General features: G+C 43.7%; 2 protein-coding genes, 1 long non-coding RNA gene and 1 other non-coding gene across 5 annotated transcripts in view; 3 read left to right on the top strand and 1 right to left on the bottom strand.

The window, feature by feature from the left end:
* Nucleotides 1-4,864, bottom strand: part of LOC119813729 — a 12,278-nt gene extending 7,414 nt beyond the window's left edge. Inside the window, exons 1-2 of the long non-coding RNA XR_005285213.1 lie at nucleotides 4,547-4,864; nucleotides 3,321-3,574 (exon numbers count right to left, since the gene is read on the bottom strand). This is a non-coding gene — a long non-coding RNA (uncharacterized LOC119813729). The remainder of the gene's footprint in view (nucleotides 1-3,320; nucleotides 3,575-4,546) is intronic.
* Nucleotides 4,865-4,988: 124 nt separating this feature from the next.
* Rsl1d1 (ribosomal L1 domain containing 1) lies at nucleotides 4,989-17,715 on the top strand. The gene is made up of 9 exons (XM_038326557.1): nucleotides 4,989-5,125; nucleotides 5,871-6,010; nucleotides 8,244-8,379; nucleotides 10,126-10,274; nucleotides 10,356-10,457; nucleotides 12,827-12,920; nucleotides 13,004-13,129; nucleotides 15,606-15,848; nucleotides 16,833-17,715. Exons 1-9 carry the CDS (start codon nucleotides 5,048-5,050, stop codon nucleotides 17,073-17,075), a joined length of 1,311 nt encoding a protein of 436 aa, XP_038182485.1. The 5' UTR covers nucleotides 4,989-5,047; the 3' UTR covers nucleotides 17,076-17,715.
* A 10,219-nt stretch (nucleotides 17,716-27,934) lies between these two features.
* Nucleotides 27,935-69,768, top strand: Zc3h7a (zinc finger CCCH-type containing 7A). Of its 2 annotated transcripts, none has more exons than XM_038325743.1 (23): nucleotides 27,935-28,058; nucleotides 42,195-42,295; nucleotides 43,372-43,411; nucleotides 45,061-45,258; nucleotides 47,197-47,355; nucleotides 47,573-47,653; nucleotides 47,740-47,778; nucleotides 49,164-49,197; nucleotides 49,430-49,707; nucleotides 52,651-52,864; nucleotides 53,876-53,940; nucleotides 54,468-54,654; nucleotides 55,065-55,226; nucleotides 57,056-57,252; nucleotides 58,074-58,174; nucleotides 59,106-59,287; nucleotides 60,128-60,204; nucleotides 60,958-61,091; nucleotides 61,459-61,564; nucleotides 63,595-63,703; nucleotides 65,305-65,438; nucleotides 66,721-66,884; nucleotides 68,861-69,768. In XM_038325743.1, the coding sequence occupies exons 2-23, from the start codon at nucleotides 42,228-42,230 to the stop codon at nucleotides 69,048-69,050; spliced, it is 2,919 nt and encodes a 972-aa protein (XP_038181671.1). In that variant the 5' UTR covers nucleotides 27,935-28,058; nucleotides 42,195-42,227; the 3' UTR covers nucleotides 69,051-69,768. The 2 variants fall into 2 exon arrangements, with proteins under 2 accessions (XP_038181671.1, XP_038181672.1); XM_038325744.1 differs by lacking the exon at nucleotides 27,935-28,058 and adding an exon at nucleotides 28,658-28,799.
* Nucleotides 37,833-37,995, top strand: LOC119813880. Its single transcript, XR_005285322.1, has one exon. It is a non-coding gene; the product is annotated as a U1 spliceosomal RNA (small nuclear RNA).
* Nucleotides 69,769-70,081: the final 313 nt, after the last annotated feature.

Raw genomic sequence — 70,081 nt, 5'->3', positions numbered from 1 at the left:
AGAGAGAGATGGCTCAGAGGTTAAGAACATTGACTGTTCTTCCAGAGGTCCTGAGTTCAATTCCCAGCCACCACATGGGGATTAACAATAATCTGTAATGAGGTCTTGTAATGAGGTCTTCTGGCCTGCAGGCAGAACAATGTATACATAATAATAACAAAAAAGAATATGATATATGTATATATGTATGTATATATATATATATATAGAGAGAGAGAGAGAGAGAGAGAGAGAGAGAGAGAGAGACAGACTGTCTCCACGCCCCCAAAAAGAAAATCTACTTCTATAAATGCTACCAACATGACTCGGTGGTTATAATGTTTGCTTTGTTTGTGTTTGGATCTTAGTACCCATGTAAAGAAGCCAGGCATGGCAGGGCTTGTCTTTAACTCTAGAGCTGAGGAACTGAGAGGTAGATCCCCAGGGCCAGCAAACTCCAGGTTAGTTAGATTGTCTCAATAATAAGGTAGAGGGCTGGAGAGCTGGCTCAGTGGTTAAGAGCACTGGCTGCTCTTCCAAAGGTCCTGAGTTCAATTCCCAACAACCACATGGTGGCTCACAACCATCTGTAATGAGATTTGGCGTCCTCCTCTGGCGTGCGGGCATACATGGAGGCAGAACACTGTATACATAATAAATAAATAAATCTTTAAAAAAATAAAATAAGGTAGAGAAGCAATTGAGGAAGATATCTGTCTTTATTTTCTACTGCTATGATAAAACACTGGTCAAAAAAAAAATTGGGGCAGGGTTAATATCATATTATACCTCTCAGGTTATACTCCATCACTGAGGTAAATCAGGGCAAGAATTGGAGCAGAAACCATGGAGAAACACTGCTTATTGGCTTGTTCCTCTTGCCTTCTTATACAACCTAGACCCATCTGCCCAAGGGTGGTACAGCCCATAGTTGGTTGAGTCCACCCACATCATTAATCAAGAAAATGCCTTTCCTACAGGCTAATTTGCTTGGAGGTATTTTCTCAATTGAGGTTTCTTCTTCCCAAATGACTCCAGCTTGTATCAAATTGAAAACTATGAAACTATCTTAGTCAATGTGCAATGCCCTAGTCAATGTGCAATGTCTTAATAATGTCCCTTAGTAAAGGCACACTATGGCCACAACATCTAACTGTGGCTGGCTTACAGTTCAGAGGGTTAGTCCACAGTCAGCATGGTGGGAGCATGGTGGCATGCAGGCAGACATGGTGCTGGAGAAGTAGCTGAGAAGTCTACATCCAAATCTGCAGGCAGCAGGAGAGAGATCATGGGCCTAGCTTGAGTTTTTGAAACCTCAAAGCCCACCCCCAGTGACATACTTCCTCCAACAAGGCCATACTTCCAGATCCTTTCAAAGAGTGCCACTCCCTGATGACCATTCATTCAAATCTATAGGAACCATTCCCATTCAAACTGCCACACTAACCAGCACAGCATCCAAAGTCGACTCCCCAGATGTCACCTCACATCTGGAAGATGACTCATTCTTAAACTGGGTCTCCCCACCATTTTCTTTTCTTTTTTTTTTTCAAGTGCTAAGATTAAAGGCATGTGCTATCACCACTTAGCTGGTTTTTTTTTTGTTTGTTTGTTTGTTTGTTTCTTGGCTCTTCTTTCCTCCTAATCCACAATCACAGACTTCATTACAGTTGTTTTCGCTCTGTACTTCTTGCAATCTCCCCTTATTCCAGACACGTCACCATCCCTATGAAGAAGACCTCTAAATTTCATTTTTTTTCTCAGAACCATTTTTTCCACATCCCAGAATTACTTATAGCACTGGAACTTTAAACTTGAAATACTGAATAAGAATATTTTTAAAATTAGTTTTATTCCATTTTCTTATGTGTGTGAGTTCAAGTGGGCACACCTCTGCCATGGCTCATGTGCCAGAGCTCACATCTGGCAATCAGAAGACAATGTGCAGGAATCTGATTTCTCCTTTTATGATGTGGGTTCTTTGGGTCAAACTCAGGTGGCCATGCTTGATGGCAGGCATATGCACCTGCTGAGTCATTTCACCAGCCCAAAAGAATCCACTCCAATGGCCTCCTAAACTGTTCCTTTTTCTTCCATTTTCAAATTTTATCAATACCACACATTTGTCAAATAATTCAGGCTCAGGAATTTGGGGAATCTAGGTTTCTACATATCTCCAAGATTTTATTTTATTTTAAGACAGGGTTTTATGTGGCTGAGATTGGCCTTGAACATTCCCAGTAACTGAAGCTCACCTTGAAATTCCTAATTCCATAATTCCAAGAGCTGGTATTAGGGATGTGAGCCACCAAACCCACAGAGCAAACTATTACTCATCACATTCAGGGTTGAAAAGAGCTAAAGATAATTCTCATGTTTGTCTTAGCTGTACCCAATAACTGAGAAGGAAATACAAGAAGAGAAGCAGGTTAAGGGATGGTAATGAGTTTGTGTAAGAACTGGTGAATGTGTGGTGTGAAAATTCAAAGTTACATAGTTGAATATGTGAGTGGGTTTAAAGCCAAAAAGACTATAAATGTCTATCAAATACGTACTGATAGAGAACAAACCACTCTCGTTTGATAGCTAAAATTAGCAAAAGCTTACTCAGTTTTTGTGAGAAAGCTGGGAACAGCACATCCAGATGGTTCTGATTGGAGTCTCTCATGTGCCCACATAGAAGGCTCCACTTCCAACTTCATGTGTATGATTACTAGCTGGTTGTCAAAGCAGCTTCACAACATGGCACCTGGCTTCCTCTCTGGCCTAGAATTCACTGCAATCCTCCTGCCTTAGGCTTCTAAGTAGTGGTATAACAAGTACCATGCCAGGCTTGGCATCCTATCACCTTCTTAACACTGTATTAGGAAGAACCCAGTCACTAAATCGCCCACACTGAAAGGTGTGTGCTGATGTTTCATGACGTGGGAGTAGCAATACCAGTTTCAGCTCTCTCACCTTGCAATGCCACACTAGATCAACTTTACTAAAGAGCATTATTAGCATGAGTATTCTTATGATTTCTCTCAAGTGTGACCATAGTTTAACAACGAGCTACTTTGTCAGTTTTTATTTTTATTTATTTATTTATTTATTTATTTTTATTTTTATTTTTTTTTGGTTTTTCAAGACAGGGTTTCTCTGTGGCTTTGGAGCCTGTCCTGGAACTAGCTCTTGTAGACCAGGCTGGTCTCGAACTCACAGAGATCCGCCTGCCTCTGCCTCCCAAGTGCTGGGATTAAAGGCGTGCGCCACCACCGCCCGGCTTACTTTGTCAGTTTTTAAAGCCTCTATCCCATCCCATCCCTCCATTTTGCACTTCTCTGGCTTTGGTCACTTACCGTTTCCAAACACCTCCAGGATCATCTGAATTCATGCCGTTTCCTTAGCCCAGAAGTCTGGTGCTTGGGGCTGGAGAGATGGCTCAGCAGCTAAGAGCATTGGCCGCTCTTCCAGACCTGGGTTTGTGTCCCAGCACTCACATGATGGTTTACAGCCAACTGTAATTCCAGTTCTAGAAGGGTTCAACACCCTCTTCTGGGTTCCACAGGCACTGCACACATGTGGTGCACAGACATACATGAAAGCAAAACACCTGTACACATAAAATAAAAATAAATATCTTTTTTTTAAAAAGTCTAGTTCTCAAACAATGGATGCTTTTTGGAGTGTGTTAGTGTATTAAGAAGCCTGGATACCTCAAGCCCAATGTAACAATTCACTGCAATATGCTAAAAGTTCATCTTATAGTAGATTCTAAAACAGAAGAAGGTGCCAATGACTTTTTCCAAAATGTTTAGTACAAGTTGATTTAAGACAAGATCCTTATTAGACACTAGCAGAAGAGCGTTATTCTTTCCTAGAAGGGCCGCTTTTGGAAACAAAAGGCGACAGATAACATTCTACTTCATTTCTTCAGGTCTCGAAAAACTTCACACAGCTAGTTGAGAAAAGACTGTCACTAGCCTCAATAGCTACCCCATAGCTCCTAAAAAAAACTATGGAGCTGTGCTGGTACAAAGGCTGTGGGGCTCACTCACCCTTGTAATCCCAGCCTCGGGATGCAGGGGAGGAGGATTGAGTCAAGTTTCAGGACAACCTGGGCTAAATAGCAAGCTCTTGACCAAAAAAAAATAAAATAAAATAAAATAAATGGAGCGTGTTGGCGTACGCCTTTAACTTCAGCACTGTGGAGGCTGAGGCAGGAGGATCTCAGTTCGAGGCCAGTCTGGTCTAGAGAAGAGTTCTAGGATATTCTGAACTCTGTCTCAAAACAAACAAACAAACAAACAAAACAAAATAAAAACTAATGGTACCACTCGGAGCTTCCGATACTGAGAACAACACCGCTGTTATAAGGCAAGGTCAGCACAATGGGTATGCTCGGCAACTACTCCTAATTTAAAAAGAAAACGTATACTGTATCTATTCGTAAAGAGGAAATAAGTAGAGTATGCGTCTAACGGTCCTGGAAGCTTCTAGGAGGCTGTGGTCTCTGCGGAAGGGAGAGAAGTAGGAAGGAGACATTCTGGAGTATTGCGCTACTTATTGATAGTCCAGGGTTTACCTGAGCCGACGCTCCGGAGACCGACTCATCTTCTTCTTCCTCACTCAGCTTCACGCCCCTGCTCCTGGCGGTTCCTCATTATTTCAGGGAACAGCACCAACTAGGGGAAAGCGACGCCCGAAGCCACAACGGGGTGGAGGAGCCTCGGCTTCCCGCTCTTCAGGGGCCTGCACAGGGTTGAGGACAGGGCTCCAGTCTCTCCTCAGGACGCGCTCCCGCTTTCCTCCGTGGAGGAGCTGCAGGGCTTGCGAGGCGCGGTGCCTTAGGAAGAGCCGGACGCAAAGCGCCGCCTCAGCGATGGCTCTGACCCCTGCCGGCTCCCTCACCACCAACTACACGCGCGGGGGGGGGGGGGGGCCCCGAAATCGAATCCCCCGCCTTGCGGAAATAAAGCACTAGGCCCCCGGGCGGTCCCGCCCCTTATTTTCCGGTTCCGGGACGCGTGCGTGCGCGTGCGTAGCTGTTCCTAGCTACTGGGTTCTGCACGAGGCTAGGAGAGTTATGGAGGGCTCTGCGTCCGCCTCCACCCCGGCCTCAGCCGACACGCCGACCGCTGTGGAGCATCTGGATAGAGAGCAGGCGAGTGATTGGCGGACAGCGACTTGGAAGCAGGGTAGTTGGGACCCGCGTGAGGCATGGGTGCGGAGCGAGAGGCCTGGAAACCCAGAGCGGGCCCAAGAGTGCATGGGCGCCCCGGAGCCCGAAGGAGGTCGCCGAAAAGGCACCCCGGCGGGTTCGCTTCCCTCGGACCTGTGGCCTATTCGCCTCCTGTTGAAAGTGGGCGTTAGCGCTCCATTCTGCAGGGTTACAGGACGCTTGTATGTGCACGTGCGAAAGGAGCGTGCTCAGGGCCGGGCGTGTGATGCTCTGAAAGCGCTCCCAGCGCTATGCCCTTTTCCTGATTGTTCCCTCTTTCGTGGAGGACAGCTTCGGTAGAGCCTATAACGACACTTTGTAAACAGATACCGGGAGCAGGTATTTGGGAGTTCTTGATGGATTCATAAATTGCACACTGGGTTCAAATTCTAAGAGCCCAATACGCTGATTGAAGTTTACTCAAATAGCCGGGCTGTGGTGGCGCACGCCTTTAATGCCAGCACTAGAAAGGCAGAGACAGGCGGTCTCTGCGAGTTCGAGGCCAGCCTGATCTACAGCGTGAGTTCCAGGACAGGCTCCAAAGCAACAGAGAAACCCTGTCTCGAAAAAGAGAGAGAAATTTGACCGATAAAAAGAAAGAGTAGCAAAGGAAACAAACTTGTTTGTGTATATGGGAGCAATGGTTAACCTAAATTGAGAAAATTAATTTATTTCTGTGTTTCTGCAGATTAGAAAGGCAGTGGAAGTTCTGCTTGCACACTGCAAGTCAAGAAAAAACAAAAAGGAGTTACTTTCGAATGGGAATGAGAATTTATTTTTAATGGTGGTATTATGGAAAATTCCAAAGAAAGAACTGCGGGCCCGAATGTAAGTTCTAATTTACCTGTTCAGGATTTTTTGGGGGGTTCTGTTTTGTTGTTGCTGTTGTTTGGCTTTTCTTCCTCCTGTTCTTTTTTTTTTTTTTTTTTTTTTAATGGTTTCATTACAAAAGCTTGCCGGACCCCAAACTCAGGAATAGATCTGCCCCGCCTCTTGAGTGCCCAGTCTTTAAATTTTGAGAATTACTTAGAGCGTATCTATTTCTGAGTGTATGAATGTGTACCACATATCTCCAGTGCTTGCCGAGGCCAAAGGAAAGTGTCAGATCACCTGGTACCGGAGAGACGAGGTTTTGAGCAGCCCAGTGTGAGTACAGGAAACTGAACTAAGACCATCTGGGAAAGCAACAAATGGTCTGATCTGCTGAGTGCCCTCGTTCCTGCTTGGGAACCCTCTTCCCTCACCCCCTTATTCTTTTATAAGATATTTTTAGAGACAGGCAGATCTCTGAGTTTAAAGTCAGTCTGGTCTACAGAGCTAGTTCTAAAACAGGGCTACACAGAAACTGTGTCTTGAAATTAAATAAAAATATTTTTTAGGTTGCACACATGTGGAAGTCAGAAAATAAATATAATTTCTCATCTACCGTCTTGGTCCTGGAATTGAGCTCTAAGCATGTGTCTTTGCCCACTGGTTCATCCAGCCTCCCCATATGCATTTATATTTCTGTTAGCTATCTTTTGTCAGCTTCCTCTGATGTAGGGTTGACAGATAATTGTGGTCTCTCTCAAACTCTTACTTGACCAAGTAAGTGTCTTATAGATTGTGTTCTGCTTGTTCTTTTTATCAAAGCAGTATCTAGTATAGCTTGTTTTTTTCCAAAAAATGATGGCTCGGGGAGGTTTAGAGGGGAAAAACACTTGATTTCCAAATGTGGGTGTGGATGTGTGTGCACAAAAGCTTGGGGGAACCTGAAGGGGATCAGATTCCCTGGAACTTAAGTTACAGATGATGTAAACTGCTATATGGGTGCTGGGAACCAAACGTGGGTCCTCTGAAAGAGTAGGCAGTGCTCGCAAATGCTGGTCCAGCCCCACTCGCTTTAATATGTATGTCTGTAAACACATACGTTTATGTATGTATGTATGTATGTATGTACACACATGTGAAAACATGTGTTGGGGTATGTGAGAACATGAGCGTGGATGCCAGAGGACACTCTTGGGTGTCTTCCTTGGGAGCGCCATCCACCTCCTTTTTAGGTAGGTCTCATTTGCTTAGAGCCCATCAACTAGGGTTTACCACTGAACCCTACGGATCCTCATGTATGCACCTTCCTCTGAGATAGCTCATGTTCTCTTTGACATAGGAGATGAGCACAGATCCTTGTTTGTACAGTGAGTGCTTTAAGATGTCTCTCTGGGGGAATGGAGCGGGATTCCTTCCTGTGCTGCAGGACTGCTCTACAGTGAGCTATACATTCCAGCCCTCTGCATCCTTTATTCCCATATCTTTGTTCCGTTTTTCACTTATGGGGCGTCCCCCCTTTTTTTTTCTGTTCCTCCCCCACCTGTCTTTTTTAATGTTTATTTGTTTGTTTGTTTATTATGTATACAATATTCTGTCCATGTATGCTTGCAGACCCCATTACAAATGGTTGTGAGCCACCATGTGGTTGCTGGGAATTGAACTCAGGACCTTTGGAAGAGCAGGCAATGCTCTTAACCTCTGAGCCATCTCTCCAGCCTCCCCCACCTGTCTTAATTGATTTGATTTATTCTGTTTTTGGTGTTTTTCTTCCTGGGCTGGCCTAGTACTTTTCACATACCTGACTTGCTTTCCTTCTGACCTGTATTTGCTTAAGTAGAAAATAAATCAAGCCGGTGGCGCACACCTTTAATCCCAGCAGGCGGATCTTTGTGAGTTCAAGGCCAGCCTGGTCTGGAACAGTTAGTTCCGGGACAGGCTCTAAAGCTACAGAGAAACCCTGTCTCGAAAAACCAAAAAGAAAAAAAGAAAAAAAATAAATAAAAGTGTAAGTAAATGGGGCTGACAGGATGGTTCAGGTGGATATGCTTGCCCCCAGTCCAAGTGACCTGAGTAAAATCTCTTGGCACACATGGTAGAAGGAGAGAAACAGTTCCCAAAAGTTGTCCTCTGAACCCACATGTGTGCCATGGTACACCCACAAAATTTTTTTAGATGAGAGTAAGTGTGTGTTTTGGATAATACTTTCTCTGGAATAATGCATTGCTCTTTGTATTTTGTCGTTTTTTTACAGGTCTTTGCCTCATAGTATTCTATCAGATTCATCAGAAGTCTGTTTGTTTACCAAAGATGACTGTGAGTCACCTGAACAGACAGAATGTTTCTACAAAAAGCTTTTGAAAAAACATGGCGTCAACAGCATCTCTCGGGTAGGAATCATGTTGCTACTTTGAAGTCCTTTCAGAAGTCTAATTGAAATGAAGTATGATACACTGCTATACTTTTTTAGGTCTATTTTTCTCTTTAGTTTTTCTTTATGGGTATGTGTATATGCCCCTAAGCCTGCGTAATATGTACAGTGTGGTTACAGATCTACTTGAAGACCAGAGAGGGTTTCAATTCCCTTGGAGCTGGAGTTGCAAGTGGTTGTGAGTTGCCTGATGGATACTGAGAAATAAAACCCAGGTCCTTCAAAAGAGCAACAAGTGCTCTTAACTGCTGAGCCATCTCTCCAGCCCCTGTTTTTCTCTTTGTAATCTAATTGTTGAGGTTTTGGTTGGCTGTATTTTATTTTATTTTATTTTTGACTGTATTTTATTTTACTAGTGAGGAAGGTGCTATTCTTATTTGTGACTGAAAAGCAAAATGCATGTCGGATTTTATACCTAGTTTTAATTGTCTAAGGAGGCTTGGGGAGGGCATGGGGTTCCCTAGGCTTAGAGTTGAAGGCTGTTTCCATAGGTGGCTGTCAGAGCTCTGAGCCACCTATAGCCCCATCACAGATGATTTAGGAACTCAATTGTTGTGTTAATTCCTCTGTGTCTGCCCCGACTTTTGTGACTAGTTGTGTATTTTATTATTCTCTAATTTTTTTTTATTTCTCCTCGTACTAGGAATTGAATCCAGAGCCTTACATATGCTAGTCTAATACTTACCCCAAACTTGCAATGTAGATCAGGTTGGCCTCCAACTTAGAGGTGTCTTTCATTTGTGAAATTAAATTACCCCAGGCTTGGATTAAAGGTGTGCACCAAGTGCTGCCCCCACACCCCCATCTCTAAAACATCTGCTTTTTAAAAACATGCCTGAGTGTTTTGTCAGTGTGTGTCTGATAGGTACAGGAACCCATGAAGGGCAGAACAGAGTCTTGGATTCCCTTACACTAGAGGGGGGTGCACTTGACTGTTAGCCACTATGTGGGTACTGAATCAAACACAGGTCCTCTATAAGAGCAGCCAGTGCACTTAACCTCTAAGCTATCTCTCCGGCTCCTGTTTTACTTTGTTTTGAGATAGCATCTTCCTCAATTGCCTGGGCTAGCCTCAAAGTTAGCATTTTCCAATCTGAGACTCAAAAAAACAGGTTATTTTGTCCTGGATTGTAAAAGGAGCAGCAGGCAGCTTCCCACCACCCAGCTAGCTTTACCCAAAATAATTACACGGAAACTGTATTCTTTAAAACACTGTTTGGCCCGTTAGTTTCAGCCTCTTATTGGCTAATTCTCACATCTTGCTTTAACCCATATTTAGTAATCTGTGTAGCACCACGAGGTGGTGGCTTACCAAGAAGGATCCTAACCGGCGTCTATCTCGGAGAGGAGAGTCATGGCGGCTGCCTGAGGCGTCTGCTTGACTCTGCTTTCTTTCTGCCACAATTCTGTTCTGTCTACTCCGCCTACCTAATTTTCTGACCTATTAAAGGGCCAAGGCAGTTTCTTTATTAACCAATGAAAGTAACACATAGACAGATGACCCTCCTCCATCACTGGTCCTTAATTATTCTTCTCAGTGTCCCCAGCATTTGGCACAGTGCTTGGCAAATTTTAGATGCTCAGGAATTCATTAAACTGAGAAGGGTGTGAGTCTAGGACTAACCTGAATGGGAAGCGTTAAAGATTTCTTCTTTTGTGTCAGGTTCTTAAGGTTTTTGGTTTTGCTTTTGTTTCTGTTTTCTAGATTATCCCTTTTAGAACTTTAAAAACGGAATATAAAGCCTATGAAGCCAAGCTCCGCCTCCTGGGTAGCTTTGACATCTTCATTGCTGATGAAAGAATTAGACGGCATTTGCCTACGCATATAGGAAGACACTTCTATCAGAGGAAGAAGTAAGTTTATTTGTGATGACTGGACTTCAGTGGTAGGAGTTTTTATGTGTGTGGTGTTCTAACATCTGTGTGTTTTTACAGAGTTCCAGTATCTGTAAACCTTCTGGCCAAGAATCTGTCCAAAGAGATTAACAACTGTATCACAGGGACCGTCTTAAACATCTCCAAACAAGGTTCTTGCAGGTAACAAGCGGAACATCTATGCAAACCTTTAAACTTTACATGTTATGGTAATCACATCCTTTTTTTTTTTTCTTTAAAGAGTGGTATTAATGAAACCAGATCCTTCTATTAAAACCCTAAGAGACCAGATGGTGGTAGATCTTTGGGTAGATCTCTGAGTTCAAGGCCAGCCTAAAATACAAAGCAAGTTCCAGGACAGCCGATCTCTGTGAGTTTAAGGCCAACCTGTCTACAGAAGTAGGTTTCTAGACAGAATCCAAAGCTAAAGGGAAATTTATCTTGAATAAACAACTAAAATATCGTCTTCTAAGAAAATTTTTCTTAGAAGTGACTTTAGTCCCCTATTAACAAGTTCGTTGTCGTTGTGATCTGATTTTCCTACATATTCACCCCAGTAGGACACCAGCTGCAGACCAGAGAAATGCTTCTCTGGGTCTGTGGCATTACTCAGAGAAGCACATCTGACTAAAGCAGCTAAGTCACTGAAGGCCATGTACCACTGAAGTGCTCTGTCCAGCTATAGGCAGCTCAGTGCAAAGTGTTTACATAGCCTTGGGGGAAAAAAGCCTCTTCAGTCTTGTCCCTGTGTGGACCTGCTGATACTCCCCTTTCTGAGGCGTGCTTCAGCTGGGAGGAAGGAGCTGCATACTTAAACCTCAGGTTCATTCTCACCCAGGGTCCTGAATGTTTGCTGCCTTACATCTAGACCAAAGGAAAGACCTTTGGAGTCAACAAGATGGTTCAAGTTTAAGGCTGGCGACTTGTTTTTGATCCCCAGGACCCACATGGTAGGAGAGAATCAACACCTGCATGTGTCCTGACCTCCACATACCGTGAGACACCAACATTCACACAACACACACACACACAAACTCAAGTACAGTTCCAGGCACGCATGTTAGATGTGGCTTACAACCACCTGTAATTCCACCTCCTGGGGGTTGAGTGCCTGTGGGCTAAAAGCTTATGTGCATAGACTCAGACATACATACATATAATTTAGAATCCTTTAATCCTAGCATTGGCAAGGCAGAGGCAGATAAATCTCTGAGTCAGAGACAAACTTGGTCTACATAAAGAATTTCAGGCCAGCTAGAGCTATCTACTGAAAACCTGTCTCAAAATAAATTTTAGATAAATAAATAAACTTTAAAAAGCTTTTATATAGGGCTGGACAGATGGCTCAGAGGCTAAGAGCACTGACTACTCTTCCGGAGGTCCTCAGTTCAATTCCCAGCAACCACATGGTGGCTCACAACCATCTGGTGCCCTCTTCTGGCCTGCAGGGATACATGGAGGCTGAACACTGTACATATAAAATTTTTTTTAAAAAATCTTTTATATAATGTAATAAGATGCCTTTGTTCTTTTCATATGGGGTTTCACTGTATAATTCTAGCTAGCCTGGAACTCACAGAGATACTCTGGCATTTCCACTGAATGTTGGGATTAAAGGCATGTCCCCACAGACACACCTAAAAACATGTGTGCCATTATGCCCAGCAAGGATAATGATTGCCTTTCAGCCTTATGTGGTCATTGATGGTGTCAGTGTTGCCTCCTACTTGCAAGAGGGAAGTACCCCTGATTGGTTTCAGTTAAGTAAGAAGAGTTGTCGTTGGGCTTGACCACCTGTGACTTTGTCATAGACTGATGTCAGAGAGCCACAACTTGGAGATGCCAAGTATAGTGACTCACATGGTCCTAACATGGGGGAAGCCTGTGTGGCATAGTGGTTCTGTGTTTCTCTCATACTTCTGTTCTCTTTGCCTGGCACAATGGCTTTCTGTCTTCTCTCGCCCTGCTGCTCACCACAAACAGCTCTGTGTGTGCATGCACATGTAGAGTAGACAGCTAGCTAGCCAGTGGCTGACTGAGAAGAGGAGCTAGACAGCTGCTGCCCGGGTGACTCTTCCCAACTGCCCCACAGTGAACCCCTAGTGGTGGGCCCTGCTACAGGATCCCTCCTGGGCTTCCTGTTCATTGCCTAGTCCCTGTCCTTAGCTGCAAAGTGTGCTATCTGTAAGAGGTGGGAACTCTGCTTGTGAAGGACCCATCTGGATGGATATGAAACTATGAGGTAGCAATGACCCTTGAGTGATTCTGCTCAGAACAACTTTAGGGACCAGTATTGTGGGTGTCAGAGGGCAGTTTCTGGGGTCAGTTCTCCATACACTGAGTTTACAGGAGTTGAACTGCCGCCCTCGGCCTCCGTGACAGTTCAGGCAGTCGGGCTTGTGTGGCAAGTTCCTTTACTGGCTGAGCCGCCTCACGGTTCAGCCTGTGTTTCTTCAGCATGGTGGTGTTCTGCTTTAGGTAATAGAGTTCTAAAATACAAAAGTTAAGAATCTTTATTTATTAAATTCTAGTGCTGTGCGTGTTGGTCACACTGGAATGAAGCCTCAGCACATCATTGAAAACATCCTGGCTGTTTCAGAAATGCTTTCAGAAAAACTGCCAGAGGTATAGTATGGCAAGTGCTTGAGTAGTGACGTTAAGAGAAGCAGCAGTGTGTGTGTGTAGATAACATTATTTCTTTGTTTCAGAAATGGCAGAGTGTGAAACTCTTGTTCCTAAAAACTGAGAAGTCAGTTTCCCTTCCCATCTTTTCCTCATTTGTCACATGCCAGGATGAAAACAACATCATGTCCTTCAATAGCCTGAGGAAAAAGGTCAGTATAAGTTAGAATATTGAGTGGGGTGGGCATAATGATCAAAGTGCAAGCCAGGTGATAGGGCACACCTTTAATGGCAGCACTCAGGAGAGAGATGTTACATGAAGGGGTCCCTTGTTTGTCCCGGTCGCCTAGCTTGCTTAGCCCCAAAATAATCACACAAGCTATTTATTAAAACACTCCTTGGCCATTAACTCTAACTTCTTATTGGCTAACTCTTACATCTTAATTTAACCCATTTCTATTAATCTGTGTATTGCTACATTGTTGTGGCTTACCTCTAAAGTTCCGACCAGTGTTTGTCTCCTGCGGCTCCATGGCATCTCTCTGACTCCACCTTCCTCCTCCCATGCTATAGGCCAAGGCAGTTTTTTTTAATGTTTATTTATTTATTATCTATACAATATTCTGTCTGCATATATGCCCGCAGGCCAGAAGAGGGCACCAGACCTCATTACAGATGGTTGTGAGCCACCATGTGGTTGCTGGGAATTGAACTCAGGACCTTTGGAAGAGCAGACAATGCTCTTACCCTCTGAGCCATCTCTCCAGCCCCCCCAAGGCAGTTTCTTTATTCATTAACTAATAAAAGCAACACATAGACAGAAGGACCTCCCACACCAGGGAGCGTGGGGCATGCAGGCAGACATGGTACTAGAGGAGTTGAGAATTCTACATCCAGATCCACCTGTAGTAGAAAGAGAGAGACACTGTATCTGGCTTGGGCTTTTGAAGCCAATGATAGTCTTCCTCCAACAAGGCCCTGTGTTCTACACCTATGTTCAAATTGTGCCATGTTCTAATGACAGATCCTATAGGGGCCATTCTTACTCAAGCCACCATACAAATGTCATTCTCTTTTAAATTGCTGTTGTAGGATACTCGATCACACTTTGAGCCCTGAAGTTTTATTTGTGTTAATGAAATCAAATCACCTTTGAGTCAGGAGGCCAAATTAGCAACCAGTTGATGGAAAGTCATCCTAGAGTGTCTGTAAGACAATAGTGATATGCACAGGAAGTAATAGGGAGGGACTTAGTGCAGTGTGGGTTCTTTTGGTGGAGTGGAAGTACACTTGGAGATGCCAGCAAAGGAGAGGTCAGCTAATGGCTACTCAACCTCTCTGAGCTAGCCGGGTGGTGGTGGCGCATGCTTTTAATCCCAGCACTCAGGAGGCAGAAGCAGGCGGATCTCTGAGTTCGAGGCCAGCCTGGTCTACAAGAGCTAGTTCCAGGACAGGCTCTAGAAACTACAGGGAAACCCTGTCTCGAAAAAAAAAAAAATCAACCTCTCTGAGCTAGTAGGTTTCCGCCCCAGCCTTTGATTCCCAAGACTTGCTGATAAATAGAACAATAGAGATTTAACTAAAAACTATATTTGGCAGCAGTGACGTAGCTGGCAGAGTTCCAGCCAGGTTGCGACCTGAACGGCTGGGCACGAGAAGCAGCGGGTGAAAGTGCGGCCCCTGAGCAGAGGACAGCAACTGTCCTTGCTTCTTGGAATACGCTTACAGGTCATCCTGGTTGGGTTTTGGGTTTTGGTTTTTTTCCCAGTTTATCTTTGGTTTTGCTTTATTTAGGAGTTCCCCACCCCCTTGGTTTTTCAAGTCAGGGTTTCTCTGTTCTTTGGAGCCTGTCCCAGAACTCACTCTGTAGACCAGGATGGCCTAGAACTCACAAAGATCTGCCAGTCTCTGCTTCCTGAGTGCTGGAATTCAAAGCATGAGCCACCACCTTGTTTTTGGAGACAGGGTTTCTCTGTGGCTTTGGAGCCTGCCTGGAACTAGCTCTTGTAGACCAGGCTTGCCTCGAACTCTGCCTCTTGAGTGCTGGGATTAAAGGCGTGCGCCACTACTGCCCAGTGGGTTCTGCTTCCTTAATGTAGGTACTAAGGTTTAATTTCTCTCTCTTTTACCTTCCACCTCTCAGTCTCATGCTTACAATTTGGTGATGGGTATAGAACTATTGAGCCCTTGCAGGGCCTTGCATGTAGTAAACATGTATCGTACCGCTAAACTAAACCCCCAATTCTTTTTGTTTGAGACAGAATCTGAGTCTTTAGTACATAGACCAAATTGGTCTTTGAGTTTGCCTTCCTCCTATCACGGCCTCCCAGCTAGCTAGGAGTGCAAGCATGTACTAACATTCTGCTGTTATTTCACCTATCATCTGTGTAGTGGGTGGATGGGTGTATAGCTAAGTGTCAAGGTAGACAGCCGGTTATGGTAGAAAGTGTCAGTAATTAATCTTGTGGCAGGTACGTAGGAGACGTGCAAGGCCAACCAGCTTGGGTACACATCGAAACACCTGTCACCCCACAAACAAGTAGAGCTGAGTTTTAAGTGCTTGGAAATAGGCATTCTGCATGCATGGTCAAGGATGCTTTAGGGAGTTTATGAATAATCATAACTGTAGATTCTCAATCTGTTTTCTCTCAGTGTTTTTCCTGCTAATTTTATCTGTTGTTTTGGTAGGTAATAAAGAAAAAAATGAATTATGAAAAAGAAAAGTCGAAGAAGAAAAACAAAATGTTAAGGAAAAGCTCCAAAAAGGCTGCGTCTCAAGGTAAAACTAGCAGTGCTCGAGTGAAGGCCCCAAGATCCCAGGAGAAAAAGACCAGAAAAGTAAAAGCACAACCTGAAGGGACGGACGAGAGTGAAGAAGCAATCCCACAGCTGGTCCCAATAGGAGAAACACCGAATAAAGAAAACCTGGAGGTATTTTTTTAAATATTTATTTATTATGTGTACTATATTCTGTCTGTGTGTATTTCTGCAGGCCAGAAGAGAGCACCAGACCCCATTTACAGGTGGTTGTGAGCCACCATGTGGTTGCTGGGAGTTGAACTCAGGAAGAGCAAGCAATGCTCTTAACCTCTGAGCCATCTCTCCAGCCCCACCTGGAGGTATTTTTATTGGCATTGGTAGTTGTATATCAGGCAAGCAGGGCTAAGTGATGGGAGTCTTCGTTTTCAGGCTGTAGGAAGGTAGGTACTGATTGACTTTATCCTGAAACATCTTGAGTAATGTAAAAGGCCTGTGTTACTCTTTGACAGTTCATCTTCTAGAAGCGTAACTCGTGTGGGTATTCATTGTAGCAGGTCCATAAAGTGGGCAATCTGAACACGTAAGCACAGGATGTGTCTGCTGCCAGCAACATACTGGGGTGTAGTTCTTGTATTGTTAGCCTGGGCTTAATCCAAAGCGTTAGGATTGCTGTCACTGTACCAGTCAGCCTTTATTATTTTTAATAAAAGAAAAACAGAAGTAGGGATATATTCTAAAATAAAAACTGACTGGACATTGGTGGCGCACACCTTTAATCCCAGCACTCAGAAGCAGAGGCAGGCAGATCTCTGAGTTTGAGGCCAGCCCTGGTCTAGAAATTGAGTTCCAGAACTGTTTCACAGAGAAACCCTATCTCGTTTGGAAAAAAAAAAAAAAAAAAGTTAATGTGCTAAGCTGAAGTAGGAGCTGAACCCAGCCTGGATTACAAAATGAGTTCCAGCCAGGTGAGACCGTGTCTCAGAAAGAAAAAGACAGAAAACAAATGTCTGATGATAGAAAAGGCCATCCCTCATTTCACCATGCCGAGGTTACACTTAGAAGTTACAATCAGAATTGTGGCTCCTTAAGTTTGATTGTGAAATCTTGGTCCTTGTTGTTCTAGACTTAATTTTCTTTCCTTTTTTTCTTTTTAAGATGCAAGAAAATATCATAGGGGAAAAGTCTCCAAAAAAGAAACCTGATACAAATCCACGTCAGGGAAAGAAAAGGAAGGCCCTACCAGCTACAGAGACCCCAGAAGCTTCAGGGCCTGAGATGGCAGGAAAGAAGCCAAGAAGTATGCCAGAAACCATGAAGCCAGAGGCCAAGTTCTTTAAACCCAGGAAATCTTCCAACGCGCCCAAAGACAAAAAAGCCCAAGTAGCCCACTCAAACTAAGATCAGGTTTCTCGGTCTGAAGTAACTATCAGAGTTAACTGAAGAGCTATTCAAGAATACTTAGGCAGGGAGGGTGTGGTGTCGTACACTGTGGGACATAGAGACAGGCAGATCTGTGTGGATTTGAGGCCGACCTGGTTGTCTGCCTAGGGAGTTTAGGCCAGCCAGTACTACAGAGTGAGACCTTGTCTCAACAGACACACTTGAACAAAATTGGGTGTGCACTCCTGCATTAACACTCAAGAAGCCAGGGCCAGAGAGTCATGAGCTTGAGGGAAGCCTAGAGTTTGGCAAGAATCTGTCTTTAAAGACCAAACTGGCTTGGTCTTTAAAGTCACTGTGAGGCTTGGTGGTATAACACTTGCTAGCATATGCAAGGTCCTGGCTTCAGTACCCAGAACTGTTTAAAAAAAAAAATACCACACACCTGCACCTAACAAAAGGTCCTCTGGTCCTGACCCCATGCAGTCTTTTTTGTTTTTGTAAAGTTTCCAGGGGTGATTCTGAGTTAATATCTCTATTTGTAAAGGCCTAGGGATTTGAAGCAAAAGCATCTGTTTTTGTTGTTCAGCGTGCTTGTTGATAATAGTGCTTTGGTATGTTGTGTTTTAATAAAAGTATGGCGTCTGCTTCTGGTAAATGGTGCTGTGCTGTGATGTTTTTGCATCTCACCTGACTAATTTGAAGACATAGAGGATTGATAGGTAATGACTCAGGCTAGGAGTACTGGCTTCTCTTCAGAGGACCCAGGTTCACTTCCCAGCACCCTCACAGTGACTCATGGCTCTAACTCCAGGTCCAGGGATCTGAGGCCTTCTGGACCCAGGCACCAGCCCAGAAATGATGCACAGATGTATATATATGCAGACAAAACACCCAAACATTAAAAAAAAATTTTGAAAAATCAATACAATTCCTTTTGTAGATCTTGAAAAAAAAAAGAAATAAAAATCAACTACAAAATGGAACTGAGAGGTTTCTTGTGTGCTCCTCCAGATGGTCGCTGGGTTAATTTTGATAATGAGCCAGCACATAAGTTAAAGGGTATTCTGGAGTGCCTCTGCGTAGTACCCTGTGGTTTTAATCTCGGGAGTTGAGGGCAGGGAACTAGTCTTGTTTCATAGGAGATGCTTTTTTTTTTTTTTTTTTAATTTACTATGTATACAATATTCTCTGTATGCCTGCTGGCCAGAAGAGGGCACCAGACCTCATTACAGATGGTTGTGAGCCACCATGTGGTTGCTGGGAATTGAACTCAGGACCTTTGGAAGAGCAGGCAATGCTCTTAACCTCTGAGCCATCTCTCCAGCCCAGAGATGCTTTTAAAAGAATATAAATGCAGAGTTAAAGCCGGGCGGTGGTGGCTGCACGACTTTAATCCCAGCACTCGGGAGGCAGAGGCAGGCGGATCTCTGTGAGTTCGAGACCAGCCTGGTCTAAAAGAGCTAGTTCCAGGACAGGCTCCAAAGCCACAGAGAAACCCTGTCTCGAAAAACAAACAAACAAACAAAAAAATGTAGAGTTAAAACTCTCGATTCCCATTTGACAAAGTTTCTAGTTAATAGTAACAAAACTCAGTGGTAGAATGATTAGCATACCTGATGTTTTATTTTAAAATGGTCTTAGTTAAGTACAAGCTGTGATTACACACACCTGTAGCATCTTAGTTAAATACAACTGTCTGTGGCTACACACACCTGTAGTCTCAGCACCCAACAGAGTGGCAAAATTGGAAGCTGTCAGATGACTCCTGTTCTCAGATAGGCCTGGGAAATACTTGGGCAGGTGTGTGTGAGCTACAAATCACCCGTGCTTAGTGATAACGTCCTGGGCTGGGACCCCTGATGCAGCATTTAATTCCAGCACTCAGAAAGTGGAGGGAGGAAGGTCTCTGAGTTACAGGACTGCCAGCCAGGACTACACAGTGAAACCCTGTCTTGAAAAAAACAAAAATGAAAATTATAACATCTTTACCAAATTCTCAGCAGGTGAAGACTCAGCATACTAGCCATCAGTTAAAAACCTCTTCCAATTTTGGCATTGCCTTTCACATAAGATAGTCGAGTGAGGGCTCTTGTGTATGCACTCCTTGTCAGGACTTTCTTCAGAATAATTGAGGCATTCACATTAGTGGGTGAAGAAAATGCTGTGTTGCATGGGCCCCACTCTCCCCACCATGAGTGTCCATGTTGCTTCAATTCTGCAATCAAGGGCCTAATGCATAAAAAGCCCAGCCATGCTGACTCTTCACTGAAGGACCCTTCCTCTTGAAAGTCCTCACTGCTTTGGAAGAAAATTTCTAGTATTTGTTGACTGATTTAAAAGCTACTGTTGGACCAGGTGAGAAAAGTCATTTCTTTCCTAGAACTAACTGCTAGTGTAACCCGAAGGTCCTTGAAGGTACAGCTTCACAGCTTTCTGCGTCTATGCTAAGTTCCCGCGGACGGGAACGTCTGCACAGGGAGGGGGTCTTAGTAGATGTGCCCGTGGGAACTTAGACTCTCCCTGTGCAACGAACGGCTGTTTGTCTGAAAATACTAAGATTCTGGATTTGGGGACGGAAGAGGGGGTTCTTAACAGCGGTTAAGAACTCTTGTTCTTGTAGAGGACCCAGGTTCTATTCCCAGCATCCACATGACTGCTCACAACACAACCTTCCGTAACTCCAATCCTAGGGTTTCTGATCCCCTCTTCTGAACTCTGAGGATGCCAAGCATGCATGTGTGTACAAAGGATGCACAAACAACAAAACACTTGTACATAAAAAAAGTTTTTTTTAAGCACAGAATTTATTTTTGTCTTGGGTTTTCGGAGACATGGTTTCTCTGTGCGATAGATCTAGCTGTCCTGGAATTAGCTTTGTAAAACTGACTAGCCTAAAACTCAGATCTGCCTGCATCTGCCTCCCAAGCACTAGGCTTAAAGGTGTGTCACCTAGGTTGTTTTTCGTGTGGTTTTCTATTTTCCCTTTCTTCCTCTCTCTCTCTGTCTGTCTCTCACTCTCTCTTCTCTTTGGGTGGTGTTTAGAGGGGTTTTGTTTTTGCTTTTTGTTGGTTTTATTCGTTTGCTTTGAGAGTTGTTTCACCATGTACCACCTCAGGCCTGGAATTCAGCTTCCAAGTTCTAGGATTACAGGTACTGCCATCTCGTCAGTCTGGTCCACATTCATCTTTGAATTTTACTTCTTGTATTAAGCATAACAAGACACAGCTGGGGGGTGCACGCTTTTATCCCAGCACTCGGGAAGCCGAGGCAGGCAGATCTCTGAGTTCAAGACCAACCTTGTCTACAAAGTGAGTTCCAGGAAAGGCTCTAAAACTACACAGAGAAACCCTGTCCCAGGGAAGAAAAAAAAAAAAAAAAAAAAAAAAAACAAAAAACACTTGAGGGTGAGGTAATGCTCCATTCTTAATAGCCTTTCCAGAGTTTTGAATGACCTGCTGCCACCTTTAACAATGGGATCTCACCATGCAGCTCTGACTGTCTTGGAAATTCACCTGCTTCTGCTTCAGGAGCAGAGGGGTGAAAGGCGTGTGCCGACACCTGACTATGTGGGATCTTTTATTACCACTGAGAACCACACTGGAGCTGTGGGTGCAGCTCAGGAGTAGAGGGCTTCCCTACCACCTGTGGTGCGCACCCCACCATCCTACCCGCCTCACTGTAAGAAGTGTTAAACTAGCTGGGCTTTGAGACAGAGTTTCTACATAGCCTTGGCTGTCCTGGTACTTACTTGCTGGGAATTCTGAATCTTCCTACCTCAGTCTCCCAAGTACTGGTTTATGAGCATACCCCAACCCGGCAGCTCTCCATAACCTTGAGCTGTTTCTAACTGTAATCTCCCCTTCAATCACTGCAGGAAAATAACCAGTGTACCAACCTCTTCAAATGGATGTGATTAGCAGTCTCCTACCAAGGCAGAAGCCTGTTTGCTGTCTATCCCTCTTGGAGTGTTCCTGGTGGCAGGCACTAGTCTTCATCATGGGAGCACTGACTCTGACTCTGGGCCTCATTCTCATTGTCTACAACTCCTACCCTCAAGTGGCTTTCTCTGTTGGAATATGCATGATAGTTGCAAGCTTTATTTTCATTGTACTCACTCGTGTGCAAGTTTTGCCTAACAATGAGAATTTAACAGAAGAACGAGAGTCAGAAACCGGGTCAGAAATTACCCTCTGCACCTCCCAGACTTCAGCGTTGACCAGCTCCCGAGTGTAACTCTGCACTGAACTTGATATTTAAACGTCCCCTGAACCTTTAAATCTGGACATTAAAAATACAAATAAAAATTGCCTTTTAGTAGCCTGTCTCCTAATAAAGCACAAAAGCAAGAATACCCAAAGGTAAAAGCCTTTTGTCTGTTTTTGTTCCTGTTATCTGTGGGACAATAGGTTTTTGTAGGATGCAGTGATTTTCTCACATTCGCACCATGGGCCCGAATCCTCAGTAGCTGACTCTCTACTCTCTCACTGTCTCTCTGCCATCGGTGAAGGCCTAGCTCTTCCTGGCTCTTTATGTTGACTCCTGCAACTTTAAGCATATGCAAAAGTGACCCAGACAACTCACTTAAGATTGGTACCTTCTCTATATAAATACAGTCCTGGGCTGGCAAGATGCCTCAACCTGAGATTGACGCCCCCAGGAACCACATGGTAGAAGGAGAAAACCAACCTCCCCCACCCCCGCTGTCTGACCACACCCATACCAGTGCCATGTCCCTGCATAATAGAAATATTTTGTTTTGTTTTAATCCTATCCAGTTCTTAACTATTTCTTCCCATTGGGACCCACTTCCATAGTGTGCCATAGTGTTGTGCGTATCCTGAGACATAGCTACAGAACTTAAGAGTATTCCACCCCCACACTCTTAGAATCCAGCCTCTGTTGCCCTCATTTTTGTCCATGCCCTCAACGAATCTGTTTCTGCTGTGACAGCCACCTCTCTTCCCCAATTTTTGTTCACTTTTGTCTGTTACCACAGGGGATCTCCCTTAAAACCACCACAGCCCCCTTGCTGGACAGTGGGTTTAGTGTGTGTGTGTGTGTGTGTGTGTGTGTGTGTGTCTTGTGGTTTTGGTTTTTCAAGCAGGGTTTCTCTATAGTTCCTGACTGTCCTGGAACTCACTATGTAGACCAGGTTGGTCTTGAACCCAAAGATCTGTCTGCCTCTGAAGTGCTGGGTTCAAAGGCTTGCACCACCATCACCGCCTGGCTCTAAATAGATTTTTATACAGAGGGCATCACAGCTCAGCAATCCAAAGTTATTTTCCCACTCACTACAAAGCATGGCTCCCCACCTATCAGTGTTTTACCCGAGTGCAGACTTCCCACTCCACAATGCGCAGGTGCACTCACTGGGTTGGAGCAGCAAGTGCCAGAGCCTCTCTCACCTCCACCACGACGTTCATCTGAAAATGGAGTGTGCACATTTGGAGAAGAGTCTCAGTGCCCACATTGCCATCACAGGAAGAACCTCATACAGATTCCCACATTCTTTTTTTTTTAATATTTATTTTATTATGTATACAATATTCTGTCTGTGTGTATGCCTGCAGGCCAGAAGAAGGCACCAGACCTCATTACAGATGGTTGTGAGCCACCATGTGGTTGCTGGGAATTGAACTCAGGGTCTTTGGAAGAGCAGTCAGCTCTCTTAACCTCTGAGCCATCTCTCCAGCCCCCTCCCACATTCTTTAGAGCTTTTGAGGGCACCAAGTTATCACTCTTGAAAAAAATGACTATCTTAATGACTGAAGAATATAAAATTTTGCTGGCACTGCATAAGAACTGGATATGGTGGTGCAGTCCAGTAATCCCAGCATTTGGGAGACTGAAGCAGTAGGCTGAGAGATCCATGTCATCCTTGACTCTGTAGCAAGTTTGATGCTAACTTGGGATTCATAAGGCCCTGTCACAACAATGGAGGGGGAGGGGCTGGAGAGAAGGCTCAGCTGTTAGGAGCTCTACTGCTCTTCCAGAGGACCTGTGTTTAGTCTTCAACACCCATGCCCTGTGAACCAGAGCCTACTATATCCAGCATGTCTCCAGAGATGAACCTTACTGGGGAATGGAGGAAATGCAGAAAAGACCTAGACACACGGGAAGGGTAGGATCAGGTGGTCGGAGCTCTCTGAGGGAGGAACCTTAGTGCCCTGGAAAGTCAGCATGTTCATTGCATAGGGCTGAACAAGGAGGCAGGTTTAGTTCATCTTAGTATGATGGGACCCTGTAGGGGAGCAGTCTTCAGGCTGTAAATATCCAGGGGTTGAACTCTATGGCAGACACTACCTCCCCACACTATCAACATCAGCACATGGAACCTTACACCCTCAGAGGAGGCATTTTGTCATTTTTTTCCGATAAGCCTAAGGGTCATTGACATGGCTAGCTCTTCTCAACAAAACACATTTACTCAGGACTCAGAACTTGCACCATTTTCCATAACAACTCCACATAGCTCTGATGACCCCTTCTTGCCTCCACTGTCACTCCCACACATGTGCACACACACATATAGACACACACATACACATAAATAAAAATAAATACTCTCAGGCCAGACAGTAGCTCGGCAGCTAAGAGTGATGATTGCTCTTCCAGAGGGCCATCTGTCCACAGCAGCCATGTGGTGGGGGTCACAATCACTAGTAATCACTTTAGACTCAGGGGATCCAGTGCTCTCTTCTGGCTCCTGAGGTCAGGTTAGTCTACAGAGTAAGTTCCAGACTGGTCAGGGCATAGAGAGAGACCCTGTCTCAGAAAAAACAAATCACTCCCGAAAGCGCTGTAAGGCTAACACGCAGCTCCTCAGCATGCAAAGCTGTTCCACTGCCTCTGCTTTTATTGGCTCTTCTTGCCGTCAGAACGCCTTCCTTCTGAGGCTGCTCCTTTTTCCTGGACTCTGGAGAAAGTTCCTCTCGGAATGGCATCTTTTGTGTGTAGACAGTCTGAACTGTTCTTGGCTTTGGCTTCCTGAAAGGTTTCTCCCCCGCAACGTTGTCTTCACCTTCTTTCTTGTGGTCACCGTCCCCTGGCTTTTCTCAGCTCCTATGCCTCTTTGGTGTGCTTCTTCATGGGCTGGCCACTTCTCACACTGGCCTCATTTTTTAAAGATTTTTATTTTTTATTCTTTTAAATTCTTTTAGATTCTATCTATCTATCTATCTATCTATCTATCTATCTATCTATCTATCTATCTATCTATTTATCTATCCATCCAAGACAAAGTTTCTCTGTAGCTTTGGAGCCTGTCCTGGAACTTACTCTGTAGACCAGGCTGGCCTTGAACTCACAGAGATCCACCTGCCTCTGACTCCCAAGTGCTGGGATTAAAGGCGTGCGCCACCACCACCCATCTATTATTCTTAATTATGCATAGGTATATGCACCTGCATGTGAGTATGTATGTACAGGTGAGTGCGGGTGCCTGCAGTGCCCAGATGTATCAGGTTCTTTGAGCTGGTGTTAATGACACCTTAAGCCTCTTAATATAGATGCTGGGAACTGAACTTGGGTCCTCAGGAAAGACCAGCAAGTGCCACTAACTGCTAAACCATCTTTTTAGCCCCTCAGACTGACCTCTTCACCATAGATATGTTACTAATAACTGTTTGATTTTTTTTTTTGGACAAAGTCCTGGGTTCCAATCCCATAGAGGGTTTTTAAAATTTCTTTGAGCCGGGCAGTGGTGGCACATGCCTTTAATCCCAGCACATGGGAAGCAGAGGCAGGTAGATCTCTGTGAGTTCAAGGCCAGCCTGGACTACAAGAGCTAGTTCCAGGACAGGCTATAGAGAAACCCTGTCTCGAAAGACAATAAATAAATAAATAAATAAATGCTTGAACCTGGGTGTGGTGATGCAGTCATTTGTAAATTCAGAACTAAAGAGGCACAGAGGCAGGACGACTGCCAAAAATTTGAAGCCTGACAGCTGCATATTAAGATCCTATTTCAAAAACCAGAAAAAGGGGACTAGAGAGATGGCTCAGCGGTTAAGAGCATTGCCTGCTCTTCCAAAGGTCCTGAATTCAATTCCTAGCAACCACATGGTGGCTCACATCTTTAATGAGGTCTGGTGCCCTCTTCTGGCCTGCAGACAGAATATTGTATACATAATAAACAAATATTAAAAAAACGATAGAAAAAGACCAGGCAAGGTAGTCCATGCCTTTGATCCCAGCACTTGGAAGTGAGAAGCAGGGGACCTCTATGGTTGAGACTGGTCTGGTATGTGGTGAATTCTAGGCAAAGCAGGACTACATAGTGAGCAGAGTCAAACAAAGCACCAGAAAAGGGCCAGTGCTGGCTTATCAGTTAAGAGCATGTGGCTGAGGACCTGGGTTTGACTCTCACCCATATGGCAGCTCAGGGTCACAACCAGCTCCAGATGGTCTGTGCACTCTTCTGACTTTCGTGGGCACTGTACATGTTTAGTGCACAGATATACATGCAGGCAAAAACATCCATACACAAAACATCTTTTTTTTCCTCTAAGACAGGGTTTCTCTGTGTAGCTCCGGCTGTCCTGAAACTCACTCTGTAGAGTAGGCTGGCCTTGAACTCACAGAGATCCTCCTGCCTCTGCCTCCTGAGTGCTGAGACTAAAGGTGTGTGCCACCAATACCCAGTTGGGACTCTGCTTCTTATGTACTGACTAACAGCTAGTTTGCTCTAGTTACAGGCTGCCAGCATGTGAACAGTTGATGTTTTAAGACAGGGTCTTACTCTGTTGTCCTGACTAGAACTCTCTACATAGACTAAGTTGACCTGAATCTCATAGAGATCATATAATATGATAGTATGTGCCACAGACCAATGCAAGGTACCAGAAGGTAGAAGACAGAATAAGGGCTGGATATGATGGTACATGCTTTTGGTACTGACACTTGGGAAGCAGGGATATAAAAATGGTTTCTCAGCAAATGCACCTGTTTGGTGCAGCACCCAGGGAAGAAACAGAAAACTTTTTACCACTATTATAGAAGTCAAAGGAAGCAGAACTCTTAGATAACATAGTATTTTCTAAGGCAAGAAAAAAAAAGGTCCATCCATGCTCAGCATCACCCCCCTTCCCCTTACAGTAGGTATAATGATGGGTTCCCAAACAGATCTGCTCTCTATCCCCAGGAACCGGTGACTATTGCTACCCTCTAGAAAATCCCTGGGACTCTCCAAGTGTGACTGAGGACATTTTTGGATCATCCACCTGGTTCAAATGCAATCACCAGGGCTCCCATGAGGGAAATCAGAAAGCAGAGGAGTCAGAGAGGTGTGGTGATACAGATCTCTGTCAAAGAGATGCAGAAGAGGAGTGGGAGGAAGAGCATGGCCCAGGAATGCAAGTGACCTCTCTGAAAGGGGGTGAGGGCTCTTTACTAACATTTCCATAGAAACAAGTCTTGTCAGCATCCTGACTGAATTCGACCCAGGGAAACACCCACTGCACACTCTGGTCCTCTAGACCTCTAAGACACATGTATGTTGTTTTAAGCCCACTAAAATGTAGTCCTTTGTTACAGTAACAACAGGAAACTCATACAATCTCATTAGTTTCTCTTGCACATCAAGTACTGCCAGCTCCCTGGGCTTTGCCACACTCTGGGTCCAGTCAGGTTGCATCTCAGGGTTTTCTAATGTAAGTTTCTACCCCTTCCCCCCATGGGCCTATACCTTGGCATTTCCAGCTTCACAGCCAAACAAGTTCTGAAACTCCCCATCTCCCTCCTCACCCCCTGTTGCTCTTACCCGAGTATGCTACCACACCCGGGTTCTTTGGTGCTGGGGATCAAACCAAGGCTTTGTGCATGCACTTTGCCAACTGAGCTCCATCCTCAGCTCCTTTCACTTTTCTGCTTGTCTCTTCTGCATACCATTATCTGCACAGGAGCATAAAGAAACTTTTAAAACCATAGACTCTGGAATTTCCACCTGGAAGTTCCATCTCAGAGAAGGAACTTCAAATTTCATGTAGTGCACACACACACACACACACACACACACACAATTCCTTCTCTGTACCTCGGCTATGTAAGTCCAGCTTCAGGATCTTTGCTTCCCCATGCCTGGGAACACTCTCCCTCCTGTTTTGAATGGGTGTCACTTCTCAGAATCCTTCCTAGATTCTTTTCCTTTAAAACAGCGCTCTCATACGCCCTGCTCTAGTTTTTCCAGTCCCCACTCCCATTCTGCATCCCCTGTCGTAGGTACTGCTGTGCCTTGACACAATGCAGTCCCCCATGGACATCTGGTCATTGAAACACAGGTGAATACAGTGACATCTAAGATGAGCTCTGAAGGCCAGGGAGAATGAAACTGACTATATAGTGTTGTCTCTGAGATCCAGTGCATCTTGTTTTCAAGATGATTACAAGTAGTGACTGCGTGTAGAGTAGAACTCAACCAATGTGAAGAGGTTTCGGGAAGAGTGACACCCGAGCGCCTGGATTAAGTTTACATCACCTCCCAGGGTCCCTATGTCTGCCATTCATTTGAAAGGACACGGCCATATGTTTGTTTTCAAGGTGATGCCAACAGCGACGGGGAGCGGAGCATGACGCACGGAATAAGTTATTGCAGGGAACAGATTGCGGGGAGAGTGACACCCTGGTGCCCAGAAAAATCTAGGTCGTCTCCCAGTCCCACTCTGGTCTCCAAACTTCGAGGGAGAAGCCGAGGACACTGGGTTCCCCTTCCGCGTAGCCACCCGGGCATCCGCCCATCGCCACCGCTTCCGCAGCCCCGAGGCCCCGACGTGGCGCCTTCAACCCGGGTCTGACGCTGGCGGCCCAGCCAATGGTGGCGTTTGCGGGGCGGCGCGCGAGACCTCCCGCCGCCAGAGGGCGCCGCCCAGAGCGTCGCGGGCTGGCAGCCGCCTCGGGTCGCCTAGGGAAGCTGCCAGGCTGCCAGAGCGCGAGCTGGTGAGCGCAGGTCCGGCTGTCGCCTCCGAGTCCCGCAGAGTCCGCGTCCCGGGTACTGCCCCGCAGGTGAGGGAAGGGGACCGCGGGGAGGATCGCGCTTTCCTGGTCGCGCGCGCGCCGCCGCCTCGTGCTCACGCGCGGCCGTTAACGGACTCCAGGCGGGGGAGGGGCGCGGGCCCCGGAAGCTGGCTGCCTGGGGATCCTCCGGGGTCGCTAGCGGGGGACGCGCTGCGGCCCCTGCCTCCCGGATAGCTTGGCCGACTTCCGCGCAGTCGCTTTTGGTGGTTTCACATTTCGTTATTTCCGCGTGCTAGGTGGTCGCGGGGGAATCCGGGTTAATAAGTGTTTCGGTTTGGGGGCGCGCACGATGCCTGCCGAGTGCGCGCTTGCCGGTGTCGGGTTCCACCCAGCGGGTTTTGCGCGCGTCGTACCCGCGTATGGGTGGCGACCGGTTTCCGGGGTTCAGCAGAGGTGCCGGGACTACAAGGGGGTTCTTGGTTTTTCTTTCCCCACCCTTAAAGAATGGAGACCTGTCAGTTCCTATTAGCGGGAATTTCCGGTTAAGGGGTGGTCAGCGCAGGGGTGTGGTCAGGCTGGAAGGTCCTGGCTGGGCCCAAGGGGTGGTGCATTTGTTCTGATTGGGTGAATTTATTCCGGGGTTGGGCGTTTTCGGGTCCCCAGATGTTAAGGGATCAAAGAGGGTAAAGGTGTGGGGTATTTAACACGAAGGGAGTCTGGTGAAACTAAATCTGTGCTGTCCACTAAGGTGGTTACTGGTGACGTGGGGCCGTCCAGCCCCTGAATGTGGTAAGACTTAATTGAGTTATACTTCTGCCCCCCTCCCCCCAGAGAGTGCCCCGGAACTCACTCTGTAGACCATGCTGGCCCGGGCTCAGAGATCACCTGCTTCTGCCTCCCGAGTTCTGGGACTAAGGGCGTGAACCACCACCGCCTAGCTCTGGTTTCAATTTTAAAGTCTGATTTGGGAGAAATAACGAAAAGATCTCCTTGGTAAACTCCTATACTTAAATCAATGTGTGTTAGTAGTGTGTTACTGTTAATTGAGGCAATACCTGTTGTTGCCGTGTTAGAATGAACCGCTCTGGCCGGTTTCTTTTTACTTTTTCAGTATGGCCATTTGGTAATTTAAAATGGCTTATACGGCTGGCATCGTATTTCGATTGGACAGTGCTCAACGAAGCTTCGGAATGGGGGAGGGGCTGGGAGCCCCAGCCATCTGCTCTTCCTGATTCTCTGGAAGTGGCTGCCTTTCCTGGAGGTCCTCAAGGAATCGAAAGGTTTTTTTTTTCACCCTCCTAAGATTGGGGTGGTGTTCTTCATCTGTGGATTAAGTCCAGTGCTTAGACAGTTTTCTTAGTCGAAAAATTTCTCTTTCTGCTCTGTTGGACCAACAGGGTAAGCTTTAGCTAGTAGTCAGATTGAGTTATTGAAGTTGAATATTGTCAATATTTGGAGAGGGGTGTTGTGCAAAGAGCCAGTTGATTTAGTGTCCTCCAGATGAACTGGAACACTCCTTCCCTGCTCCATGTTCTTGTGACTTTTGGTTAGCGTTCTGTTTAGACCTAAACCCTCTTCCCTGTATTTCCCAGATCTACTGGTAACAATGCTCATTGTCAGCTTAAGGCCTCACAGTTGTTAATAGTGACTGATTTTGAAACCTGCTGCTTTGGGTATGTTGAATCCATTTGTAAGGGAAGAAATCAGTTGTTAGACTGTCAATTGTGGAAATAGTTTATTGAATGGGTAGTTAAGAAAGAAAGAAATAAAACATGCCTCTGCTCTATTACCACAAGTGCTTTAGAATGAGTTTTCTAGACAGAACACCGTGTAAGGAAGCTTTGTCTTTTAGATAATACCTGGGTGTGTTTTGTCCCAGCAAACCCACATTTTTCTCCATAATCTTCAAGTGTGGGCTGTCAGCTGGGTGCTGTAGTCTCAGCCACTTGTTATAGCAAAGTGGGAGGAGGCCGTGGATCCCAGGAGTCCCAGTAAACAACAGAACCACACAAACAAACTTCCAAGGTATTTACAAACAAAGAAAAAGTTGTGCATTCTCTTTTTCCCTCCTTCTGTCTCTTTCCCTCTTCCCCTTTCCCTCTCCCTTCTCCTCCCTTTGTCCTGCCACATGCACACGCGCGCGCGCGCGCGCACACATACACACACACACACACACACACACACACACCATCCACCAGGTAAGCTGGGTATCAAACTGGGCTCATTAGGCTTTGCCGATAGCAGCAACTTCACATGCTGAGCTGCCTCACCACTCTCTGAAGGCTTCCTAAGAGATTTCACTGATAAAAATTCCAAAAAAGAAAATGAGGTACTCTCAACCTTGTCAGGTTTTGTACCAACAAGAAATTTATAAATTTGCTTTTTAGTTCTACAAGTTTAATGTGTTGTCAAGTTAATTTTGTAACATAATGAACCTTTTGGGCTGTGGAATGGTGAGAGGCAAAAGTTCTATTTCCCCAAGTAAGAGGGGACAACTCTTCGACTCAGCGATTTTGGAGTGAGGGTTGCTGGGACATGTCTGATGAGAAGGCAAGAAATACCAGTCCTTGAGTAGAGGGCTTCCTTGGGAATCTGAGGTGCCTCATGACTGTGGTGACTGAGGCAGATTATCTCAATGAAATATTTTCTGTTGAATAATCCCAGGATTGTACATGAGATATAGGGTTCCCTGTGAACTGCCCAGCTTAACTGGAGGCTGCTTCCCAAGTTTACAGAATCTGAAATCTCTTGGCAGTTTCAAAGTGAACAGTTCCCATGGGGGAAGGGAGGACTTAGTTCAAATAAGGAGTTACCTTCCTTGTACTGTTTGGCATAGCCTCCTCTGGTTTTCAGGAAGGGAGAAGCTGTTTAGCAGGGTTTCTCTACCTGGATTGCAGCAGGAAGGGTGTGGCATTTTGCCCTCTTGCCCAGGGCTGGATAAGTGAAGGGTCAGCTAGCATACACTGTTTCAGGAAAGGCTCTCAGTAGCATCACTTGAACCATTTGGTAGTTTTCTGTTGTTTTTCTCTCATTCCAGGATTCCTCTGTGTATCTCTGACTGTCCTGAAACTTGCTCTGTAGACCAGGCTAGCCTTGAACTCACAGAGATCCGCCTGCCTCTGCCTCCGGAGTGCTGGGATTAAAGACATGTGCCACCACCATCAGCAGATACTTTTAAAGCAAAAATACAGTAATACTGGACTACTTTTTCTTACACCCCTTAAAAATCTTTTATTTATATTTTGACAATTTCATATACTATTGTCTTATATCTTGATGATATCCAAGCTTTGCCAGTCCCATAATGGTTTGAACCAGGGTCAACTGGTAGTCCATCTCTTGGTATGTCTTGGAATGAAAGTTGTTTCACATGAATTTTTAAAAAAGTTTTATTTATTTTATGTATATGGTGCTCTATCTGCATGTATACCTGCATTCCAGAAGAGGACATATTATCCCATTATAAATGGCTGTGAGCCACCAAGTCGTCATCGTCGTCGTCCTCCTCCTCCACTTATTTATTATGTATGTAGTGTTCTGTCTGTATATATGCCTGTAAGCCAGAATTGGGCACCAGATCTTATTACAGATGGTCGTGAGCCACCATGTGGTTGCTGGGAATTGAATTCAGGACCTCTGGAAGAGCAGCCAGTGCTCTTAACCTCTGAGCCATTTCTCTAGCCCTCACGGAGGTTTTCTTGTGAATGGCCCCTCAGCTTGAGTGAAGATGCTTTAAATGATTCCCATGAGCCTGTCTGTGTGTACATATGTGTGCATGAGCATGTGTATTCCATGAAGTGTCCACCTGTGTCTAAGCTAGGACTACCAGAGGCAGGTGCTGGTCCTCCTCCAGCAGCCTGGGGCACTTGGTGCAGAATAGTGAACTTCACAGGCATCAGGCTGGCTTCAGAATCTAGCTCTGTGGTCTGGGGCCAGTTCTCTGTTCAGTGCCACATCTTTGTACCCCCCTAGCACCTGTCTCTTAGTTCACTGAGAGCAGATGACTTACTGCAGGGAAGCTCTTGGCACAGCTGTGGCACCAGAGGTTCTGTCTCAGTGTGCTATAGTAACATCTCACTTCTCTTGGGCCGCTTATGGGAGCTGGCTTCTCCCCATGCTGTAAAAGGTAAAAGGTAATGAATTTCACTATACTGGCTTTGTACTAGACTGAATGCCTGTCACCTAACAGATGCTGATTGAACAGGGAGTCAGAATGGGAATTCAGGTTGCTTTCTCCCTCCTCGGGTAACATCTCGGGAGATAACAAATTTTTAAACAGCTGACCTCTGAAAGAGGATATTTTAGCTTGTTAGAGTTTAGTTAATGAAACTAATTCCTACTTATCTGAGTTTCCTGTTTGGACACGTACTGCTGAAAGCCCTCCCTCAGTTTCTTCTAGCCAAGGAGATGTGTTGATGCAGGAAATGCAGTGTTGTACTCCTTGGGGTGTCCCTTGTGGTTTAGGTTCTTTGTGAACATCTGTGTTTTTCTCACTCTTGTGCTTTAATCCATCCCTGTCTTGTTCCAGTGAGTGTCTGCAGCAGTAATTTCCTGTTTGCATTCCTCTCACGCACCTTCCACCCCAGACTGGGTTTCTCTGCGTAGCCCTGGCTATCCTAGGATTGCTTTATAGACCAGGCTGGCCTTGAACTCACAGAGATCCACCTGCCTCAGCCTCCCGAGTGCTGGAATTAAAGGTGTGCACCACCACCACCCAGCTCCCTCCCTTTTGTTGCTTCATTTGTTTGCTTGTTTCTTTAATTGCTTTTTGAGACAGGGTCTCCTGTAGCCCAGACTAGCCTGGAACTCACCACCTTTCTGCCTGTCTCCCAGGTGCTGGGATTCAGATGTGTGCCACCAGGTCCAACTCATTCTGCTTTGTCTTTGGAACAGTTGTGAAGAGTTCTGATGTAGCTGATCTCTGGACTTTTCATGGAATATTCTCTTTACACTTGACTACTGTGTTCATCTTCCCACCAGCCATTTAGTGAACTGTTCCATGTGTTCATAGAGTCAGGAACAAGAGACAACAAAGTCCCTATTTAAGTGACCAGTAGAAGTAGAGGTCAAGACAGGCATTGTGGCAATTTAAGGTGATAAGGGAAGGTCCCAAAATGTGTCATTTAAGTCAAGACTCCAGGATGAAAAGGAACCAGCCCTGTGGAGGACTGGAATACACACTGTGGACAGAGAAAACAGCAAGCACTATGTCTGTGAGTATAGAGTACTTAAGCCAGTCTCAACCCACAGAAGGCCTATGTGGCCTTGAGGAGGAAGGTAGGCTCTTTTAGCATAGTAAGGAAGTAGGTTTTCTTTTTAAATGTCTTGGGAAGGCACTGGTGGACGTTCTCAGAAGTAAAGTACAGTAATGAACTTGGGGCTTTGTTTTGTTTTTTTGAGATGTGGCCTTAAAAGGTCCAGAATGGCTTTGAACTCTTTTTTTTTTTTTAAGATTTATTTATTTATTTATTATGTATACAACATTCCTTCCATGTATGCATGCATGCCAGAAGAGGGCACCAGATCTCATTATAGGTGGCTGTGAGCCACCATGTGGTTGCTGGGAATTGAACTCAGGTCCTCTGGAAGAGCAGTCAGTGCTCTTAACCTCTGATCCATCTCTCCAGCCCCCTGGCTTTGAACTCTTGATGCTCTTGTCTCCAGAATAGCCCGGATGGCAGCAGTGTGTCACACTCCTGCTCCTAACCTGTATTATTCCAAAGGCCTTCCTTTAGTGTCCTGTGGGAGGTGGATGGGGAAAAGGACAGCCAAGAGCGTTTGCTGCACATGCTCGGAATGCTCTGCCTGTGTCTTACGGTGTCTGTGGGGGGCTGTGAGAGTTTAGGATGTGGGGTCATGAAAGAACAGTCTACACTTGAATTTCTGGATTGAGGAGCTGGCTAGGTTTGGGAAGAGAATTTACAGTTAATAGGGCCAATTAATTAATTACCTCAGTAATTAAGAGCCCTTGCTGCCCTTGTAGAGGACCCAGATTTGGTTCTCAGCATCCACTTGGTGGCTCACAATTGTCATGTAACTCCAGGTCCAAGGGATCCCATGCTCTGTTCTGACACCCAAGGGCACCAAACATGCATATAGTATTCATAGATACAGGCAAAACACTTATGCACATAAAAAAATTAAAGAAAATTTACAATTAGAGTCATCAATAAAAGTATCGGCAACCCTAGCATTTTGTTTATGGAAAAAGATGAGCTGGGCGGTGGTAGTGCTCATCTTTAATCCAGCCCTGGAGAGGCAGAGGCGCGTGGATCTCTGTGAGTTCAAGGCCAGCCTGGTCTACAAGAACTAGTTCCAGGACAGACACCAAAGCTACACAGAGAAACCCTGTCTCAAAAAACCAAAAACAAAAAGTGGGGCTGGAGAGATGGCTCAGCGGTTAAGAGCACTGTACTTCCAGGGGTCCCTGGTTCAACTCCCAGCACCCACCCACATGGCAGCTCATGCCTGTCTGTAACTCCAGTTCCAGGGGAACCCAACACCCTCACACAGACGTACACACAGGCAAAACACCAATAAACATTTAAAAAAAAGTGACCATGATGTGTTGGTGTGGACTAGATGGAGGTTTTTCGAGACAGGGTTTCTCTGTGTAACAGCCCTAGCTGTCCTGGAACTAGCTCTGTAGACCAGACTGGCCTCGAACTAACAGAGATCTGCTTGCCTCGGCCCCCTGAGTGCTGGAATTAAAGGCCACCTCCTCCTGGCTAGATGGAGTTTTTACTAAATGTTTGGGTAGTGTTATTTGGCATACGTATGCCCTTTATTCTACAGAAACGAAAGATGCTGACACATTCATGAGATGCCCTGTGTGCCAGTGAACTTGCAAGGTTGTTAACAGCAGGGTGTGCACACCAGGACTTGGATACATTGTGGTACAACCTAATTATGGAGCCTTGTGTATGGTATGTGGAGATAAATGTAGAATGCTCTGAGATTTGTTGCTTAGTGGAAAAAGCCAAGTGCAGAACATGCTAATAGCCTTAGTTTGAACAACAACAAAAAAACCATGCACAATTTTTTTTCAAGACAGGGTTTCTCTGTGTAGCTTTTGCTGTCCTGGAACTCGCTTTGTAGATCAGCCTGGCCTCAAACCCACAGAGATCTGCCTGTCTTTGCCTCCTGAGTTATGGATTAAAGATGTGCACCACCACTGCCTGGCCACAAAATAGTTTTTATTTTCAGAGATAATTATAGACTCACAGGAAATCACAAAGGGAAAACAGAGTCCCATGAATCTTCTACCTATCTCCTTCTGGTGACAAACTTGTTACAAGCAGGAAAAGGCAATGGGTGTAAGACTATTTCCCATACATACTATACTGTGTTGGTGTACAAAGGAGTTCCACAATAGCCCGGAATGGAATATAACAAATGTTTATTTATTTAGGAATAAACTCACAGAAAGAGTAGGGATCCAACTGTATTTGCTGGGAACTGGAACTGAATCCAGCAGCCAGGAATCTCGTGCACAAATTTTATCTGCATTTATAGTATATGAGATCTCGCCCAAAGTGGGCTGGTATCTCAAAGGCTATTGACTGAAGGAATTCCAACAGCACTTTCCCCTTTTGTCTAAATAAGAGAGTTCTAAGCCTAATACAAAACTATATACAATAGAACAAATATCATGTATTGTCCAGGGAAAGGAGCAAAAAATATATAAAAATTAGAAATATAACAAGCATGAAGAGCATCAAACAACATATGCCAAATGTTTCAATAGTTATCCTAAGCATCATGCAATATATTTCTGGGGGTTTAATATATCCTTTTTTAAAAAAGATTTATTTATTATGTATACAACATTCCTTCCATGTCTGCCTGCATGCCAGAAGAGGGCACTAGATCTCATTACAGATGGTTGTGAGCCACCATGTTGTTGCTGGGAATTGAACTCAGGACCTCTGGAAGAGCAGTCAGCGCTCTTAACCTCTGAGCCATCTCTCCAGCCCCTTAATATATCCTTTATAGTTCAATTTGATCTTTCTAAACTGCCTAACCCGTAGGATTGTTAAGTATCCCTGTAATATGCTGTATATTGTAATAAGCAAAAAAAAAAAAAGTCTCGTTTTCTTAGAGACATATGCAGGACCATCATCTGTCTTTATTTGTGCAGGGATACCCACCATGGCCATGATTCCTAGTAAATACATGATTACTGAATCAGCCTTTTTCCAGCTCAAAGCAGTTGCCCATTGAAAACCTGAATAGGTGTCAATGGTATGGTGTACATATTTTAATTTTCCAAATTCTGTATGGAACATATCCATCTGCCATATTTCATTTCTTTGAGTACCCTTTGGGTTACTCACTGCAGGTGGTGTTTGGTTATAGGAAGAGCAAGTAAGACTTTTCTTGATAATCTCCTTAGCTTGTTGCCATGTAATAGAAAAGTCCTTTTTTAAACCTTTGCTATTGACATAATTTTTTTTTTTATGAAACTCTGAAGCCTTCTTTACATTTCCAATCAATAATTGATCAGTTTCTTCATTACCTTGTGCTAGAGGACCTGACAGACCTATATGGGATCAGATGTGTGTTATGTATATGGGACAAAGCCTATTCCTGATTATATCTTGAACCTGAATAAATAATGAAGTCAATTCTGTATAATCTGGTATAAATTCAGTGGTTTCAATATATACAAAACAACCCTTTCTACTTATTACGAATCAGGAAATGGCCTTTAAGATACTGGCCCACTTTGGGCGTGGTCTCGTGTACTATAAATGCAGACAAAAAGTATGTGCGGGCCTCTTGGATCCTGGATTCGGCTCCAGTTCCCAGCACATGCAGAGGACTGCAGATCACTACTCTTTTTTCTTTTTCTTTTTTTTTAAAGATTGATTTTTTTATTATGTGTACAGCATTCCTATCGCCAGGTCTCATTATAGATGGCTGTGAGCCACCATGTGGTTGCTGGGAATTGAACTCAGGACCTCTGGAAGAGCAGTCAGTGCTCTTAACCACTGAGCCATCTCTCCAGCCCCCTCACTACTCTTTCTGTAAGTTTATCTCTAAATGAATAAACCTTTGTTATACTCCATTCAGGGCTGTTGTGGAACTCTTTTGTGCACCAACAAATTGGTGCCCAATGTGGGGCTGTGTCTTAAAGGCTGCTGGCTGAAGGAGTTCCCAGGGAAGTACTGGCTGTCCGTTATGAGTTATTGTGCTTATGTATGTACATGTGATGTGTACTCTGTGCTCTGCTATCTAGAGGGGCTGGTTTATAACTAGCACCTAAGCTGAGACAAATGAGACTAAGGTTTTTGGTTTTCTTTTGAGACAGAGTTTCATGTAGCCCAGGCTAGTCCTGAACTCACCTGTGTAGCTAAGAATGGCTTGAAGCTTCTGATCTTTCTGCCTCCTCCTGGATACTGGGATTATAGGCGTGTGCCACCAGGTCTGGTTTAGATACAGTGTGGGTTTTCTGTAGAGTATCTTTGGCAGTACACTCGAGACTGGGGAATACAGATAGGACAGTGTTACTGGGAAGGAGAAATTCCTTTTACTATCATAGTACCTTGTAAATACCCTAAGACATCTGTGTGACACCCGAGTTCATCAGTCGTGAGGGGCCTAGCTGGGTGTCCTTAACATCTGGGCTTTGCTAGAGGTCCTCCTAGAACAGTATGGCGAGATCTGCACAAGGCTGTGAAGAGAGAATGGCGGTGAGGCAGGGACACGCTAGTAAGGGCCACCATGGAAGGTGAGGAAGAAGTGTCATGGTGTGACAAACCCAGGTCGTGCTTTTGCTCTGTGTGAGAAGAGTGATTAGATTTTCTTACAAGAAGTTTCTTACTTACCTGGCAGGGAGCTACCATGATCAAAAAGGTGTTTTCAGAGGCAATGCTAAGCTGTTGCACTTGGGGTGTGAGGACTTTTTTTTTTTAATTTCCCCAAATGCAGGAAACACAACTGCATAATTTGTGCACTGGGGATTGCATTGTGTTCTCCCCTATACAGAAAAAAATATTCTCAGCTGGGGGCAGAGGCAGGTGGATCTCTGAGTTCAAGGTCAGTCGGGTCTACAAAGTGAGTTTCTGGACAGCCATGGCTACAGAAAACCAAAAACCAACCAAACAGACAAACAAAAAACCTGAGGCCAGACTTTGACAGGATTGAAGAGCAAAGTGAGCTGGGTTTAGTGGGCAGGCAGTTGTCATAGTGCTGACTAATACTCAGGGACTCTACAGGTAAATACATACTAAAACCACAAACCAAAAATAAGGGATAAACTAAAACAGTTTTCTTTAAAAGTGGAGGTGGGAGGTGGGGTTGTTTTCTAAGTTAAGTTAAATCTGGTGGAGCAGTATCTGCGTAGTTTGGGTGGGGTTAGCATGAGCTTGACTGGGTAAGCAAAGGCCTAAGAGAACGGCTGGATTGGTGGTCTTTGTTTCATTTTTTATTTTTGTTTTTCAAGATAGGGTTTCTCTGTAGCTTTGGAGCCTGTCTTAGAACTCACTCTGTAGACCAGACTGGCCTCGAACTCACAGAGATCCGCCTGCCTCTGCCTCCTTAGTTAAAAGTGTGAACCACTATGTCTTTCTTCCTAACACACATAGTGAGTTCCAGGCCATCTTGGGCTACACAGTGAGATCCTGTTTCAAAGAGAAGGGATGCATGCGTGCGTGTGTGCATATGTGTGTGTGTGTGTGTGTGTGTGTGTGTGTGTGAGAGAGAGAGAGAGCGCGCGCGCGCGTAGATGACACCATGCAGGAATGGTTCTTTCCTAGTTTTCTGGGATCAGACTCACAATGTTAGTGGTGGTGGCAAGTTTCACTGAGTCATTTCATTGTCCTTCTGACTTTAAATTTGTCAAATAAAGTGAGTTGGTGTTAAGCTAGGAAAGTCAGGTTACTAAAGATGGACAGATGTAATAAATATTGAAAAATATTATTTGTAGAATCTAGGTAGTGCATGGTCTTCATTGTAGAAAATGTCTACAATAAACTTGTAATTCTTCATCAAGATTTTGATAAAAACAAAAAATATTGAAATGCTTTTACACTGTTGTTTAGATTATTTATTTTTTGTGTATAAGTATTTTTCTGGTATGTATGTCTGTTTACCATGTGAGTGCCTAGTGCCCATGGAAATCAGAAGAGTGTGTTAGATTGCCTGGAGCTGGAGTTACAGACATTGTGAGTTGCCATGTAGGCTTTCTTAACGACTGAGCCATTTCTGTAGTAACTCCTCACACTGTGTTTAAATATAACCTGATATACTGAAATTGTGGGTATGATATACCGAATTTGGGGCTGGGGGGATTTATTTCAGTAGTAGAGCCTGCCAAGTGTATGTGAGGGCCTTGGTTCAGTTCTCTAGGATGACAACCGAACAACCTTTTGAGCGGGGCATGTTATTCCTCCAGCGTTTAGGAGGTGGAAGCAGGAAGATCAGAGTTCAAGGCCAACCTAGTTCACCTCTGGAGTTCCAATTCAGTCAGGACTACAAAGTTGAGGCTTTGTCTCAAAAAGACAAAGCTATGACAGCTGAGGTTCTGGCCTCAATTTTAAAGAGGATTTATTTATTTATTTAAACACATATTTGTTGTTTGTTTTTTGAGACAGGGTTCTTCTGTGTAGTCCTTGCTGTACTGTAACTCTCTCTGTAGACCAGACTGGTCTCAAACTCACAAAGATACACCTGCTTCTGCCTCCCAAGGGCAGGTGTGCACCACCATGCCTACTTAATTTCCTTGTGTTTTTTTTTAAATTATTTATTTATTTATTTATTTATTTATTTATTATGTATACAATATTCTGTCACTGTGTATGTCGTCAGGCCAGAAGAGGGCACCAGACCTCATTACAGATGGTTGTGAGCCACCATGTGGTTGCTGGGAATTGAACTCAGGACCTTTGGAAGAGCAGGCAGTGCTCTTAACCTCTGAGCCATCTCTCCAGCCCCTTCCTTGTGTTTTTAACTCTTTGCCCTGTGCCCTTTGTAAGAGGTCAGAGTTCAAAGTGTTCCAGCACTTTCTAGGGAAATAATCCTAAGACTATTAACCTGATCAATTATCACTACCCAGGAACGCCCCCAGCCTCTACCTCCACCCCCGAGAGACAGGGTCTCTATAGCCCTGGCTGTTCTGAAACTTGCTCTGTAGACTAGGCTGTCCTCACAGGGATCCACCTGCCTCTGTCTTCCAAGTGCTAGGATTAAAGGCATGTGCCACCACTGCCCAGTGCAGCAAGTGTTCCCAACATGAACCATCTTGCCTGCTTCTTGACTAATTTTTTTTTCTTTTGATTTTTCAAGACAGGGTTTCTCTGTATAGCTTTGGAACCTGTCCTGGAAATTGCTTTGTAGACCAGGCTGGCCCCAAACTGTCTCTGCCTCCTGAGTGCTGGGATTAAAGGTGTGTGCTACCACTGTCCAGCCAGTGCTCTTAACCACTGAACCATCTTTCCAGCCCTCAGTGTTATGGACTTTTAAAAACTCATTCTGGAAATTTTCAAAGACATAAAAGTAAATTCTTGTACTTACTACCCATAGTTAACTTTCTGCCTTTTCCTGATTCCCCTTTTCATAAGATGGAGGAGTTTGATTTTTATTTATTTTTAGTTTTTAGTTTTTTGAGACAGGGTGTAACCTGGGTGTCCTGGAATTCGCTCTGTGATTAAAGGTGTATGTCACTACACCTGGGGAATAATTGAAAGCAAGTGGTAGGTGTCTTTTCTGAGTGTCACCTTTATAGTATCAAATACAAATGCTTGACAGTGTTGGAAAGATCAAGAAGATGCATGCCAGTCAGCCTTTGGGTATTCAGTCCATATCTCTGAAAATGACATCACAGTGGGAAGCATTCGGGGGACTAGAACATTTTAGCTGCCTGCTTGAGGTGTGGGGTGCCTACTGTCTCCAGTCTGAACACGTGAATTATGTGCTAAGATACCTTGTTCATTGTGGTATCAGTTCTCAGCCAGGGTGGGGAGGGTGATTGGAGCCCCTCTGCCCCCTACCCCTCCGGGATGTTTGGCAATATCTGAAGATGTCTTTGATCGTTACACCTGGTAGCTAGAGAGACTGCTAACCTCCAACGGTAGAGGACATTGCGCAAATGAGCAGCTGTCAGATGCTGAGACTGGGAATCTAGAGTGGGGATCAGTGAATCCATTTTTTTGTTTTGTTTTGTTTTGTTTTGGTGTTTCAAGACAGGGTTTTTCTGTAGTTTTGGAGCCTGTCCTGGAACTAGCTCTGTAGACAAGGCTAGCCTTGAACTCAAAGAGATCCACCTGTCTCTGCCTCCCGAGTGCTGGGATTAAAGGCACAGCCTGGAAGGGAATCCATGTTTTAAAACTGTATGTGTGTGGGTGTTTTGCCCATATATGCCTGTGTACCACATGCATGTAGTGCCTGAAAAGAGCTTAGAAAAAGGTGTCAGATTCCTTGGAACTGGAGCCACAGATGGTTAGGAACTGTCAGTGTGCATGCTAGGGATTGAAGAGTCCTGGAAGAAGAACCAGTTCTCTTACCCACTTCTCGGAGGTTCTGTTTAAGTTACTGGGAACTTGTCAGTGAAGGTTGGTCAGAGGGATGGATAGCAGTGGCATGGAGTCACTGTGGAGATCTGTCCATACTGTCGTAGAGTTAACTCAGAAGCTCAGGCTCTGCTTACTAGGATATCAGGTTCCCTTTGAGGCAGGCGGAGGTAACGTTTTCATTTCTGGAGATCTTCCAGAAGTTAAACAAGGCTGAGATTGTTCTTGTTGCAGCTCATGCATGTGGGTTGACAGGGAAGAAACAAAACCTGTGTGAGGAAGGGAGATGCCTTTGAACGGAGACATTTAGGAGGCACATTCAGGATGTCCTTAAGCAGCCTGAAAATAGCATGCTGTGGACGCATTGGAGGGACCCCAAAGAAAAGGGACTGACAGCTCCTTAGTGTCCAGGGATTATGGAGATGGGTGTGTTTTGTGGTCTGAATGAGAGCTTAGAGTCATGGAATTTTTTTTGTTTGTTTTTTTATTTTTGCAAGACAGGGTTTCTCTGTGTAGCGTTGACTGTCCTAGAACTCCTTTGTAGACCAGGCTGGTCTCAAACTCACAGAGATCTGCCTTCCTCTGCCTCCTGACTGCATAGAGTTCTGGATGTTTAGTGGGGAATGCAGAATTGCTGGCAGGTACAGTAATTTTGTGCCTTGTTTCTTTGCAGATTGCTCAATTAGCAAGTGGATGTGCGGGTAACATGTCCAGTGTGTCCGAGGAGAGAAGAAAAAGGCAGCACAATATTAAGGAAGGTCTACAGTTTATTCAGTAAGAACTTGATACTTCATGGCCCACCACTGTGTTTATCCGATGACCATCCCTGTACTATGTATGAAGTCCACACATGTGGAAAATCAGAGATCTCTTGGGTTTTTCCAGGCTTGTGTTCTGTTTTGAAGTAGAATCACTGTAGCCCAAGAAAACCTCAAACTCCTAGCAGTCCTCCTGCTTCAATCTTAGAAGTATTGGATTATAAGCATGAATCCACCCCTAACAGACTAGGAACTGTCACAGTGTTCAGGTTGGGTTGGAAAGGACGTTTTCACTTGAGCACTTTTTTCCCTTTTCTTTTTGGATATTATTTTTGTTGTTGCTGTTTTTCAAGACAGGGTTTCTCTGTAGCCCTAGCTGTCCTGCAACTCACTCTGTAGACCAGACTGGCCTTGGACTTAGAGATCTGCCTCCCTCTGTTTTCGAAGTGCTGGGATTAAAGGCATGCGCCCCCTTTTGGGTATTCTCATACTTTTTTTAAAAAATATTTTTATATTTTTAGGGCTACAGCCCTGATGTTGCAGCCCCTTCCCCCAGTTTAGTCTGAAGAATTGGGATGTATTTCCATAAGAAGCATTCTGGTGAATTAAACATCTGCAGCACAGAAGGCTTTGGCTGTTGGGCTTTGCTGTTAGGAATAGCACCAATAACAGACAGCTTTTGTTCAGGACATGTTCAGGCAGAAGGCTCCATGGTCCTGTTGGGGAGGAGACATATCTTAGCACTTGGTAGTAGGAATTCTGCATTCAGAAGCCAGAAGAGAGTATTGGATCTTTGAGCTGCCATGTGGTTATTGGGAACTGAAATCAGGGTCCTCTGCAAGAGCAGCAAATACTTTTAACTACCGAGCATCTCTCCAGCCCCTAAAAAGCACAGTTTAAGATAACTTCTGGCTGAGTAGTGCTGATAGGGAGCCTGTCAGGGTGGAGCATTCTTGTAATCCCAGCACGTGGGATGTGGAGGTGGGCTGATCTCAGTGAGTTCCATGTCCATCAGGGGTACTGTGTCAGAACAAATGAACAAGACTTCCAGTAGATCTTGGTAATTACAATGGACTTGTTTCTTCTTCTCAGGTCTCCGCTGTCATATCCAGGGACCCAGGAGCAATATGCGGTAATGACTTTGGGAAGAGCTGTGGATAGTCACAGTAGGCTAAGAATTATCATCTGCAGCAGGGTTTAGTAAACGCTGGCATTGTATGTCACCGCTGACCTGACCAGCTGCCCTCTTTCACAAATAAAGCTTTATCAGAATACTGCAACTGCAGCCATTTGTTTATGTGTTCTCTGTGGCACTTTGGGACATAGGACAGAACTTAGGTGTCCCACAGTGCATTAAATGCTCACTTTTTGACATTTATAGGAAAAGCTTGCCAATCTCTTCTATATAGAACAGCCTTTGGGACTTTTTGGGACAGTTGTCCTGTATTTTCTTTCCTGTGTTAGTGTGTTCTGAGTTAGTGTGGATTTTGAGCCCTCTGTCAATACTATTTCATCAATTATACGTGGGGTGGAATTGAACAGAGAATGTGGGTGTCATCATTTTCATCTTGATAAGTCTTGGTGGCACTGAAGGAGTGTTGTCTAGAGAATGGGAGGGAAGAGCTGGGTTGAATTGGCCAAGCACAGGGAGAAGAAGGCCATAGCTTCTCATCTCTGAGGATATGTGTCTGCAAGTGTCCACATTCCTCCTTCCCCTGTGTTCAGCTCCTCTTCCTCCCTATTTTCAGGAGGGGAGTCTTAAGTCTTTGGGGGAAATATCTGGAAAATCCTTTTGTTCTCCCACATGTGGAGCTGGGCCCACAGAGGTTGTGTGACACATCATAAGCCACATCAGACCTTGATGCCTGGTTGTTCCTTAACAGTCTAGGCATTTTAAATGTGTGCATATTAGGTCCTAATATGCAATCTGATCTTGTGATAGAAAAGGTCTTTTAGAATATCAAGACATTTTTTTGTACATATCGAAAAATAGGTATAGTCACTTAGTAAGCAAATTATTAGCCTTATCTCCTTCCCATAAATCAGGAAACAATCTAAGGAAATAGCTTTTAAAAGAAGAAATACAGGGCCAGAGAGATGGCTCATCATGGAAAGGCACCCGGCACCAAGCCTAATGACCTGAATTTCTTCCATGCGTCCTGCATGTTGGAAGGAGAGGTCTGACTCTCCCAAATTCTTTTTCACAGTGGCATGCATAAAACTACTCCTCCCAGTCCCCACAAGTGACAAAATATTTCTAGACATGAAATGTAAATGATCTGTTAAAAATGTGGAAAGGGTTGACAGTTTTGGTAAAGACATGAAAATACTAAAGGGTACTGTCCCTAGTGTGCTGCATAGCAGCACATGAAAGTCTTTATTACTGTTGCCTTATCAGAAAGACTTCTAAAAGAAAGTCAAAGACTTAAACCAAAGCTGGGTGTGGTGGCTCATACCTGTAATCTCAGCTCTTGAGAAGCAGAGGCAGGAGGATGGCAGCAAATTTGAAGCCATAAATGTAAATTGTACTCTCTTGATTAAGGACTTGTGCCAAGTGTCTATTACCTGCCCAGAATCAGAGATGCATACAGTACTTTGACCCTGTTTTTTCTCATAGGGAGAGTGTATTTTCTCTTGCAGAAGTAGGAAAGATGAACTTCCTAGCAAGGCAGCAGTGACAGGCTTTCCTACAGTAGTGCTCTCTGAGGTTTTAGGCATAAACATGATATTTACTTCTGTCTTACCTTGTTTTGGCTTCAAGAGGTAATTTTCTCTTTTTAGGTGTATTTGCATGCTCTCGTGAGAAATCTTTTTAATGAAGGAAATGATACTTATCGGGAATGTGATTGGAGTAGCTCTCTAAGTCAGTACTCGGAAGCTTTGAGTATAGCTGATTATGCAAAGTCTGAAGAAATTTTAATTCCTAAAGAAATCATTGAAAAACTTCATATAAATCGTATTGCCTGCTATTCTAATATGGTGAGTTGGGAGTTTTAAAATTAATTCTAGAGCATTTTCTTCAGTGCTGTAATATATTAATAAGAAGCCATTTTTCCTAAGTTTTGCCCTGGACTAGGTGTGGAGCCTAGCCCCTATGCTTTTAAGGCCATAGCATGGTACTAGGCATGTACCACTGAGCTGCACTTGGCCCTCTAGCACTGTGCATGTGTGCTCATGGGTGGCTAATGTTGCTTTCTATAATGTGTCCCTGGTTAATAAGCTATTTGAGAGTTACTTACATTTTACTTTTAAAATTTGACATGTCAGCAGTGGAGGTTTGTGGGTGTCATGTGGTATTCAGTGATGTGTGTGCACTATACAGTGTTCAGATCAGGGAAAGAACATTTGTTTTTAGTGTAAGCACAGGCAATCCCCCCCTTTTATATAACTTTAAAAAAAATTATTTATTTATTTATTTATTATGTATACAATATTCTGTCTGTGTTTATGTCTGCACGCCAGAAGAGGGCACCAGACCTCATTACAGATGATTGTGAGCCACCATGTGGTTGCTGGGAATTGAACTCAGGACCTTTAGGAAGAGCAGACAATGCTCTTTTTTTTTTTAAATTTATTTATTTATTTATTATGTATACAATATTCTGTTTATGTGTATGCCTGCAGGCCAGAAGAGGGCACCAGATCTCATTACAGATGATTGTGAGCCACCATGTGGTTGCTGGGAATTGAACTCAGGACCTTTGGAAGAGCAGGCAATGCTCTTAACCTCTGAGCCATCTCTCCAGCCCCAGACAATGCTCTTAACCTCTGAGCCATCTCTCCAGCCCCCCCTTTTTTCTTCTGTTTTTAATTTTTTTTTTTTTTTTTTTTTTTTACAAAGAATAGTTGCTATATCTCTGTAGTCTTGGAGGACTTCCAGGTGCCAGCCAAGAACAATCTCTTGCAAGATAAATTTGCAGTACAGTATTTTTATTGCTGTTTTTTTTTTTTTTTTTTTTTTTAGATGTGCTCCCCCAGCCTCTTTCTAAGCACACTGGTGAGCAGTGGTGGTGTACACCTTTAATCCCAGTATTTGATATCTGAATTTGAGGCCAGCCAGGGTTACACAGTAAAACCTTGCCTCAAAAAAAAAAAAAAAAAAAAACCACAAAAAGTGTGTGTATACGTATACACATTTTATATACATACATACATACATATCATACTATCATTACTGTGGTTACCCACTTTATTTATTTATTTATTATCGAACAGAGAGAATGAGCGCGTAGCAGTCAGAGGGCAGCTTTAGGTCATCAGGGTTACCTGGTGAGCCATCTCACTAACCCCTCACATGACTTTAAAAATGTATTTTTTAGATTTATTTATTTTGTTTTACGTTTTACCAGCATGCACGTACGTGTATACGTACGTGTATACCATGTGTATACGTGTTTGAGTGTTTTGCCTGTGTCTGTGCAGCCAGAGGAGGATGTCTAATCTCCTGAGATTGGAATTATAGGCAATTGTGAGCCTCCATGTGGAATTGGGAATTGAACCTGAGTCCTCTGGAAGGGTGCCAGTGCTCTTAACTGCAATCCCAGCCTCCACATTTGACATCTTTAATGGATTTACAAAGCTGTGCTGATAATGAGAGGAAAATGGGGTAGATTATGACACTGGGGTACCACCATGTCCCAGGAGCTTTCTTCCTTGGAGACACAGGGTTCTCGGACCAAGTACTCATATTTGTCTGATACAGGATAGGAAGTAAGAGATATTCATGATAATTTCCCACTTTTATATATGTGGAACATCCTAACAAAATGACGGAAATGAAAAATAACATTGTGAACTTTGAATTTAAGTTGAGAGTTATAGAATGTGCTCATGTATTTGTTTTCATGTCTGAAACAGGCATCAGACTGAGGTATTAATTGTGTGACTCTGGCTTTCTCTCTCGGCCTTTCCCACCAGGGTTTCCATGATAAAGTTCTGGAAGATTGTAATGCTGTCCTCAGTATTAATGCCAGTAACTGCAAGGCTCTGTATCGGAAATCTAAGGCTCTGAGTGATTTAGGGCGCTACAAAGAGGCCTATGACGCTGTAGCAAAGTGCTCCCTAGCAGTGCCTCAGGTATGGAATGACTCTAGCTCACTTGTTTGCATCAGATATCTTACTGCTATTGCGTGGAGAAATGGCATGTGAAAAATCAGGATTTCTTGCTGCCATCAGCCTGCTCCAGTTCAGTGTGATAGCTAATAAAGCAAGTGTCTAGCTGGGAAATGTCACGGCCCTGCTTGCTTGTTTCACTGCAGATACATTCATGAATGTTGGCTTTTTTTTTTTTTAGGATGAACATGTAATAAAACTAACTCAAGAATTAGCTCAGAAATTGGGATTTAAAATAAGGAAAGCATATGTTAGAGCTGAGGTAAGTCAAACTTCTCTCAGGGCTTTTTCATTTTGTATAATCTTGAGTCAGTTCTGTTTTGAAATTGCATTTTCATTTTATTTCAGCTCTCTCTGAAGCCAGTTCCAGGAGATGGGGCTACCAAGGTAGGGTTATTATCTATTCAAGAATCATGCTTCTGAGAAAAGAAGGGCTGGCAGACTTAACATCTGTGCTTTTTGTAGTTTTAGTGTGTGTCTCTTTGATGCCTCAGACATGAAACTGGCCATGGCTTCCTGTCACTTTTTTTTATTTTATTTTATTTTTTCTCCCTGTCACTTTAGAGAACAAAACAATTCAAGTACTGTACTTTAATCTGAGCCAGCTTTCCCGCAGGCCACTGGAGCATGTGACAGGATGTGAACAGATGCTCAGTTTTCTTTGAAAATCATAGATCAAAGCCAGATACTAGTTTTGAGAGACATTGGGGTTTAAACAAGAAATTAGCCACACAAAAAAGACAGAAGCACTTGGTGCTCTTCAGAGGACCAGGACCCAGGTGGCTCCCAGTGCCCATACAGTGGTTCCCACATCAGTAACTGCACTTCTAGGGGGTCCTGATGTTATCTTGTGACCTTCCAGGACACCAAGCACTCATGTGGTATACATACCTACACAACACAAGCAAAACACAGATAACATTGAAATGAATAAATCTAATTAAGAAAAAACTTGTCAGGAATGGCTAATAGATTTGTTAGTCTTAGGTCTCAGAAGGCAGAGGTAGGAGGATCCCTGTGAGTTCAAGACCAACCTGGTCTACATAGAATGCTAGACCAGTCAACACTACAGAGTAAAACCACGTCTCTTTCTCTAATTTAAAACTTTAAAAGTCTCACGGTTGTTGGAATGGCACTAGTCATTGTGAGGGGCTGGTGGACAGTGATTGGATTAGTCCCTGTTCCCATCTAAATATCCTTTGAGAAGTGCAGTCTTGTGATCCCAAGAGTGTAAGGTGAGCAAGGACAGCACAGATCTGTTTTCAAAAGAAAACAAAGCCGTGCCTGATGATGCCTGGTAATCCCAGATAGGGAGGCAGGAGGACCGGAAGGTTTGATGATGCCTGGTAATCCCAGATATGGAGGCAGGGGGACCGGAAGGTCCGATGATGCCTGGTAATCCCAGATAGGGAGGCAGGGGGACCGGAAGTTCAAGGTCATCCTTAGCTATATCCTGAGATTGAAGCCATCCTGGGTTACAAGAGATTGTTTCAAGAGAAGCAAGGCATGGTGGTGCACACCTTTTAATCCCAGCATTTGAGAGGCAGAGGCAGCTGGATCTCTGTGAGTTCTAGGCCAACCAGGTCTACATAATGAGATCCTGTCTCAAAATAACAAAAAGAGTAGGAGATAAGTGGTTTGAATGTTCTGTGATTTCTCGTATCTTAGTCAGATGTCTTTCCAGCTCTACATCAGTCTTCTCAGATGAGTTTTACTGACTGTTTTAGAGTTTAGAATCCTGAAAACATGATCACTATTGGTTTAATTTCCAGGCTGTGAACTATTCTGTGGAAGATATTGAGCCAGGTACGTTTTCACTTGTCATCTTAATCCTCTGAAATATGCTTGCCAGTGTGCCAGTTCTAGAGTGTGTTTATTATATAATATTGTCAAGTGAGATTGCTGTGGGATGAAAGCGAGACTGACTGACTGCGTTCATATTTTCACCTAGCCTTCATACCTTCTATTATTGGCCATTAGCACTCCTGTTTTGTAAATACAGTGGCTTGGAGTGAGTAAATTTCTATGTATATTGCAGATTTATTAACCCCAAGGCAAGAAGCACTTCCAGTTGTCTCCCTTCCTATGTCCAGTTTTCCTCATGACATTGGGAGTGAGCTGGCCTCAGTTCCTGTTATGCCTGTAACTTCTGTTTTGCAAGTGGATGAGAGCCCACTGCCATCCACAGTGTTTGCAAACGGAGGGAAGTACGCCTTCATGCCGCCAGACACCTTTGTAGATGATGGAGACATTGTCCTTGGGGATGACATAGATGACCTCCTTGATTCTGCCCCAGAAACAAATGATGCTGTCATGGTGAGTTTCACTGTTTAGTTTCCTATTTAATTCCCTTTTTAAAAAGTGTGGGTGGTGGTGTGTATGTGCACATGTGCATATGTGCATGTGAGACGTGTTTGTGACATGTGGAAACCAGAAGAGGGTATCAGATCCTGTGGAGTTGGAGTTACAGGCAATTGGAAGCCACCCCATATAGGTGTTGGAAACACAACTCAGGTCTTTGAAGGAGAAGTGATCTTAACTGCTGAGCCATCTCTCCTGCTTGGTTTAGTTTCTTCTCTTCCTTTTAAAATTTTCATTTATTTTTATACTTTTTTTTGTTGTTGTGGTTGTTGTTTTTGAGACAGGTTTCTCTGTAGCTTTTTGAGCCTGTCCTGGAACTCACTCTGTAGACCAGGCTGGCCTCGAATTCACAGAAATCCACCTGTCTCTGCCTCCCGAATGCTGGGATTAAAGGCATTTAACTGCTACCACCCAGCTATTTTTATACTTTTAACAGCGGTTTCAGGCATTGAACTCATGCTTACAAGGCAAGCACTTTATCTTTTAAACCATCTCCTCAACCCTACTTTCTCTTCTCAAGGACATAGTTCCTCCTGTTTAAAGTATAATGCAGTGCGGTAGATAATTTGTATTGCTTCTAGGATTCACTTTGACTTTTTTTTAAATATTATTTATTATGTATACAACATTCTTCCTCCATGTATGCCTGCAGGCCAGAAGAGGGCACCAGACCCCATTACAGATGGTTGTGAGCAACCATGTTGTTGCTGGGAATTAAACTCAGGGCCTTTGGAAGAGCAGGCAATGCTCTTAACCTCTGAGCCATCTCTCTAGCCCCTCACTTTGACTTTCTTACCTTGACATTTTCTTTGCTTCTTCTGAGGAGATAACAGGTAACTGGTCATTGCTGAAATAAAAGACAGGCGTGTGCTGTCTAGAGGCTGATGCGTGTCTCTGGAGTGTAAAGGTCAGCCTTACACTCTGATAGAGAATAGGCCTTAGAGCTCAGGAGATGGCTCAGTGAGCAAAGTGTTTGCCATAAAAGTATAAGGACCCAAGTTTGATCCCAGTGCCAGAGTAAAAAGGCTCTAATCCTAGAGCTGCAGAAGTGGACACAGCAGATTGAGACTCATTGGCCAGCTAGCATAGCCCCAAGGTAGGGAGAGCCTCAGGAATGACACCTAAGGTTGAGCTTTGATTTCTGGCTTCATGTATATATTCAGGACTCCCCTCCCACCACCACCCCCCACATACAATTAAAAAGATAAATCTTTGCCAGGCATGGTGACACATTCTTTTAATCCTAACACTTGTGAGGGAGAAATCAGGAAGATCTCTGTGAGTTTCAAGCTAACCTGCTCTATATCGGTAGTTCCAGTCCAGCTAGGCATACATAATGTGACCCTTCCTCAAAACTCTCTCTCAAAAGCCGGGCGGTGGTGGCGCACGCCTTTAATCCCAGCACTCGGGAGGCAGAGGCAGGCGGATCTCTGTGAGTTCGAGGCCAGCCTGGTCTACAAGAGCTAGTTCCAGGACAGGCTCTAAAAAAGCTGCAGAGAAACCCTGTCTCGAAAAACCAAAAAAAAAAAAAAAAACTCTCTCTCTCACTCACTAAATGTGTGTGTGTATCAGGTGATATGTACATAACAGCACACATGCATATTTGGGTGTATATATGTGTATACATGTGCGTGCACACACACAAGCATACATACATACAAGTTACTTCCCTTAAAAACATTAAACCTTGGGCCTAAGAGATGGCTCAGTAGTTAAGATTACTGACTGCTCTTCCAGAGGACCCATGCTTGCTTCCTAGCACCCACATGGTGGCTCACAAATGCCTGTACCTCCAGTTCAAAAGACCTGATGACTCTTCTGGCAGGCAAAACATTCACACATATAAATACATAATCTCTTTTTTAAAAATTGAATTTTTTTTTTAAGTTTACTCAGTGGGTAAAGTACTTGCTGTGCAAGCTTGAGGATCGGAGTTAGGATCCCTGGCACACACAAGAGGTGGGCATGGTAGTGCCTGTTGTAACCTGGAGCTAGGGAGTGCAGGGACCTGCTGGCCAGCCAGCCTAGCTGAAATGAGCTCTTGCCTTGGAGAAGATGCTCTGTCTCAGAATAAGGTAAGGCAGTTGAGGACTTTCTCATATCAACCTGGCCTGCACACATGCCACACATGCACATGCCACACACATGATTTCTGTCTTTTTACACTTATTTGTGCACGTGTAGGTGAGTGGGGGAGGTGAGAGGATAGCTTGCAAGAGTTGGTCCTTCTCTTCCACCATGAGAGTCCTGGGATCAAACTCATGATGTTTGCATTGACAGCAAGTGCCTTAACTTCTGAGCCATCTTGCTGCCCCATCCCTCTTTTAAGCAAATTTTAAAAAGTTTAAAAATAAATATAAAATAAATAAATGTGTGAGTTCAGGGCTAAGAGTGTAGCTCATGATTAGCTAGCATACATGAAGGGCTGGGTTACATCCTCAGCACCGCATGGTGACACACACCTGTAATCCTACCATTTGGGAAGTAGAGGCAGGAGGGTCAGAAGTTCAAGGTCATCTATGGTAACTAGTGAGTTTGAGGCCAGCCTGGTCTACAAAGCAAGTTCCAGGACAGCCAGGACTGTTACACCACAGCCTGTCTCAAAACAAACAAACAAACAAACCAGAAAAAAAAAGTCTCCATCAAGACTCAGTCTTTTAGTTGCGAACTGGATTTTAGAGGATTCCGTCCATCCTGCCATGGTGGGCAAAGTAAAGGTTTTGTACAGAGCTGCTCTAAGACTGCTGTCTTGGACTTCCTTCCATTTCCATTTGGATGCAAGCACGCCTTCTTGTGCAGCACAGCCCTTATTGGGGTCTGTGTTGATATGCTGGTGCTCAAACCAGGAAGCTAAGCCAATGAAAGAGGTTCATGAATCTCTTCATTTCTTCTCTTCAGCCTTCCACCCTGGGCAGAGGATCCCTCCCAACAGCCAGTGTGGCTCCTAGCTTGCCCTTCAGAACATCAACGTCTCTGCTTGGAACCTTGCCCATTGGTGCAAGGTATGCTCCTCCGCCCTCCTTTGCAGAGTTGTATCCACCTCTGACCTCGACCTTGGAAGATTTCTTCTGTTCTTCTTTAAATTCATTTTCAGTGACTGAGTCCAAGCGAGGTAAGACTTTCTCCTAAATTATAAACAATTACAGTCAGTTTTCTAAAAATGAAACTGTATATGGCAATTTTGTAAAGCATTTTTAGGTGGCAGTTTCTTGAATTGTTCTCACTGTGACTAAACTCTAAAGAGGGAGCCTTTAGGTCTGCACTTGGCTTCACGTAACTGACATTCTGAGAGTCAGAGGCAAGGGCATGACATAGGCTGGGACGTAGCACTGGTTTTAGGCTGTATGATTGGCTAAGCTGGTGTTCATTGTTTTGGGTAAATGTCTTGAAGTGTATTCTGCAGTAAAAGTCTGCCCCATTTTAAAGAATGTGAACTGGGAAAACATTAAAACTAGCTTCACATCTGGATTTAGAATGATAAAATTTAGAATTCTGTTGAGTTCAGCAACCTATGCCCTCATTTTATCATGGAGTACTGAGGTCTTAGTCTGGTCAGTACTAGGCTGAGTACTTGGTTTGGGTTTTTTTTGTTGTTGTTGTTAGTTTTCTTTTGTTTATCTGGGGTGCTAGAGATGGAATCCAGGGCCTACAATTTAGGGCCCGTACTTCATACTATAAATAGTGAGGAAAGTCTTCACAGTTTTTGGAGCTATTGTTAACTAGTTAAAGGATAAAAGTCTAAGTTTCTGTTTCAGATATTTACAGTGGAGAGATTGAGAACCATGTGATGCGGAATGGCAGAGGGAATAACTGAATGGCAGACTAAGATGAGACAGCCCTGAGCCTTGTGCTCTCATTGTCAGAGAGGAGGCTGTTCTCAGCAGGAATGTAGATCTTAATCCTTCTCAGTAGGTCCTGCCATAGGTAATTTCTCCAATAATGGCTAAGGGTTATTTATGCCCCTGGCTCTGGAAGGAAGATTCTTTTGTCGGTAATGAGTAAGAAAGCTCATAGAATTGGGATGGGAAAGCTGCGGGAAGCCACAGGCAGTCAGCTACAGAGCCCTTGTGTGCTGATTCCATGTAGAGTGAAAAGGTCTGTTGAAGTCTTTTTATTATTTTAGATCTGTCCACCTCAACTGCTAGAGAGGGAACAACGCTTAACAACAGTAAATCCTCCCTTTTCCTTGTAAGTTCACTTCCTCTTTTGTGAATACGTCGCTTAAATTGAACGTAGGCCTGTGCTTAAGTAACTGAATTATGTGAATGAAAGTGAAAGTCTCCCTTGAATTTTCTGTGTGCTGTGGGGAATCATGTTATAAAACTCATTCAGAAGATCCAGTAATAGATGTTTGAGTGTGCGACTGGATCTGTCAGAACAAAATAATCACCATTGCAGATAGTGCAAGCTTTATTTAGTGCAGCCTAACAGCAAGGAGACAGGAGAGCAGAGTGTGTAAGATGTGTGTCCCGTGGAAGCAGACCAATCGTGTGCTAGTCACAGCCTGTAGACGATATTACTAGAGGGGCCCAGAGTCCAAAGAGCAAAACACAGAAACTGGCTATTTGTTATAGAGAAGCACACGGGAACGGAATGGCACCAGCCTCGTCCTACCCCCACAGGAGTTCAGTTCTTTCTTTAGTGATAGTACAATATGTGTTGCCTGTTTTGTTTTGTTTTGTTTTGTTTTTTTTGTTTTCTTACTCTTTTTGCAGATGAATGGACCAGGCAGTTTGTTTCCCTCTGAAAATTTCCTGGGAATTGCAAATCAGCCTAGAAATGACTATGGAAACTTGTTCGGAAGTGTGATTGCTAAGCCATTTTCATCAGGGACTCCTAGGCACCCCCTCGAAGGAACCCACGAGCTGAGACAAGCTTGCCAGATCTGCTTTGTAAAGTCAGGTCAGCACCGAACTAGTGGGCAACAGGGTGCGAGTTATGGAGCTGTTACTGGTGGAAGCAACCTTGGCTCTGGCGGCTGTCTACTTCAAAATGTTAGGAAGCCAGCAAGGAAAGAAACAGGCAGCGTCTGGTCCAAAAGTGATTTAAATTGTTGCCTTCTTTTAGTTTATGAACCATTAGAATTCTTATCTGGATCATTTCCCTCAGTAAGGTGCCTTAACAGGGCTGCTGTCGAGTAGAACACTGTATATACTTGGTGACAAAGGCACAAGTCTACTCAAGCAGCCTGTCTGTTGAGATTTGGGGCTCGTGTAGTCAGTGTTCACTGTTCATGGCTGCTTATAAACTGCCTATAAAATTAAAAGGTGTTTGTTCTGCCTATGAGCAATCTTTTTTTATGTCTTTTTCAGGCCCTAAGTTAATGGATTTCACTTACCATGCTAATCTTGATCATAAATGTAAGAAAGATATTTTAATTGGTAGGATAAAAAATGTTGAAGATAAATCATGGAAAAAAATACGTCCAAGACCAACAAAAACAAATTATGAAGGACCATATTATATATGTAAAGGTATTTATTGTAATTACTTAATTGGTGTATGTTATATGACTAATCAACTTTTGGCAAGTCTCTGTGCTGACCACCAGGCATTTTCCTGTAACTCTCGACTCCTTCTGTGTCAGTACTTCCTGTTAAAAATGCTTAGTCGGTGGTGGCGCACACCTTTAATCCTAGCATTCAGGAGGCAGAGGCAGGCGGATCTCTGTGCGTTCCAGGACAGCCTGGTGTACAGAGCAAGTTCCAGGACTGGCTCCATAGCTACAGAGAAACCCTGTCTCAACCCCCCCTCCCCGCCCCCCAAAAAAAGACAAAAAAAGATGCTTAAGTTAGGAGGAAAACAGTACTTTGAAAAATAGCATATTTTCTGCTATTTTTACTGTTTTTTGTTGTGTGTGTGTTTTAACATTTTGTGTAGTTTGTGAAGACAAGGCCTAGATAGGATTTTAAGTATAGGCCTTAGTTTCACCTCTGAGAACCACAGCCCTGGAATAAAGCTCTGAAAGTGCTCCTGAGAGTTTGCATTCTTTTTTTTTTTTAAATATTTATTTATTTAATATGTATACAATATTCTGTCTGTATGTATGCCTGCAGGCCAGAAGAGGGCACCAGACCCTATTACAGATGGTTGTGAGTCACCATGTGGTTGCTGGGAGTTGAACTTCAGGACCTTTGGAAGAGCAGGCAATGCTCTTAACCTCTGAGCCATCTCTCCAGCCCCCAAGAGTTTGCATTCTTCTTTTGGTTTAAGCTTCGTCTGAGTGAGCTTTGAATGCTACTAAGGAAGAAAGAAAAAAGAAAGACAACCACTAAGATGATTTTGTTTATTCATTTATTTATTTTTGGTTTTTCAAGACAGGGTTTTTCTGTAGCTTTGGAGCCTGTCTTGGAACTAGCTCTTATAGACCAGGCTGGCCTTGAACTCACAAAGATTCTCCTGCCTCTGCCTCCCAAGTGCTGGGATTAAAGGTGTGCACCACCGCCACCCAGCTTTATTTTTTTTTGTAGTTTTTATTTTATTTATGAATTTTATGTGTATAAGTGTTTTGTCTGAGTATGTGTCTGTGTATCTGAATATATATTTGTTCGGGGCCTGAGGAGTCCAGAAGAGCATTTTTATCCCCTGGACTTGCAGTTAAGAGGGTAGTGAACCACCATGTGGGTGCTGGGAATGGAACCTGGGTCCTCTGCAAGAGCAGCCAGTGCTCTAAACTGCTGAGCCATCTTCCCAGCCTGTTTTTTAAAATTTATTATGTATGCAGTGTTCAGCCTGCATGCTAGAGGAAGGCACCAGATCTTACTATAGATGGTTATGAACCACCCTGTGAGTGTTGGGAATTTGGACTCAGGTCCTCTGGAAGAGCAGCCAGTGAGTGTTCCTTACTGCTGAGCCATCTCTCCAGCCCCCCAATTTTTGTGTGTGTGTGTGTGTGTGTGTGTGGTGTGTGTCTGTATGTGTGTGTGAAAGAGAGAGAGAGAGAGAGAGAGAGAGAGAGAGAGAGAGAGAGAGAGAGAGAGAGAGACTATTCATTGTTCAAAATGACATTTGCATACAAATGTAATACCTGCTTTGGTCATATTCAGCTGTTACCCTCTCAAGTCCCACTTTCCCCCAAAATGGTTTTTAACCTTTAGAGGATATACGTGTGACTATTGAAGTGTCTTCTCCCATTGCAGTTAAACATTTCTGCTTGAAGACTGAATCTTAACCCATGCTCCATAGGGATGGCTGTCGTTGCTTGAAGCTCTCTGAATTATTAGGGATGTTCAGATGATGTTGTAACTGTGCTTGCCATTCGTTGGCCCTGGAACAGGTGTCTCTGACTCTCCTACCTTTCCAGATGTTGCTGCAGAGGATGAATGTCGATATTCTGGTCACTGTACATTCGCTTATTGCCAAGAAGAGATAGATGTGTGGACCCTTGAAAGAAAAGGGGCATTCAGTCGAGAGGCTTTCTTTGGTGGCAATGGAAAGATCAGTCTTACTGTGGTCAAACTTCTTCAAGAGCATCTTGGAGAATTTACATTCCTTTGTGAGGTGATTTCTTGATGACTCATTGTCTGCTGTAAATGTGGTGATGTGGTGGGAGAGTGTAGCTGCTCAGAGAGCTCTTGCCTGGCATGCATAGATGTCCCAGCACTGTTCTGGAAAGAACTGTGGCTAGGCGCTGTGCTGCACGTCTTTAGCCCAGCGTTTGGGAAGCAGAAGAAGACAAATCTCTGTGGTTGCAAGGTCAGCCAGAGTGAGCTCCAGGTCTTCCAGGGCTACTTAGTGAAACTCTTGTTTCAACAAAAAACAACAACAGCAACAAAAATTGTGTTCAGGTATGATGGCACCCACCTTTAACCCAGCACTCCTGGAAGGCAAAGGCAGGTAAGTCTCTGTGAGTTTTAGGTCAGTCTTGTCTACATAGTGAATTTTTGGTCAGCCAGGGATACCAATGATTCCCTTTCAAGAAAACAGAAATCTCTAAAAATTTCTGATTTGTAAGCCTCAGTGTATAAAGTGCTCCGCAGACCCTGACATATTGTAAAGTAGTCACTCAGTAACCAGTCGCCTCTGTACTACCAGTGTATAAAGAAATAGAAGAAATCTGAGCCTGGTAGTGCATGCCTATAATCCCAGTGCGCAGGAGTTTGAGGGAGAAGGACCACTAAGTTCAAGGCCATTCTGGACTATACAGAGATCCTGTCTCAAAATAGCCAGAGCAGAATGAATGGTAGTAAGGTTTCATGTTGAGTATCAATTGGCACAGATTTTAAATCCATAAAAGGTACTGAAACTAAGGCAGTATTCTTGGCACAGAACTCAGACTTGTGTTTATTTGTGTGATAATTTTCTTTTTTTCTCTATTTCAGAAATGTTTTGATCATAAACCTAGAATGATAAGCAAAAGAAATAAAGATAATTCCACTGCTTGTTCTCACCCTGTTACAAAGCATGAATTTGAGGACAATAAGTATGTTGGTGATTTCTCATTTTTATAGTGACAAAAATAGATTTTCATAGATCCAATAAAGGCAATAGTAGACGAGGTATCGGGGTATACACAGTTAACATTAGGAGAGGAGGCAAAGTTAGGTAGACATGGACTTCAGGACAGCCAGGGCTCCATAGTGAGACCTTGCTGCCTCAATGAAAAGAAAGGAAGAAAGAAAAAAGGCATTTCTCCTGCTCTTCTGTTCTTCTGAGAAGCAATAACTATTTTAAATGTCTTTTAGCTGGGTGTTACGGCATATGCTTGTAATCTCGGCACTCAGGAAGATCACAAGTTTGAATCTAGCATGGCCTACATGGTGGACTAGGACAGCTGGTTCTGATTTGGAAGCCAGTCTCAATACAGCAAACCAGTGACCAGTGAGATGACTCAGTAGGCAAAGGCACTTTTTACCAAGTCTGATGGCCTGAGCTCCTCGCCAGGACCACATGGTAGAATAAACAACCTGTTCCAAGCTGTTCTCTGACCTCCAGATGTAGAGCATGGATGTACATATGTTAAATAAATATAATAGAAAAGGCAAAAAAGTTTTTAAAAATGCTTCTTTTGCCTTTTTGAGAATTAACTGAATTACTAGATTATTTAATATAGAAGAGCATATTAATTTACAGCTTCTTGTGACATGCATTTAGATTTTTCTTGTTTAAACTGAAATTAGAAATTAGTTATGTGCGTAATTTTTTCTGGCACTAGTTTTAATAAAATAGTTTTTATGACTAGAACTTGACATTGTATGTGTGTGTATATATATGTATATGTGTATATGTATGTATGTATATGCGTATATGTGTATATATATGTATATATATGCATTGTTATTCAAAGTTGGGAAGAACAATATTAAAATGTTACTTTCTTTTTTTTTTTTTTTTTTTTTTTTTTTTTGTCTTAGGTGCCTTGTCCACATTTTGAGAGAGACCACAGTAAAATATTCCAAAATACGTTCTTTTCATAGTCAGTGTCAGCTTGATCTGTGTCGACATGAGGTCCGTTACGGTTGCTTAAGGGAAGATGAGTGCTTCTATGCCCATAGTCTTATTGAATTGAAAGTATGGATAATGCAGAATGAAAGAGGTGGGTCTGTGTCGGCTCGCTACTGCGCCTGGATGAGGTCGGGGAGTGCTGGAGCAGCAGTAAGGGCACTACCTTCTTAGCTAGTTCACTTGATGGCAGTAGGCAAAGGCACTTTCTACTGAGCCTGATGACCCTGGAATCCATGTGATGGAAGGAGAGAGCTGACTCCTGCACCTTGTTCTCTGACCTCCCCTTGTGCGCAGAACAGAGTAAATACATTACTTGTAATAAAATATGTAAGTGTGCTGTTACACAAAGAAGCTCTGTCTTGAAAAACCAAAAAAAAAAAAAAAAAAAAGAAAGAAAGAAAGAAAAAATGTGAAGTTCCAACCCTCAGGACCAGCGTTGGGATTGAACTTAGGGCTGTGTGCACACTGGGTGGGCAAGCTCTTGACCACTGAGCTTCGTCTCCAGTCCATTTCACCGTTTCTGTCACTACACTGTTGAGCTAGCCTAGAACTCACTCTGTAGCCCAAGCTGATCTTGAATTTGGAATCCTCCTGCCTTAGCTTCCTGAGTAGCTGAGATTACAGGACTGGGGCCACCATGTTTGGCTACTATAGTGTTTGTTTTAAAGAGTTACCTATATTGGATGTGGTTTCATGCAGTTAATGATTGATAATTACATGTAGCATGGATTTTAAGAATGGAGAAAGGATTCCTCAGAAGGCATAAAGAACTGTGCTTGTAAATATTCTATTTTGAAAAATGTAGTGCAATGTACATTTGTTTTTGATGAATCTGGCTGCCTGAGAACTGGGGAGTCAGGGTTCTGTGTATCACTGACCCAAATGGGTGGGTGCTGTGCTGTGTTCTTAAGAGAAACTTATCCATTTCCAGGTATCTCCCATGATGTTATTGCTCAAGAATCCAAACAGTATTGGAGAAGTTTGGAAGCAAGCATGCCTGGAACTCAGGTATTATCCCTCGTTCGTTTCCTTGTGAGTTGGGCCCCTTTCTGGAGTTGCCTAGTTGGTGCCAGCTTGGCGACAGGTTCAGATTCATGCTTGCAGTCCTTAGTATTTGTTCCGCTGAGTAACTCCCCTGTGAAAAAGTTATCTGCATTGATCACCATAGAGAAGAAAATTGCATCCTGTAATGTCTGCTAAAGACATAGAGCACTGCTTTCCTTTTTAGTTTACTTGGGGAAACACTGGGTCTTGGACTTTGGCAATTCTTGCTTAAGAGAGAGATGTTTTGTTTTTGTGTCCTTGGTTAAGTTGTTAAGCCATTCATTCCTTCTTCTCCACCACCCAAAAGCCACTCAGTTCCAGTAGTTAGTTCCAAAAGGAGCTTTTTTGTGTTTGTTTTATTTTTAAATTTTTTGTTTGCTTTTCAAGACAGGGTTTCTTTATATAGCCCTGGCTGTCCTGGAATTCACTTTGTAGACCAGGCTGTCCTCAAACTGAGAGATCCACCTGCCTCTGCCTCCCAAGTCTGGTATTAAAGGCTTGTACCAAAAAACTAGCTTTTGTCAGTTGAGGTGTGGTGTGTATAGTCAGTTTTTATCAGATTCTTTTGTGTATGTGAGACAGTTTAGATTAATTATCCGCATATATTGTCAAGTCATGGATCTAGACAACTAAGCTATCGTGGTACAAATGCATTGCAATTTAATATGCTGGTTTAAGAAATTGTTTTCTGTTATAATTGGTCTTTCATTGTTTAAGGTACTTGGCAATCAGATAATGCCTGGATTACTTAATATGGAGATAAAATTTGTATGTGCTCAGTGTCTGAGAAATGGTCAAGTCATTGAACCAGACAAGAACAGAAAGTACTGCAGTGCCAAAGCACAGCACTCGTAAGTATGTGTGGTTGCCTGTCAGCCCCTGCACTCCATGGGGTGCAGTCATGCCTGTAGAAAGGAGGCCAGGACAGGAGAGTCAATAGTAGATGTGCAAACAAAGTGAAAGGGGAAAGGCTTTTAGGATATAGCAGGTGGTAGTTCACAAGTGCTGTTTTCTTTAGTTTTACCACTTTCTTTGTTTAGAATTCAGTCATTGCTGATAAAGATCAAGAGAACGTGAAGCCATAGACCCATAAGGCATTTCGTAGAAGGGGTGAAACAAGAAATCTCTGATCCCTTGGGTGCTCATGCTGTGCCTCTCCTTTTAGGTTATGTCGTCTTTTGCCCAAGTGTTGTTTTTTCTAAACTCCATGTTTTTTAGGTGGACCAAAGAACGTCGTGCGATGAGAGCAATGTCTTTTGAACGTAAGAAGTGGATGAACATCCGTCCTCTCCCCACAAAGAAACAAATGCCTTTACAGTTTGATGTACATACGTAATTTTTAAGCCACTTTTTTTAAATTAGGCATTTCCAATTATTAGAAATTAGTGCTAATTCAGATTGAAGCTCAAAACCCTTTAAGTGCTGCTCATCAGTTGTAATGAAATTGAATCTGTTTTTTTGTTTTGTTTTGTTTTTGTTTTTGTTTTTTCCTTGCCCTTTGGTGTATGTGTGTGACTCCAGCAGTTTTTATATTGATTGGTACTTCATAGATTACTTGGACAGAGTGAAAAGATGACTGGACTTGAGGAGAAGTGAGGGGACTTTGCATCACCCGTGTGGCTTGCAGCTCTGTTCACTTAGTCACAAGGCTAGTCTTTTTAAGGCAGTGATCTGGCTGTTTGTCTAAAGTGGAATTAGATGACTTTTGTATGAAAAGTTAAGAGATTTATTGGAAACTTGATATCTTGGGCATTAAAAGGATAAGGTTGTATGTATACCAGAGACTTTGCTAAAACATGCATCTGGGTTAAGTTGTAGCTCAGTAGTAGAGTACCTGTCTAGTGTGTGTGAGGTCCTGAGTTCAATACCCATTACTATTCTTATTGTAGTTTCTGAGGCAGATGTTCAGGGCTGTTGATTTTTATTTAATCTTCAATGTGGTGAGCTCTATCACATAACATTTCAATAGCTTATTGCCTCTTTTCCTCCAGTCATGTTAGGTGTTCCTCTGTATTTGTGTGTGTGTGCGTGTGTGTGTAAGTGTGTAAGACTGTGCAGAAAATAATCTTTCAGGAGGTCCCTGTCCCATGTCTTGTCTTCATTTGCACATGTGTTAAATTGGATCATTATGTGATAGAGACAGTAATGTCTCATGGGAGTCTTTGAAATCCAGCACAGTGCCTGGTCTTGTCCTTTGTATTCCCTGTTCCTTATCTTTGAAAGACTTTGGGTAAGCCAGGAGTGGCAGCTCACCTGTGACTCCAACACTCAGAATGTAGAGGCAGGATTGTTCATGCAGAGGCAGGAGAAGTCACCACAAGTTTAAGACCAGCCTGTGTACAAAGTAAACAAATTTCATGCCAGCCAGGGTTACATAAACAGACCGTGTCTCAAAGTCTCAAACAAGAGGGGAAAAAAAAATGTGCCCTAGCTAGAGATTACACTGACTTATTGAATAGGCTGTTGGCCTCTTGTAGGTTTTCATGTGGGATTACTGAATTTCATCCCAAGGGAAAATTTAGTGTTGGGGATTTTGCAAAAGCAAATGCTGAGCATTCACAGTTCTGTAAGATGAATAGTAACCAAGTTAGCAATGAAGGGTTAAGGTTGTATCACAGCCAGCTAGCTGGTGGGACCTAGAAATGTGTTTTCTTGGTGATGGAGGTTTTCCTTGTTCTTGGGGACTAGTGACTCCTAGGGAAAACTTCTCTGATGATTACTGTCACTTTGTGTTTTTACTAGTGCACCCTGTTTCCATTGCTGATTAAAATCCCACATAACCAGAGGAGTTCTGCTTGAAAGCCTCTTAACTCCCTGAACTGGTTAGTGTAGCTGTCTTCAAAGACACTGTGTCTAGTGAGTTGTGGCTCTCAGTGTAGAGTCATTAGCACTTTGAGTCTGGAAGCTTCCCGGCAGTGTCTAGTAACTTGGAGCAAGCTATAGTCTCTTTCTGTTCCCAGGACTGATTTGGAAGCATCCTGAATATTCTAGGAAGAGAGCAATAGCCACCTGACAGGCAGGGCATCAGATGTGCTCTGTAGAGATAAGGTCGCCAGTATGTGACTTTGTAGGAAATCTGTGCTACTTAATTCTGTGCTTCACTTTCTTGGGAAATTCTGAAATAGAAATGTTTGCTGTTACTATCTCAAGTATTTTGGGCTTATGATCCATTTGAATGGAATTAATCTTGAAGTTTGTACTGCTAAAAGCACTGATAGCAACACTTACTTTGTTTAAATGTAAACATTAGTTATACTAAGCAGTGCCCTGTTTTAAAGTGTATGCGTGTGCATGTGTATATATGTATATGTGTGTGTTTATACATATACATATATTTATTTATTTTTCACACAGCTATGCAACCATATTGCTTCTGGAAAAAAATGTCAGTATGTTGGCAACTGTTCTTTTGCTCATAGTCCTGAGGAACGTGAAGTGTGGACTTACATGAAGGATAATAGAAGTAAGTTCGTGTTATTTATGTCCTTTGGCTTCTGTCAAGTTCAGTTCCCCATGAACACAGCTTGCATGGTTTTGGCTGCAGCTCTAGCTTGGGTGTGAATCTGTAGTTCCTCATCCTGGGTATAATAGGCATCTTCCTTACAAGAGAGAAGCCCAGGATAGCTCAGTTGGTGTGACTTTAAACAAGATTGCTTCATTGGTCCATCAGGTGGATGAGAGTTTGAGAGGCTCTTCAGACAACCTTTACTTTTGAACCTAAACAGTTTTACTACAGAAATTTTTGTTTTAATTAAAAAAACCCACACTGATAGAAATGCATGCATCCAATCCCTCTATTACAAGAATCGTTTGGAATGAAGGCCGACCTGCCGTGTGATTTGTGTGAAGTGGGTGCCCTCTTGTTCTACTTAAAGCAGGCCTTCCTGGGCTCTGTCAGGAGTCTGGAGTCTTCCAGACTTCTGCCGCCACGCTCTGAAGGAAAACGAATCTCTAGTTTTATGCCTCATCACTGATTGATGATTGAATGTTAGAAAATTTCAAAGCCAAATTTAGACTAGATCTCACTACCAGAGTTTTTAACACTGTTTCTCAACTGGGAACATACTTTGCTGCATAGCCTTTCTTCCCTGGGAACATCTGGCCCTGTCTGGAGATGCTGTCATACCCATGACCTGGGAAGATGTGCTACTGACTTCTAAAGACAGGGTCCAGGGCTGCTGCTAAATAGCCTGTAATGGACTAGACAGTGCATTATCCAGCCAGAAAGGAGCTGAGCTGACTTTAGTAAACCCTGGCCTTAGGCTCGACAATAATGTAGAATGTACCTGTTCTTACCCAGGAACCAGTCTGCAACCACTGTCCAGAACCTGGTCATAGTGATATTGTACATTGCACCCCAGCATGTTGATGCTCTAGGACTGTGGCTTGATTGGTGGGCCCCTAGCAAGGTCAAGCCTTGCTTCTGTGGGGTTTCCCATCTTTCACAATGACCAGGATGTGTGTCAGCTGCAACCGTTCTCTTCCTGTAAGGCACCTCCTGTGGTGACAGCACTGAAGAGTTAGTGTAATACAGGGCAACCTGAAGTAGTGCTGAGGCCTTTTGTGCACAGCCTTGTGATGTTCCTGAGTTTTAAACACTTCTAAGTGTCTTGCAAATACAGGAAGGAGTTAATAATGAAGCTATTTTTGCACTATTAACAAGTCCTGAAAATTGGTTCTTCTGCCTGAAAGTTTATCTGCTGCTTAGATTGGATTTGTCAACTCTCAGGTCTAATGTAATATTTGCTTAGTTTAGTTTTGTTTCTATTTATTTATTCGTTCATTCATTCATTCATTTATTTATTTATTTATTTATTTATTTATTTGGGGGCAGGGTTTCTCTGTGTAGCCCTGGCTGTCCCAGAACTTGCTCTATAGGTCAGCATGGTCTCAAACTTAGAGATCTGTCTGTGTCTGCCTTCCAAATGCTAAGAATAAAGGCATGAGTCACCATGATGTTTGTTTTGAAAATGTACTGAGTGATAGATAGTAAATACACGTGCTTGTTTGTGTATTTGAATAGCATTTTCTGGTTGTTTCTAAACACAGTTTCTTTTTCCTCAGTACATGATATAGAGCAGTTTTATGAACTCTGGCTGAAGAATCAAAAAAGTGAAAAAAGTGATGATGTAGCCAGTCACTGTAACAAAGAAAATGGGAAGCAGATCCACATGCCAACAGATTATGCTGAAATTTCTGTAAGTACCATTGCTAATTCACTTGTGCTTCGGGGCTGCTCCTGCAGCTTTCTCTCTCACTTCTCCAAAGCCTGGCCCTGTCACCTTCTGGTGTCTTCTTTCTACTATGCTTTTTTGCCATTAGCTTAAGTCTCCTGTGCCTGAAACATTCTTGCTTGAATTTTTAATTTCAAAAACATAAAGAAGCTTGGTTGGGATGCAGCTCCATTGGTAGAGTCCATACCTAGCATGCACAATCAATCCCCTGGGTTCAATCCCCAGCACCACATCTACTGGGTGCTACATGCCTGTAATCCCAGCACTCTTGGGAAGTCGAAGCAGAAGTATTAGAAATCCAAGGCCATTCTTGACTACCAGGCAAATTAGAGGCCATCTGGGCTGTCTCAGCCAGGTGGTGGTGGTGCACACCTTTAATCCCAGCACTCGGGAGGCAGAGGCAGGCAGATCTCTAAGTTCGAGGCCAGCCTGATCTACAGAATGAGCTCCAGGACAGGCTCGAAAACTACACAGATAAACAAAACAAAACAGAGAGAGAGAGAGAGAGAGTTCACTCTGTAGCCCAAGATGACCTTGAATTTGAACAGTCTTCTTAGTCTGCAGAGCACTGGGATTACAGGCATTAGCCACCACACCTGGTCATTATATGTGGTTATTCTTCCTTTGTATTGGCCTGGCATGTTTATACCTAGCAGGAGTGTGTGTGCTGCTGCCACTTGTCTTTTGCTTCTCACCCATGTCCATCACCACTGCAGGGCTGTGTCTGTCCTGGTTTTTTGTGTCTCTGCTCAGGACACATGTGAGTTTGAATCTTTCCTAATACTTAAACCTCTTTGTGATGTGTAACTTTGTCCGTGCAGGGCCAGCATATTTACTTTCTGGGTACCTGGTACAAATCTGGTATAGTCGGGGCTCGTGTATAGAATTGCTGCTGGTTATTCTAGAGCTGGCCCACTCTGACCTTAATGCATGTCCTGCTTTTTCTTGAGGTGTAAACTTCTTCCCAGAATATTTATCTGCTTCTCAGATGACTTTGCTTGTACAGCAGCTTCTCTTGGCCTCCTTGTCAGAATTTAACTAGATGACTAGCACAGGACCCATCCACTCATGTGCTTCCTGTGTGTTGGCTTATGTTCCAATACTGTAGTTGGTCCTGTGCTGATACTACCTCTGATTTTGGGTTATATGTCCCTTGCTTGACTTCCCCAGAGTGGAGCCTGAGCTGAGCTCAGGCCACATTGGGAGGTGCAGGCTCTCAGGCAGCACATCTTCCCACACGCTTTAGGTGGACTTCCACTGCTGGATGTGTGGGAAGAATTGTAACAGTGAGAAGCAATGGCAAGGTCATATCTCCTCCGAGAAGCACAAAGAGAAGGTTTTCCACACTGAGGATGACCAGTATTGCTGGCAGCACCGCTTCCCCACTGGGAACTTCAGTATTTGTGAGAGGTATGTAGGCCCTTGGCAGCTTCTCCCTGTGAAAACAGCTGATCTCATGGTACTTCTTTGGTGATTGTATCTGCAGACAGAATAGGATGTAGGTGGTAGTCTCGTTATAGACCCTGGAAGGATAGGATATGCAGGTGTACCTGTGTTATAGTGCTCTGCCCCGGGACGAGAGGCTGTGCAGGTGTGCCTATCCAAACTCACCATCTCTCCTCTGAGAAGCACAAAGAGAAGGTTTTCCACGCTGAGGATGACCAGTATTGCTGGCAGCACCGCTTCCCCACTGGGAACTTTAGTATATCATCTTTGGATTCTCATCTTTGATTCTCTGATCTTTTGTCACAATCTTTGCTCACAATAAATGGTCATCAAATAGAGGTGGCCTTTAGAGGAATGACTCAGCAGTTATGAGCACCTGCTGCTCTTGGAGAGGACCTGGGTCACAATTGCCTGTAATTTCAGGTTCCAAGGGATCTGACATGCTCTTCTGGTCTCTGCAGGCACTTACATGCATATGGTACACATATATACTTAGGCATATCTATATATCCTGAAAATAAAAAAAAAACAAATATTAACAGAAAGAAAGAATAGGAATATAACTATATCATTCTTTTGTCTTAGAAAAAAATTAAATAAAAAGTGGGTGTGGGTATGGGGATTCATGCCGATAATCCTAGCAGCAGGAAGCCATCATAGGGAAATAGTTTGAGGCTAGTCTGAGCTAAAAAATACCTCAATGAAAAAAAAAATGAAAAAAAAAGAACCCCCCTCCCCCCCAAAGACAGGTTTTTTTTTTGTTTTTTTTTTGGTTTTTCGAGACAGGGTTTCTCTGTGGCTTTGGAGCCTGTCCTGGAACTAGCTCTTGTAGACCAGGCTGGTCTCGAACTCACAGAGATCCGCCTGCCTCTGCCTCCCGAGTGCTGGGATTAAAGGCGTGCGCCACCACCGCCCGGCGACAGGGTTTTTCTATGTCACAGCTCTGACTGTCCTGGAACTCACTTTGTACACCAGGCTGGCCTTGAACTCACAGAGATCTGCCTACCTCTGCTGGGATTAAAGGTGTGTGAGTTCAGGGCCAACCTGATCTACAGAACGAGTTCCAGGACAGCCAGAGCTACACAGAGAAACCCTGTCTTGAAAAAAACCAAACAACAAAAAGAATTCTTTTTTCTTATTTTTTTTGAGACAGGGTTTCTCTGTGTGTAGCTCTGGGCTGTCCTGGAACTTGCTTTGTAGATCAGGCTGGCCTCAAACTCACTGAGATACACCTGCCTCTGCTTTCTAAGTGTGGGGTTGAAGGCGTGCACCACCACAGCTGAGTGATTTTATTTGTTTGTTTGTTTGTTTGTTTATTTATTTTACATTTCCCCATCCCCAACCAGAGGCTGGGAAGATGATCTAGCAGATATGAACACTGCCTGCTGCCTAAGGTTGAGGACCCGAGTTCAAACCCCCAGAACCTATGTAAAAAGCCAGACATGTTTGCCATTAGGAAGCGCGGGGACAGGATGGTTGATGGAGCTTGCTTACCACCAGCCTAGCTTAGGTTCAGTGAGAGACCCTTTAAGGGAATTGCGGGGAGAGTGGTACAGCAGGGCACCCAGTGACCGTCCTCTGCTGTCCACACACCAGCCTAGCACTGTTCCACTGAGCTGTACTCCCAGCCCAAGTCTGTACTTCCTGATAAATTCTTTGAAATAAATTCATAGTACTAATTTCCCTGTAATGTATATTGTGCCTATTCAAGACCTGTTTCCCAGGTTTAAGCTTCCCAACTGGGTCTGGGATGCAACTCAAACGGTTAGATGGGACATGTACTTAGTAGGCAGGAGGTCCTGTCATTCCCAGCAGCAAACACAGTGGGGCATGATAATCTGTGACTGCAGAAGGTTTGTGCAGGTAGGTAGGTCATCAGCTAAGGAAGACTGTGTTCTAATTGCCTCATGGATGCTAAGCACGCTGCCTCCTCCTGACAGGTATATGAATGGCTCCTGCACAGAAGGAAGCAACTGTAAATTTGCACACGGAAATGCTGAACTTCATGAATGGAAAGAAAGAAAGAAGGCCCTAGAGATGAAACTCAACAAAGCACGAAAAGATCACTTAATTGCCCCAAATGATAATGACTTTGGAAAATATAGTTTTTTGTTTAAAGATTTAAACTAACACACTGGCTTTTATGTAACCCAATCAGAGCACTGACCAGAAAAATTGGAGGTGTTGAAAAGCACGTAGCAGAGGAGCCGCAGGTTTTCTGCTTGATTGGTATCTATCGTTCTCCTGAGCAGCAACCCACAGTAGATAGGAAACGGCTGTTTGACAGGCCTGGCCAAGCTCTCACAGAGCCACTGGCATCAGATGGCAAAGTGACTTGCTGCTGGTTGCTGTCTGTTGGACAGACTTTTGGATGAGGTGTATTGAGAAAGAGGATAAAGTTTACATCTAGGATGACTCTCTGAGTTGGTCCATCAGATAAGAACCATGACCATGAGAGAATAAATGGACACTGGTATCAGAATACATAATGGATGAAATTATTTACATGTTTTAGTGGAACGAATTTATTTAATATAATAAAGTTTGCTACTTATCTGTATGTAGGTTGCTAAAAAGGATTTTTAACTCAGATTTTTAAGCCAAATAACCATTTAACACTACTATCTGTTAAATGGGGTATTTTCTGTATTTGTATGTTTCACTGTGGTAAGGGAACTGATGATCATGTACATCAAGAATATTTTGAAAATAATCAATTGACACAAATTTTATTTCTTGGTCTTTTGCTGTTTGAATGATGATTTTTGAAAGATTAAACTTGTACTGTTGGTATTGTGTAGTGTATGGACCAATATTGCCTGTAATAAAAGATTTTATATAGCGATGATGTTCATAGTTTTGGTGTAGTCTTTTCTCCATAAAGAATTATTGGAACAGGCTTTTACAGAGGTTTTGTTTTTTGGTTTTATTTTTGTTTTTGGTGTGTGGTGTGCTATGGCTTGAGCTCAACACTTTTATTCTTTTGGTTTTTTGAGACAGGGTTTCTCCATATGGCTGTGACTGTCCTGGAACTTGTAGACTAGGCTGGCCTCGTCCAAAACTCTGTACACGCTAAGTGGACACTACCTCTGAACTAAATGCCAACCTGTTTTCACTGTTTTGAGGCAGAGCTGACCATGGGATGCTCCCGAGTGAGTGAC

This window comes from Arvicola amphibius, chromosome 4, assembly GCF_903992535.2.
Source record: "Arvicola amphibius chromosome 4, mArvAmp1.2, whole genome shotgun sequence".
In the NCBI taxonomy this organism is placed as follows: Eukaryota; Metazoa; Chordata; class Mammalia; order Rodentia; family Cricetidae; genus Arvicola; species Arvicola amphibius.
Note: the sequence above shows the minus strand (reverse complement) of the source record. Positions and strands in the feature narration are given on the sequence as shown.

What these genes read in the sequence shown, in the direction of transcription:
- Rsl1d1 (XM_038326557.1), top strand. Translation starts at nt 5,048, where the DNA reads ATGGAGGGCTCTGCGTCCGCCTCCACCCCGGCCTCAGCCGACACGCCG. An exon ending in TTTCAGAAAAACTGCCAGAG is followed by an intron (nt 12,921 to 13,003) that starts GTATAGTATGGC and finishes TCTTTGTTTCAG; the next exon opens with AAATGGCAGAGTGTGAAACT. An exon ending in TCAATAGCCTGAGGAAAAAG is followed by an intron (nt 13,130 to 15,605) that starts GTCAGTATAAGT and finishes TTGTTTTGGTAG; the next exon opens with GTAATAAAGAAAAAAATGAA.
- Zc3h7a (XM_038325743.1), top strand. Translation starts at nt 42,228, where the DNA reads ATGTCCAGTGTGTCCGAGGAGAGAAGAAAAAGGCAGCACAATATTAAG. An exon ending in GATCTGCTTTGTAAAGTCAG is followed by an intron (nt 54,655 to 55,064) that starts GTCAGCACCGAA and finishes TGTCTTTTTCAG; the next exon opens with GCCCTAAGTTAATGGATTTC. An exon ending in AGTGCCAAAGCACAGCACTC is followed by an intron (nt 61,092 to 61,458) that starts GTAAGTATGTGT and finishes CATGTTTTTTAG; the next exon opens with GTGGACCAAAGAACGTCGTG.